The 72,089-nt window shown below is 46.1% G+C and overlaps 1 protein-coding gene across 1 annotated transcript; it reads right to left on the bottom strand.

Annotated features, from left to right (window-relative positions):
* Positions 1-46,475: 46,475 nt before the first annotated feature.
* On the bottom strand, positions 46,476-70,819 carry LOC137538635 (histamine H3 receptor-like). Its single transcript, XM_068260912.1, has 3 exons — positions 70,564-70,819; positions 65,563-65,729; positions 46,476-47,463 (listed from the first exon to the last, which is right to left on the bottom strand). The coding sequence occupies exons 1-3, from the start codon at positions 70,817-70,819 to the stop codon at positions 46,573-46,575; spliced, it is 1,314 nt and encodes a 437-aa protein (XP_068117013.1). The 3' UTR covers positions 46,476-46,572.
* Between the last annotated feature and the right edge of the window lie 1,270 nt (positions 70,820-72,089).

Raw genomic sequence — 72,089 nt, 5'->3', positions numbered from 1 at the left:
GTTGCGTTTGTTGGCGTTGCGTTAGTGATGCGTTCAGGCTTTCAGCAGCGTTTGCATTGCGTTCGGATGCGGTCGCGTTTTTCTTCCCCTAGGGGGACATTACCCGTCGCGGTTAACCGCCCCTGGAAGCTACATGTAGCTTCCAGGGGCTCCTTGAACACCAGGGAAAATCGGGACCTGAACGCCGCGTTTGTGTAAACGCGTGTGAAAGCTTGGTACAAATGCTCCCATTCACGCCAAGCCCCGAACGCTGGCAGTAAACGCTGCACAAGCGTCCGTCTGAACCAGCCCTTAGGAGAGGTGTAAAAAGAAAAAGGTTTCAGCCAGGCCCCTTGACACCCACTAGGTCCCAGGCATCTGCCTAAGTTGCCTTGTGGATCACCCTGCTCTGAGGGGAATTGAGAGGAATCACACTGGGGGCATTTCAAAGAAAGTTCCTGTAGTAACAAAAGCAGTCAGGGGCCACACACACATGGAGCTCCCGCGCATGCGCAGTAGACCGGAACTGACGCTACTGAGCCTGTTACCGGGGCTATTGCGGCTGAACGGCAGACCGCGGGAAGACGGCGTGGGACTCAGACATGTTTATGCTGCAGGAGGAAGCAGTAGGTAAGTATACATTTTTCTATTCAGTTCAGCTCTGAACTTTACTTTAAGCCACACCCATGCCACATCCCTAACCACGCCCCCGCCACACCTCTAATCCGACACACCCCTAGTCACACATCATAAAAATGTTATTTTATAATTCAAACCACACTGGTCCATTCTATCCTGGTTCTTCTTCATACTTTATATTAAAGGATACCCAAAGTGACATGTGACATGATGAGACTTCGGAAAACTATATACTCACCTTAAGGTAGTTTTCCTTTCCTGGTGTTTCTCCATGTCAGCATACGTGTGGGCAAAGCCCCGCCCCCTTTGCCCTGTTAGGACGTCCCAAGATGTTAAATTGCCTGACCCAACCCCATGTCAGCATTCTTTAATAACTAGTATGAGACGACAGCACAGGGTGGGCCCGTATGCTGACATGGAGAAACACTAGGAAAGGAAAACTACCTTAAGGTGAGTATATAGTTTTCCGAATTCCCTGGTGTTTTCCATGTCAGCATACGTGTGGGCAATAACTAGACAAACAAAAGGGTGGGTATGCTGCATAAATCAATTTAATGACAAAAATAAGAAGAAGAACAAACATAATTAAACGGCATTACACACAGTGGAGGAAATTACTTTTTTTTCCAAATTCCACAGAGGATAAACAGGCAGGTTCTATGGAGTAATGCTTTAGAAAGGTATGGCCAGAGGCCCAATTAGCTGCCTTATAAACAGTCAACAAAGACACTCTACTAGATGCCGCCCAGGAAGAAGATGTACTTCTTGTAGAGTGGGCCTTAATGTCCTGCGGAGGCTCTAAGCCTTTTGACTTGTAAGCCTTTTGAATTAGGGTGACTACCCAATTTGCTAGGGTTCTTGTAGATGCTGTTTTACCTTTTTTATAGCCTGAAGGGACTACAAACAATCGATCAGAATCTCTAAAAGGTTCAGTTGCCTCCAGGTAAGCCTTGACTGTGGAAGGTACATCAAGAGGATGTAAGGTATTAGTGCCTTGCATTTTGAAACTTGGTAAAGTCCACTCTTGATTAACGTGTAGGACAGAAGTAACCTTTGGTAAAAAAGATTGAACTGGGAATAGAACAAGTCTATCTTCATAAAGGGTTAGAAAAGGCTCCTTGTAGGATAAAGCCTGCAATTCCGACACTCTGCGGCCTGAAGTAATCGCAACAAGGAAGGTTGTCTTTAAGGTCAGATCACGAAGAGATGCTGAGTTATTTTGCCACTCCTGAGAAGATGAAAGGACATCTAAAACTGTTGGAAGGTCCCATTTTGGAAACCGTGGTCTTATTGGTGGCCTCAATTTGATTGCAGCTCTAAAGAATTGTTTTATCAATGGATCCGTAGACCATGAGATCCCTGAAATAGAGGAAATTGCCGACACTTGTCGCCTTAGAGTAGAATAAGATAAGGACATCTCTAACCCCCTCTGAAGAAAGGCCAAGAGGTCACACACCCTGAAATTGTTTACATCCAAGCTTTTATCAGCGGCAAACTTGCAAAAGACTGTCCATACTCTGTTATAGGACTCTGAAGTACTTGACTTCTTTGCCTTCAACAAGGTGTTAACTACTGTTACCGAACAGCCAGAGGCCAACAACCTTGACCTCTCAAAATCCATCCCATCAGATGTAGACTTTGGAGATTCGGATGTAGCAGAGAACCCTGTGACAACAGATCCGGGATTTTCGGAAGGTGTATCGGTTGTTCCATACTCAGTTGTAACAGCAGTGGGAACCATGGCCTGCCCGGCCAAAAGGGCATAACCGCAATCACTAAGAGATTGTGCATGCTCACTTTCTGTAGGAATCTGAATATTAGAGGAATCGGGGGGAAGGCATATGCTTTCCTGAAACACCAGTTCTGAGTCAAGGCGTCGACCCCCAATGAATTCTTCTCCGGGAACCTCGAAAAGAACAGAGGAACCTTCCTGTTTTTGTTTGAGGCAAAAAGGTCCACCTGCGGCATTCCCCACCTGTCCACAAGTTCTTGAAATGCTAAGGGGTGCAGGGACCACTCGTTGTTGTCCATCCGACATCTCGACAAGTAATCGGCCTGAAGATTCTGAGAGCCGGGAAGGTACACTGCAGAAAGGTCCACAAAGTTTTCTATGGCTAGATTCATAATTGGAACCATCTCCTTCATTAATGAGGCGCTGTGGGTGCCTCCCTGTCTCTTGACATACGAGACTGCAGCAGTGTTGTCGATCCTGAGAAGAACCGCCCTGCCTTTCAGAAGTGGCAGAAAGTAGGATAGAGCTTGAGCTACCGCTCTTAATTCTAAAATGTTCGAAACAATCTGTGACTGATAGACTCTCCAAGTCCCTTGAGCCACCTCTTTGTTGAATATAGCTCCCCAACCGGACTGGCATCCGTCGTTACAACAGCCCACTCTGGCTGGAGAAGCAACTTGTACTTCCTGAGATTGTGTACATTGATCCACCATCTTAGTGAGTTCCTTATTCTGTAGGGTAAGAAGATGACTTGAGTCAGATCGTGACTGTTCCATTGAAGGAGGAAGTTCAACTGGAATGGACGGAGATGCCAATGTGCCCAACAGACCATTTGAATCGTGGAAGACATGATGCCGATCAACATCAGGCACTTCTTGGCGGGCAGAAATTGTACTTGTACTGTTTTCCTCATTACGTACTGAATTGAAGAAATCTTCTCCTGAGGTAGGGAAACTGAATTTTCCACGGAGTCTAGGGTTGCTCCTAGGAAAACCATTCTTTGAGTTGGAGACAACTGACTCTTATTGGCATTTATGATCCAGCCGAACTGCTGAAGAGTGTTGATGAGCAGCACCTGATGCAGTAATAACTTCTCTTTTGAATCCGCTAGGAGAATGATGTCGTCCAAATAGTGAAGGACGCGTACTCCCTGCAACCGCACCACGGAAATAACAGCCAGAAGAACTTTGGAAAATGTACGGGGCGACGTAGCGAGCCCAAACGGGAGACAGACGAACTGTAGATGAAGCTGACCGATTGCGAAACGCAGATATTTTTGCAGGGATGTATGAACTGGAACATGGAAGTACGCGTCCTTCAAATCTATTGAACACATCCAATCTCCTAACTGGATGGACATGATTATCGATTTCAACGTTTCCATTCTGAACTTCGGAACAAGAACAAATCTGTTCAGTTTTTTTAAATCTAGGACAGGCCTTAAGTCTCCAGACTTTTTCTTCACCAGAAAAATTTGAGAATAGAATCCCGTACCTCTTTCTGAAACAGGGACTTGACATACAGCTGCCTGTTTCAAAAGGTCTGAAACATAATTCACCAGAATCAGTCTTTTCTCCTTTGTTTTTGGAACTTTTGTTGACGTGAAAACCCTTTCTGGCGGCATTGTCTTGAAGGACCAACGGTGACCTGCTGAAATAGTGCTGAGAACCCAAGAGTTTTGTATGCTTCCCGCCCAAATATCCCTGAAGTGGAGTAGCCTGGCTCCCACCGGAATATCCTGGACGGGCCTTATTTCAAAAAGATTTATTAACATCACCTAAAGACTGACCAACTTTTGACTTATTTGACCTCTGAAAGGGTTGTACACTTCTCCAATTCCTCCTGTAGTCCTTACCCGGACGGTATGATCTTGCTTCATTGAATCTGTTATATGATTGTCTCCTATTCTGCGAGAATCTTTGTCTTCGAAACTTTCTGTCCTGTGGGAGAAGCCCCGACTTCCCACCGGTAACCCTTTTAATGGCTTCATCCATTCTGGGACCGAATAAATTTCTACCATCAAATGGGATCTTCGCCCACGACTGCTTGGAAGATGGATCCGCTGCCCAGGGTTTGAGCCAAAGAGCTCTACGAGCCATTATGGAATATAACATAGCTCTGCTGGAACTTCTGACGGTGTCAATGCTTGCTGCACCAATGAAATCTGCGGTTAAATCCAGCTCTTGTAAAGCACAAGAAATGTCCTCAACACTTGCATTTGAGTGGACCGCTTTCTGGACATTATGCACCCAAATCTTGAGTGCCTTGGCCACTGACGTTAAAGAAATAGAAATTCTAGCAACTTCACCAGAAGACAGATAAGCTCGTCTTAAATCTTAGTCTATCTGACGATCTAGTATGTCCCTGAATGAAATGGCGTCTTCTAACGGAAGAGTAACATTCTTAACCACTTTTGTCAGTGATGCATCAACGATCGGGCTTGTTTGAATGAGAGCCTCATCAAGATCTCCCAAAGGGTATAATTTCTGAAGACGATTCTTCAAAGAAGGTTTCTTCGTGGTTTTTTCCCATTCCTCCAGGATCAACTCCCTGATCTCTTCCAACAGCGGAAAAACCACTTTACTCTTGGATAACTGTTTATAATATCTTCTTCTCTTATATTTGGGTGAGGCAACATCTTCCTCCCATTCAATTGCTTCTTTAACCCTGGAAACAAAGGCAGGTACTAAAGTAAAATCAAAACCTAACACCTCGTGATCAGAGTCTGAATCTGATGAACTATCCATTGGCGTTAGTCTAGAAGAAGGAGAGGAAGAAGGACCTGGCTGTGGAGACTGATGATGATGCGATAGTTCAGACACTGTATCTCTCACTACTTGCTTGATTAGAGAGGAAACCTCCCTATCTTCCCTAGCAATGTCCAGATGACACATCTCACAGACTTTCTTATTGGGCAATGAAGATCTTCCACAGATCCAGCATTTGTCCTTATCTGGTAAAGATGATAACTTGACTCTATTAGGAGAAATCACAACACTCCCCTGAACCGAGCTATCTGAAAAAATTAATTTGGTTGGTTCATCAACATGTTTGATCCCATCTTTAGGCGTTACATGCTCCCTTGAACGACTTCTCGAACGACTTTTTGAAGGAGACTTTGATCCTGACTCGTGGTCTCTTGAATCGTTCCTTGAACTAGTGGATGGTCTGTCCAAAGTACTCCCATGAACTGAATCACTGCGATGTTTTGAAGATGAGTCTTTCCGATCAGACCTGCCATAAAAGAATTCAAGCTATAACTATAGCATGAATTAAATGTCTTCAGGCTTTTAGCATACCATACTCACCACCCTTACCTATTTGACTTCAACTTTGAACTTGAGTTCGAGGTTGAGTGCTCTCCATCTTTCTTTCTCCCCATTGCAGCAACTGAAATGGAAGGACCAATTGGATTTACCAACGTGCCTTCTATTTATATAAAAAACATATAAAAACATACATATATATTTGCATACATCCCTATAGCTGTGCAGACAATTAAAACAGATGCTAACAGCATATACACAGATGCCCTCATACCTACATACATATATACCAACATATCCACAGTATACCCTACATATCTACACACAAGTATACATATATATAGCATCTACCTATATACACATATACCTGCACCAAGCAACGTGCAGACACATAGTCATATACCCATATATGCATATATATACAGAACCTAACCGCCATCTGTAAAGTGGATCAAAATTCATTTTGACCGCCTAAGGTAAAGAATAATACCTGGCTGAAAGAAACACGAACACAGAGCTTGCCGCTCGGTCGCCCAAACAAGCACTGGGCGCATAGAACCGGAAGATTAAATAGCTTCCGGGTAATAGCTGAAGCAAAACACTTCCTGCCCAAATCAAAGATGGCCGCCGGAGTACTTCCGCCCTTAGCGGAGGACAGCGCTGCTGTATGCGCACGGCTGCTGCCTAACCCAGCATAAGAAACAATGTATGCAGCACAACACAGCTTAGAAACGGAAGCCAGATACCACCAGAAACAGGTACCCGCTATGCATCAGCTATAAAAATATACATAATATATATATATAATATAAATAAACCAATAAGTAACGCTGCAGGGATCCAATACTCTTTAAGTATACAAGGGCGCAGAAAAACTGAAATCAAGTCCCAGAGAGCAATATAGGGGACTCCATACCTCATAGGAACATTTAGTTACCTAAGATATGGACCACAGCGAGGAAGCCCAACCTGCTGGATACCGCAAGTGGAGGTAAGGGAACATCTTTGAACCTGCTGGAGGCGAGGAAAGAAAAAAGAATGCTGACATGGGGTTGGACGTTGGGTCAGGCAATTTAACATCTTGGGACGTCCTAACAGGGCAAAGGGGGCGGGGCTTTGCCCACACGTATGCTGACATGGAAAACACCAGGGAAAGACATGTGTATGTACAGTGCCTAGCACACAAATAACTAGGCTGTGTTCCTTTTTTTCTTTCTCTGCCTGAAAGAGTTAAATATCAGGTATGTTAGTGGCTGACTCAGTCCTGACTCAGACAGGAAGTGACTACAGTGTGACCCTCACTGATAAGAAATTCCAACTATAAAACACTTTCCTAGCAGAAAATGGGTTCTGAGAGCAGGAAAGAGATAAATAGTTTTAGCTCTGGCATACTTCAATGAATGTGTCATTGAGCAAAAACAATAAAACAGTTAAAACTTAAAAAGTAAATTTAAACATAAAATAAAACTGTGGGATATCTTAAAAAGTCATTTTTAGAAGAAGATACTGTAGTGTAGAGAGATACAATCATTTATTTTATTAATTTATTTTTGCCTCTGGTGTCCTTTAACTTTTGAAAATAAGAAATATATCAATGTTAAGGATGGGAATAAAGTCAATTAAACACATTTTTCAGCAGAAAAATACATATACGGTATTTACATATAGCTGTACATCAGTCCTGAAAGAGGGACACATGAGAAAGAGGGACAGAGGTACTGTATATGGTACCCAAACAGTGACTGTCCCTCCAAGAGAGGGACAGTTGGGAGCTATGACAGTCCCTCTTTGGTAACCAAATCCCTCTGCCCCTCTTTGTTCCTTAGGCTGCATTTCCACTTGTGCGGTGCAAAACGCCGCGGTAAAAATTTGCATGCGGATGCGAATTTCGCATGCCGGTCTATGCGAATTTCATGCGAATTCGCATGAAAATTTGCATGGATGACGATGTATGCAAATTTAACCATGGCAGTGCTGGTGTGCTTTTCCATTGTTTCTATGCGAGTTTTCATGCAAATTCGCATGAGAATTCACATACCCAAACCTCATGCGAATTTCCTATTAAATACATTGTATGCGATTCGCATAGCGGTATGCGGTGTGCGAATTCTGATGGCTCTGCCATGCAAATTTTTTCTGCACAGAAAAACGCAAAGGAATCCTGACAAGTGGAAACAGTCCCATTCACTTGTATTGCTATGCGAATTTGCATGCGAAAAACGCATGCGAATTCGCACTAGTGGAAATGGGCCCTTAGAGCCCTGTCACACTGGAGAGCGTTTTTTGGGTTGTTTTAGTTTTGAGGGCTCGTTTCCACTGTTGCGGTGCGGAATCGACTGGATTCCACCGCTGATGAAATCGCATGCGCATGCCATTCCCCATGCATTTTTTGCCGCGAATTCGCATAGGTGAGGGTATATGCGATTTTAACCATGTCACTGCCTGAGTGAATTTACATCGGTACCTATGCGAATTCGCATGCGAACTCGCTGCAAAAAACGCATGGGGAAAACGCATGCGATTTCCCTATTAAATACGTTGCATGCGATTCGCATGCATTCCACTCTCAGGCGAATTCTGCGGCTCTTTTGTGCGTTTTTTCACAGCTCAAAAAAAATGCACATCACCAATGCTACAGTGGAAACAGGCCCATCCACTTGCATTACATGTGTGAATCCGCATGCGTTGGACGCATGCAGATCCGCGATAGTGGAAACGAGCCCTTAAAGAACGCTCCCATTGACTTGCAATAAAATTGTGGTAACATTTTTTTAAAAAAACGCAATCGCGGCTATTTTGTTGCGATTTTAATGCAAGTGAATGGGAGCTTTTTTTTTTTTTTTTTTTAATGAAAACAACCTGAACAACGCTCTCCAGTGTGACAGGGCCCTTAATTGTCCCTCTTTCAGGACTGGTGTTATCTGTGTAAATATGCAGTATGTATTTTTCTACTGGAAAAATGTGTTTAATTCACTCTAAAGTTCGTTCACATCCTTTAAATGGACACATTTCCTATTTCTAAATGTGAATATGAAGGAAAATGAAGCAGCATAGAAAGGACCAGTGGGGTTTGAATTATAAAACAGCATATTTTTTCTTATGAAATCTTTATGGTATGCGTGACTAGGGGCGTGGCTTAACCACTTGAGGACCGTAGGCTTACACCCCCCTAGTGACCCAGTCTATTTTTTTTACCAATTAGGCCACTACAGCTTTAAGGGCTCGCTGCTGGACCGTACAACTCAGCACACAAGTGACCCCCCCCCTTTTCTGCCCACCAACAGAGCTTTCTGTTGGGGGGCTCTGATCCCTGCTGGGATGATTGTTTATTTTCTTACAAATATTTCTTCTCTCTCTTTTTTTTTTTTTTTTTTTTTTTATAAATGTACCTCTTTTTTTCTTATTTTTATTTAACTACCTCCCTCCCTCCCCCCACCAGCCAATCCCAGGGATCGGCTCTCATCAGCCTATGAGGGCCGATCGCTCTCTGTGCCTCCAGAGGGGATAGCCGTGTCACATGCCTTAGATCGCAGCGCTGTACAGTGTAAATAGACGGAGATTTCGCTGTCTAACAGTTTCCTAGCAGCAATCGTCGCTGGGAGATTGATGATGGAGCAGAGCTCTGTCATTCAAGCAGAAATGCGTGAGCATCGGCCCCAGGACTTGACGCAATTGATGTTAGGCGGTCCTGGGGCTACTGCCGCGTTCACGCCCATCGGCATGACACGGTCGTTAAGAGGTTAAAGGAAATCTGAAGTGAAAATAAACGTATGACATAATGATTTGTATGTGTAGTACAGCTAAGAAATAAAACAGTATTAGCAGAGATATGAGCCTCATATTGTTTCCAGTACAGGAAGAGCTAAGAAACTTCAGTTGTTATCTATACAAAAGAGGTTCTTTGAGCTCTCTGACTTTATAAAGTCATGGACAGCACTGTCTTTTCAAGCACTAATCTCAAGTGTCTCTTCTTTGTTTATGGTTTTTCTGCAGAGAAAAGTTCAAAGGGTCACTAGCCTGCTCTGTGAAATCAATTAAAATCTAGAGTGTATTGTGGAAACTGCAATTATTAGAGTGATGCAATGTTATAAAAAAAAAAGCTATATACCGGAAAATAAAAATATGACACTATTTTCTTTGCTGCTAATGTTCTATTAATTATCCATACTACACAACCAAATCATTATATCATGAGTTGTTTTTTTCTCTTCAGTGCCTCCTTCTTATCAAAAAGTTGGGAGGTATATATATAATATATATATATATATATATATATATATATATATATATATATATATATATATATATATATATACATATATAAGAACTTCAGCCTAAACAAACATACTGTCATTAAGTTACATTAGTCATGTTAATTAAAATATAATACTTAACCCACTCTGTTTTAAAAGAACAGGCAAATGTTTGTGATTTCATGGGGGAAGCCATCTTTTTGGTTGAAAGGAGGTGACAGGGAGCATGAGACACAGTTCCAACTGTCATGTGTCCTGATAACCCCTCCCAGCTGCACGCTTCAAATCTCAAATAAAAAAATTGCACCAAAACAGCAGAGAGGGCTGGTGCACACCGAGCGGCTTTTTGGGCGTTTTCAGATCCGCTTGCGGCTGCGGATCTGCTTGGTCAATGTATCTCAATGGGGTGGTGCACACCAGAGCGGGAGACATTTTGCAGAAACGAAAAATGCCTGGGTGAGGCATTTTTTGGATTTCGGATGCGTTTGTGCCTCAATGTTAAGTATAGGAAAAACGCAAACCGCTCTGAAAAACGCCTGTTCAGAGTGGTTTTGCCGGCGTTTTTGTTACAGAAGCTGTTCAGTAACAGCTTTACTGTAACAATATATGAAATGTACTATACTGAAATCCGCTGCAGCAATCCGCAAAACGCCATAGAAAAATAAGAAAAAGCGTTTCAAAATCTGCTAGCATTTTGCGGATCTGCTAGCGGTTTTTGGTGTGCACCGGCCCAAAGAGAACAACATCGTTAGAAATCCCATCATGCTTTGCACAGCATCAGGGGAAAAATGCCCGGGCAGTTTTCTTCTGTGCAGCTAAAAATGATGCTTTGGTAAGAAAAACAAAGTTCTGATGCTGTGAAACTGTTAAAGAAACACCAGGCCTTTCAGTGCTGCTAAGTAGATTTTTAGTCTGGAGGTTCACTTTAACTGGAGAATAATAATTTTTTTAAGCTTTTAGAATCTTAGTTTCACATTAATTCACCATCTGTTTATTCCTCGACCTGCTATTTTCACATTCTGAGCAGAAATGCCTTTGAGTTCCCTTTCACGTCAATTAAAGAAAGAACTTGAGATCTTCAGCCTCATTTCTCCCACCTGACGATCTCGCGCTCAGTCCAGCAGATGAAAGGCGAACGTCCGCCTGTCCAAACTTTCACAACCGCTTTAATAAGCGTCAGACGTGCGGCGGCGAAGCGAGTCTGCGCCTCGTTATCTCTTTGTTCTCTTGATCCGCTCATCAGAGGAGATTTCTGCTCTGGCGAGTTTCGTAATTAACGCAATGGCTTGATAGAAGTCAGAGCGGCGGCACGTGCGGCGCAGTCATTACGCCTGGTCATCTGTACGACAGATCTGGAGTGACATTTCACAGATGCGGTGATTGCGTTCCTGTGAAAATACCAGGACTCGCCGCGTTCTCCGGGGACAGCGAAGCGCGGAGCTCTCTGATGATGAGATGATTAGATATTAGCTCATCACAACTCACCGCTTCTTATACCACAGGTGGAATGTTTAATACAACTAATCTTCAGTTCAGCCATTATTTACCTTACATCTGCTAAAAATTTCTGCCCCGCTGGGTATTGGATAAGATCTGAGCAGAGATTCCGTTCTAATATCTCTCTCCACTTCTCCCTGCAGTACAAAGCTATGGCGATCCGTCCACACCTTCTGCCCCCAACCCCCCCCCCCGTCCTCCCTCCTGCTCCTGCCCACACCCTCTGTCCCCCTGTTTCTCCCTCCTGCTCCTGCCCACACCCGCTGCCCCCCTGTTCCTCCATCCTGCTCCTGCCCACATCCGCTGCCCCCTTTTCCTCCCTCCTGCTCACACCCTCTGCCCCCTGTTCCTCCCTCCTGCTCCTGCCAACACCCTCTGCCCCCTGTTCCTCCCTCCTGCTCACACCCTCTGCCCCCTGTTCCTCCCTCCTGCTCCTGCCAACACCCTCTGCCCCCTGTTCCTCCCTCCTGCTCCTGCCCACACCCTCTGCCCCCCTGTTCCTCCCTCCTGCTCCTGCCCACACCCTCTGCCCCCCTGTTCCTCCCTCCTGCTCCTGCCCACACCCTCTGCCCCCCTATACCTCCCTCCTTCTCCTGCCCACACCCTCTGCCCCCCTGATCTTCCTTCCTGCTCCTTCTCTCACACCCTCTGCCCCCTGTTCCTCCCTTCTTCTCCTGCTCACACTCCCTGCCCCCCTGTTTCTCCCTCCTGCTCACACCCGCTGCCCCCCTGTTCCTCCCTCCTGCTCCTGCCCACACCCTCTGCCCCCATGATCTTCCCTCCTGCTCCTGCCCACACCCACTGCCCACCTGTTCCTACCTCCTGCTCCTGCCCACACCCGCTGCTCCCTGTTCCTCCCTCCTGCTCCTGCCCACACCCTCTGCCCCCATGATCTTCCCTCCTGCTCCTTCTCTCACACCCTCTGTTCTGTTCCTCCCTCCTGCCCACACCCTGTGCCCCCCTGTTCCTCCCTCCTGCTCTCACACCCCCTGCCCCTCTGTTCTTTCCTCCTGCCTACACCCTACACCCCCCTGTTCCTCCCTCCTGCTGTGTTGCCCACTCCCGCTTGCCCCGTCCACACCCTTGCTCCCATTTCCCTCTCTCCTGCTCCTTTCCACCCCTCTGCCTTCATATTCCTCTCTCATGCTCCTGTCCTTTTCCTCTGCCCCATATCCCTCAATCTGACTCCTGCTCATACCCTTGCTCACATACTGTATTCTTCCCTCTGGCTTCTGCCCACACCCTCGTTGCCATGTTACTCCCTCCTGCTCCTGCCTATATACCCTTGCCCCCATATTCATCCCCTGCTCCTGTCCACACCCTCTGCCGGCCCTGCAGGTGGGGGGTGTGTTAGAGGCAAAGGATGGCGGCAACTTGAATTTTATGTGGAGATGGACAAACTGGGGATGATGAATGAACAAAGCAAGGGGACAAATGGTGAGTGTCACAGCGGGCCCCTGACAGCCAATGGCATTTCAGGTGACGGCCTGGAATGTCTTTGTTAGTAAATGTCCCTGCTCTGCTCCATATTAATTCCATCTCCTCCTGTCCACACCCTCTTACCCCATAGTCATCTACCGTGCTACTGCCCACACCCTCTGCCCCAAATTCCTCCCACCTGCTGCCCCCTCAATCTCACACCAAACAGGGAAGCATGGTGGTGTAGCGGTTAGCAATCTCACCTTGCAGCACTGGGTCCCTAGTTTGAATCCCAGACACTATCTGCAAGGTGTTTGTATATTCTCCCCGTGTCAATGTGGGTTTCCTCCAGGTAATCTGGTTTCCTCCCACACACATACACATAAGTTAATTGGCTTCCCACTAAATCTGCCCTAGACTATCATACATGCACTATACGATACATACATAGACATATGACTATGATAGGGATTAGATTGTGAGCATGGCCATCCTGCCAATGACGACAGGTGACGCCGCTTCCTCATGCAGCATCACGTCAGTCAGCATCCCGCCAACCCCCCTCATTACCCCCCCTGCCCCTCGCTGCCAGCCTCCGCTGTTTTCCGGCCACCGCCTCCTGCAGCAGGACAGGCTCACCGGATCCCTCTCGTCTGTGCTGCTTGTAGACCTCAGATCCACATGACCCACCGCAGCTTCCATAGCAGCACGTATACCGGAAGTACAGTAATTACAGCAGAGATGCTGCAGTATGGTTACTTCCTGGTTTCATGGGAACACAAAAAGGGTTAACCTCCTGTGTTTACATAGAGCCTGTCTGAATGGGCATACTGTGGCATAGATCAGACAGAGCTGACAGATCAAAATTGCAGTGATTTATTACTGGCAGATAATGGAGAATTACACAGACTGTTATCTCTAAATACACACAGGATCTGCTACTCTATGTTCTCCTTCTCCCTTGTGGAAGAGTTTAGGTCCTCTTTAAAGTGGCAATACATTACTGAATTTACCATCGAGAAGTTAAACAATCGACTTAATTGGGCGAAAAAAGTGTGGTCAATTGAAAGAAAATGGATCGGTGGCCCACACACTGCAAGTGAGGTCCTGCCAAATCTCTCCATCACTAATCGATCTGAACGTTGTTGTGCCTCCATGCTCTGAAACCAAAATTGGATTTAGTGTCGATCAAAATCAGGTGAATGTTAGCCGATTCCTTTGCAACTGACAGATATTTTCCATCCTGCTCGACTAAATTTGTCGATTTGGTTTTCATCGATCGTGCAGAATGGGACATAATGGGTTCCGATAAAATGATTGAATTGAATGGTAGATTGAACAGGAAAATCAAGTAATGTATGTGCACCTTTAGGGCTGGAACCCACAAGAGCGTTTTTTTGAGCATTTTGGCAGCGCTGCGATACGCTAGCGTTTTGCCAAAACGCTCAGCTGATGTTAATGGATGGGGCAACTTCCACAGGAGCGTTTGCGTTTCCCAGAAACGCAAACGCAGGACCTGCAGCATTTTGGGAGCGTTAGCGCTTCAATGTAAAGTATTGAAACGCTAGCAGAAACGCTCAGCAAAACCTAAACTGAGCGGTTTTGCGGTTCAGCACACTGTAACAAATTTAAAAATAATTCGCAGGACCAATCAGGATAAAAACGCGAAACGCAAAACGCTACACAACCGCTGAGGAAAAAAATACACTGTTGCAAAACGTGACCGAAAACGCGCATGAATCCGCTTGCAAACCGCTCAGACAAAACGCTAGCGGTTGCGTTTTGCGTTTGCGGATTTCAGTGGGTTCCAGGCCTGACAGTGACAATATTACTCTTCTGGATTTCAGCCTGGCCACACTGAAGGCGCTGTCCTGTTTCTGAGAATGGCGCTACGTGTTAAAGCACGTATGGAAAACATAAATGTATACATCAGCAGAAGAACAGATGGCGGAATATTTCGCACAAGCAGAATCCGCCATTCAAATTCAAACAAACTTCCAATCAGGTCCTTTTCAATATAAGCCAAAAACCTTTCCAAAAGTTCAGAAGTACGGCTGGTATAAGTATCTCCGCTTTACATTAGCCGCATGCGTGCAGATGGCGGACAGAGAGGCGCTTCTGGGCAGTGGCTGCAGCTTCATTTGCATGTTGGATTGCATTTCAATAATTATATTCCCATCTGTTCACTTTTCACACTCTGATAGTTACCAGATGAGATATGAATTAAAATCACTTTGCTGTTATATGTCTGGTGCTTAAAGGCGACACGAGTTGAGAGAAACATAGAGGCTGACATATTTATTTCCTGTTTAAACAATGCAGATTGCCTGGCTGTCTTGCCGATCCTTCACCCCTAATACTCCTAGCCATAGAGCAGGGCAGTTTCTAGGCTAAATTGCACCCAGGGTGAGGGTGTAACAGTTGCGCACTCTCCCCCCCACCCCCGTGGACTTGGGAACCCTTACTCTTTAGGGACAGTCACACGGCCACAGGTCACAAGTAGATCTGCCTACTTACTAGTGACCAGCCGCTCATCCAGGAGGAGGCAGGGACCAGGAAAACACAGGTGAAGAGAGCCCAGAAAGCCGACTCCTCCATGGGCACCGCCCACTGACAGCCTGCAGTATTGCTACACGACACCAGGTGTCATCACGCGGTGGTGACAGCCTGCAGTACTGCTACAGGACATCAGGTGTCATCACGCGGTGGTGACAGCCTGCAGTACTGCTACACGACACCAGGAGTCATCACGCGGGGGTGACAGCCTGCAGTACCACTACAGGACATCAGGAGTCATCACACGGTGGTGACAGCCTGCAGCACCGCTACAGGACATCGGGTGTCATCACGCGGTGGTGACAGCCTGCAGTACCGCTACAGGCATCAGGTGTCATCACGCGGGGGTGACAGCCTGCAGTACCGCTACAGGACATCAGGTGCCATCACGCGGGGGTGACAGCCTGCAGTACCGCTACAGGACATCAGGTGCCATCACGCGGTGGTGACAGCCTGCAGTACCACTACAGGACATCAGGTGTTATCACGCGGTGGTGACAGCCTGCAGTACCGCTACAGGACATCAGGTGTCATCACACGGTGGTGACAGCCTGCAGTACCGCTACAGGACATCAGGTGTTATCACGCGGTGGTGACAGCCTGCAGTACCGCTACAGGACATCAGGTGTCATCACACGGTGGTGACAGCCTGCAGTACCGCTACAGGACATCAGGTGTCATCACGCGGGGGTGACAGCCTGCAGTACCGCTACAGAACATCAGGTGTCATCACGCGGTGGTGACGTGATGATGACTTAGAGTTGGGCCGAACCTCCGATTTTAGGTTCGCGAACCGGGTTCACGAACTTCCGCGGAAGGTTCGGTTCGCGTTAAAGTTCGCGAACCGCAATAGACTTCAATGGGAATGCGAACTTTGAAAAAAAAAAAAATTTATGCTGGCCACAAAAGTGATGGAAAAGATGTTTCAAGGGGTCTAACACCTGGAGGGGGGCATGGTGGAGTGGGATACACGCCAAAAGTCCCCGGGAAAAATCTGGATTTGACGCAAAGCAGCGTTTTAAGGGCAGAAATCATATTGAATGCTAAATGACAGGCCTAAAGTGCTTTAAAACATCTTGCATGTGTATACATCAATCAGGTAGTGTAATTAAGGTACTGCTTCACACTGACACACCAAACTGTTCACTGAACAGAACAGGTATGCAGTGGCGGGTTCACTGAACAGAACAGGTATGCAGTGGCAGGTTCCCTGAACAGAACAGGTATACAGTGGCGGGTTCACTGAACAGAACAGGTATGCAGTGGCGGGTTCACTGAACAGAACAGGTATGCAGTGAGTGGCGGGTTCACTGAACAGTACAGGTATGCAGTGGCAGGTTCACTGAACAGGTATGCAGTGGCGGGTTCACAGTACAGGTATGCAGTGGTGGGTTCACAGAACTGGTATGCAGTGGTGGGTTCACAGTACAGGTATGCAGTGGTGGGTTCACAGTACAGGTATGCAGTGGTGGGTTCACAGAACAGGTATGCAGTGGTGGGTTCACAGAACAGGTATGCAGTGGTGGGTTCACAGAACAGGTATGCAGTGGCAGGTTCACTGAACAGGTATGCAGTGGCAGGTTCACTGAACAGGTATGCAGTGGTGGGTTCACTGAACAGGTATGCAGTGGTGGGTTCACAGTACAGGTATGCAGTGGTGAGTTCACTGAACAGGTATACAGTGGTGGGTTCACAGAACAGGTATGCAGCCAGGGACAAGCTAAGCCTAACTAATCTTTCCCTATGAGAGAGAGTGTGCAGCAGCTCGCCCTACTCTCACTAATGCAGGCACACGAGTGAGCGTAATGGTCGCCTCTGCCTGCCTTTTAATGGGGGGGGAGTGGCTCCAGGGGCTAGTGTAGCCTAATTGGCTACACTGGGCCTGCTGACTGTGATGTAGAGGGTCAAAGTTGACCCTCATGGTGCATTATGGGGCGAACCGAACTTCCGCAAAGGTTCGCCTGCGGGACGCGAACGCGAACCACCGAAGTTCGCATGGAACCGTTCGCAGGCGAACCGTTCGGCCCAACTCTAGACTTGACGTCTGACGCAGGCAGCCCAGGAGGAGTCAAGGAAGGTGATCGAGCTGGTAATCTTCATTTTTCTTCCATTTGGCTGCACTGCATGTCACCAGCTCCCTAGTGGTGATGTCCTTCTACCTGCACCCCCTTTTTCTACTTGCCGGTCTGCGCCCAGGGCGGTCGCCCTGCCCAAGAAACGGCCCTGCCATAGACACTGAACAAGCATGCAGATCGGATGCTTCTGACTGACGTCTGACTAGATTTGCTGCATGTTTGTTTCATGTGTGGGATTCAGACACTATTGCAGCCAGAAAGATGAGCAATTAAAGTTCATTTTATATGAATTTGTCTCCATTGAGGTAAGCCACCTCAAACTTTATTTATTTTATTGTTTTTAATTCAGTATATTTATATACCTCATAAGGTCATCCTCTACTGCGCCTGCGCAGAACACTCCAGCCCACATGCGAGTGATTGACAGCGGCGCTTGCACAGGTGCTAGCTTAGTTAGCACGCCTAAAGCCCTTTAGGAAGCGCAAAGTTTGTGCGCACTAAGTTAGCGTGCGCAAAGTTTAAGCGATGCGCAAAATTTAAGCGCTGCGCAGTGCGCTTGAAATGTCGCACAGGATGCGCCTAAAACGTTGCACCGGGTGCGCCTAAAACCCAAAGCATAGTGCGACGTTTTGGGCACAACCGGTGCGACGTTTTAGGCGCATCCAGGGCACAGTTTTAGGTGCGCACACACCGCACAGCGCTAAACTTTACTTGCGATCAATACAAGCTTTGGGTGTGCTGAGTTAGCACCCTTTTGTGAATCAAAGTAGATCTGTAGGGAAGAAAAGAGCCCCTGGGGGGTACGTTCCTCGCAAGGGGGAAGCCTCTGGATCCTAATGAGGATTCCCCCCCCCCCCATCTCCCTCTGCCAGTCCGATATAGCGCTGGCAGCCCTGAATGCAGAGCCACAATAATATTTACATTGCCTGGCTTGCACACGTGCCTGAACGCCTCCAGTCGGGCTCTGATGGAAATAGCTGAGCCTGATCTGTTCCGCTTTGCTGCATAGGTGCAGACAGCTCACACCTGCACAGTAGAGCGGACCTCATTGGGCTGAATTATTTCCACCAGAGCCTGAGCGGAGTGCTGCTAGTGCACCTGCGTAAGGCTCCCGACAAGCGCATCTTGGGGGTTCCAGCGCTGCATCCCCTCTGATGAGGACGCTGGGCTAAGCCTCTGTAGGAGCCAAAGGCTTCCCCCTCCCGAGGTAAGTACCCCAAAGGGAGACTTTTTTTTATTTCAGGTACACTTTAAGGGACACCCGAAGCGGAAATAAACGAATTAAATAAACAATTGTATCTATCTTCCTTCTACTAAAAATGACTTTTTAAGATATTCCAAAGTTTTATTTTATGTTTCAGGCTACTTTCCCACCAAGACGTTGCGTTTTAGGGGACGTTATGGTCGCATAACATGCCCCTAACGCAACGCATGGTGGTGCTGAAGTTGGACGTCAGATTGAGCTGCATTGTGCAGTTCTCAAAGCAGCCGCTCCAGGTTAGTGATGGGAAGTCCGGATCTTTTTAAGGATTCGGATCATTTGAATCGGATCATTGAAAAGTTCCAGATCTTTGAACCGAATCATTTGAATCATTTTACTAGGAAAGCAGACTGGGTGAAATGTCTAACAGGACAGGACTTTCCCTGCACTGTACATTCTGTATGTTCCTGTTTCTTCCAGACAGACATCCACTGTGAACCGAATCTTTCATTGTGATGATCCGGATGATTCGACTCACAAAAAAGATCCGGATCAAATGAACGATTTGTTCATGATCCGGACAACACTACAGTCCCACCACCAGTCACCACAGTGCAGTGAATATTAATTAGCCATGTGGCTGGCTGCAGAGGAGGAGGGGAGACCTCCTCCTCCAACATTACTGAGCATGTGCAAACAGCCTAACATGGCTTAGCCCAGTATTACGTACAGCATGCAGCACTTTGTTTAAACGTGCTGCGTTACTATGTAACGCAATGTGTGCACTGTGAACAGCACATTGATTTATCCTTGCTGTGAGTTATGCTGCGTTACTGGCTGCTGTAATGTGGGACTTTAACGTCCCACTGTGAAACCAGCCTAAAGGTACTTTTTAAGTTTTAACAGTTGTATTGTTTTTGCTCAATGTTCATTAAAGTATGCCAGAGCTAAAATCTATGAACTATTGGCCCTTTTTATCTCTTTCTTGCTCTCACAAGCCATTTTCTGCTAGGAAAGTGTTTTATAGCTGGAATTTCTTATCAGTGAGGGTCACACTAAACGCGTATAAGGAGCCACGGATTGAATAGCCTAAATGAAGGAAAACCCTGAGGCTAGGTTCACAGTGGGACGTTACAGGCGCACGTAAGTGCAGCCTGTAACGCTCCCTCAACGCACAGCAATGTAATTGCATTGGGCTGTTCACAGTGCCCACGTTGCGTTACATAGTAACGCTGCGCCACCAGACAACCTACTGCATGCAGTACTTTATACGCGGCTAAGCCGCGTTAGACTGTTTGCACATGCTCAGTCATGTTGGGGAGGAGCGGAGAGCGGCCAGGCACATGGCTAATTAATATTCACTGCACTCAGTGACGTGCAGTGTTTACTTCCTGGAGCGGCCGCTCTGTGCAGCGATTGGCCGGGTGGGACCACGTGATGCCGCATGCGTCCAAGAGTACGCATCACGGCATCACGGACGCCAGAGTGAGCTGCACAACGCGGCTCATTCCGATGTCCACACCAGAGAGCACCAGGCGTTGCGTTAGGGGCACGTTATGCGACCTTAACATCCCCTAAACGCAACGTCCCACTGTGAACCTAGCCTCAGAGGAGGTCTGGCACAGGCAGATCCGCTCATGTTTATTGAATATAAAGACGTTTGTGCCGTTTGGGGGAATATTTGGAACAAGGTGACTAGTGAGAAGATGAGAAGAAAAAAATAGTCAGCACTGCGTGACAGTGAAATTAGCAAACAAACACAGACTAGGAATGTTTAAATTGGGCTCACCCAATGGTTCCACATTGCATGCCCAGGACAAACCAGCAGTTTAGCAGCCGTTTCGCGTAGCGGTGCTTCTTCTGAGGCCCAAGCACCGCTACGCGAAACGGCTGTTAGGGTGCTGAATTGCACCCTGCAGCCGCTGCCATCCCTGTCGCCTAATGGTAGGACTGTTGTGTTCTTCATAAAATGCACAGATGTTTTTGATCCGTTCCTTTATGGAATAAATGCTGTTGGTACACTGCAGTGCCGGCTTTCTTCTCTATCTTGATCCGTATTTGGAATAAGGTGTATTTGGATGCGATGCTGCACTCAATAGCTGGAATCCAACAAGAGTTCTTCATCTGAGATGGAACGATGTCTAATTAGGAAGACCTGAAAGAATGTCATGCAGAGTTTCAGCAGTATATGGAGTCATGGAAACCCACATGTTATCCATGGAGGATAGATTGAGAACTGACCCTAAACAGACCTCAAAAATGCCATACTGAACTTACCTGGGGCTTCCTCCAGCGCCCCCATACCCCGTGAGGTCCCTCAGCATCCTCTGGGCTCCCCTCTGGTCTTCTGCTGGCGGGTCTGTTATCTGCACGACCCGGGCCAGGAGTCGTGCGCAACTGCGCATGCGTGGCCCATCCATGTGCCCGACGCCCATGTTTATCCTGCGATATTCGCCGTGAGTGCTCTGCGCATGCGCTGTTCATTCTTTCGAGAACCGTCAGTTTTTGCCCTGTAGCTCCACCCACTTGTGAGTTGACTCAGCATGCTCTAATTGGTCCAATGCTTCCGAGTTCTGTCATTGGGCTAAAATGACTGAGCTGCGGTAATGCGGTATTTGCACAGAAATCCAAGTTACCGATTGGATGAGCAACCCTAGTCCTGGCACACGGGCAAACAGCCACAACTGCGCCTGTGTGGTGACAGAAGCTATTTAAATGACACTGAAGCGAAAAAACCTTATGATATTAATGAATTGGTTGTGTAGTACGGATAATTAACCATTTCTGCCGCCCGGACGCTGCTCTGCTGCGGTGCCATGCTTCGGCGCGATCGCGGGCGTGCTCCCGTGCTGTCCCCTAGTAGCCCTGGGATTAGTGAACATGGTTCCCGATCACCGATCCGTGTCCCCAGCAGAAAAACCGAAGCGCTCTTATTGAGGCTTTAGTCTTTCTGCACGTAAAATTTCCCGCGTCATCCTTGTGCTACCGCTTAGCGAGAAGCACAAGGAGAAAAAAAAAACTCAAGGTGGCCATCTTTTGGCCAAATATTAAAACTATATCTGCATATTTTTTACATTACAATTTACACATATAATAACATTAAAAATTAACTTTATTTCCCACACCAAAATATTACCCAAATAAAATTTTTAATGGAAAAAAACAAAAAAATTACAATAAAAAAAAAACACAAAAAGATATAAATAGTTACCTAAGGGTCTGAACTTTTTAAATATGCATTTGAAGGGGGTATACTACGAACATTTTTTTAAATTACCGGTATAAGCTTGTAAATAGTGATGGATGCAAAACGGAAAAAATGCACCTTTATTTCCAAATAAAATACTGGCGCCATACATTGTGATAGGAACATAATTTAAATGGTGTCATAACCGAGACAAACGGGCAAATAAAATACATAGGTTTTAATTATGGTAGCGTGGATTATTTTAAAGCTATAATGGCCGAAAACTGAGAAATAATGAATTTTTTCCATTTTTTCTTATTAATCCTGTTATAATGCGTTTATAAAAGAAATAATTCTTAGCAAAATGTACCACCCAAAGAAAGCCTAATTAGTGACGGAAAAGACAAGATATAGATCGATAAATTGTGATAAGTAGTGATAAAGTTATTAGCGAATGAATGGGAGGTGAAAATTGCTCTGATGCACAAGGTGAAAATCACCACGGCTGAAATGGTTAATAGAACATTAGTGGCAAAGAAAATAGTGTCATATTTTTATTTTTAAGTATACAGCTTTTTTATAACATTGCATCATTCTCTAATAATTGCAGTTTCCACAATATACGCAGCATTTTAAATGATTTCACAGAGCTGGCTAGTGAACCTTTGAACTTTTCGCTGCAGAAAAAAAACATAAGCAAAGAAGAAACAAAGAGAAACAGTAGAGATAAGAGCTTCAAAAGACAGCGCTGTCCACAACTTTATAAAGTGGCAGAGCTCACAGAAGCTCTTTTGCATAGATAACAACTGAAGTTTCTTAAATTGCACCTAAACTCTTGCACAGTAGAAAAACGTAGAGAAATGCACCCTGTATATCTTTAGAGAGTTTAGCAAGATTCATTCCCCCTCATTTGTGTCTAATCACTAGTTGTAATTTGATCCCTCCCCTGTGTCACATGACTGCCTATGGCAGAGAAGCAGATAAGCCCATTTGAAAGCACAGGCTGAAAACATATCATAAGTTTATTTTCCCTTCAGATTCCCTTTAATGTCTGAGTGACAGGCTCAGTTCCCAGGCATGACATGGAGGTCGGAGACCTCGTATTAATTACTGTATTATGCCTTCTGCCCGGAGGCGCATTCTAAGACTCTCTGTAAGTAACAATGTAAAATAATCCGTATTGTTTGACGACGGCCGCAGCTCTGATAGAGAGTCGCTAATGTGGAAGAGCATTAGACGGCGGCTGTTCATGCGTCTTATTCACATTATGGCTTTAATGACATGCAGACATTAGCTGGTCTCGCGTCTCAGCGCACCACTGCAGAGTCCGTAGAACCGCACGGAGGGGGGCGGGAGTTCAGCCGCGAGCTGCGTTAAATCTATAGCAAGAGATAAGTGTTGCCGGGGTCAGGCCAGCCACTCGTGTCAGAGCTCTACAGAAATTGATTCCTCTGCAGGCTTGTTCTGAGCGAACGCATTAATATTGAGCTGCTCCCGCAGAGGCACGGCGACAATGGATTCAGCGCTAGATGATCCCGCTCACAGACGACCCGTCGCAGCATGCAAGCGTGGAGGGTAACGGGCGTACAGAAACGCATGTGTTAGCTTGTTATTTCCATTATCTTGTTAACAAATCTGAGTAGGGAGAGAACAAAGTGTCCCTGGATAGAAATTTTGTGATTTACACCACTTAAAAGAATGCTGCCTGTAAAAAGTTTCAAAAATCAACCACTTTTCCCTCTCCTAGGTGACTGTTAGAGAGACTCTAAGGGCCAATTCACACTTGCAGTGGTAGGGAACTGTCATGATCACTTCTGCAGCATGTACTGCTGGCTGCAATTTTACTGCAGCCAAGCAGTTTTTGATTGCTTTACATGCATTGGCTGGCATAGTTTTGTTTGCGATCACATAAGTGTTGATTTCATCTGCGGTCGCTCTGCAGTTCATGGCAGTTTAAAGGTCAGTCTACACGAAGGGATCTGGTGGCTTGATTAGCCGCCGGATCGCCTCTTCCGCATACCCGCCGCGTCCCCGCTCGTCCACGCGTGCGTCGGATTCCATACCCGCTCGTCCCCGCTTATCTTCCGCTCGATTCCCCGCTATGGTCCGCTCGCGGGGAATCGAGCGACGGCGAGATCGGACCTGTCGGATCTTATCAATCAAGCCGCATCAGCGGCTCGATTGATAAGTAACATCGCTCCGTGTAGCTCTAGCATAAGATGCTCTTGTGAAAGCAAACATTGTCTGTTGCAGTGGAGCTGCAATTCCTTTCAGTCAGGCTGCATAGTTTTGTCTGCCTTTTGCTGCTGTCAGCTTGTGATTGATTACCATCCACCTGTGTGGGAATCTGCATGTCTGCTCCCATTGGATGACCTCAGTATAAAGGACTGCTTCCTGCAGTGCTCCACGGGCTATCATAGTTTCAGAATCAGCCTGTCTCGCTGTTACTCTGGGCCCCTGACCGTGTTCCTGGTTCTAGTGTTAATTCATGTGAACTGCACTGATCTCCTGCATAGGAGTCAGTGAGTCCTTCTAGTCCTGTTCCTGTTTATCAGTAATTGTTACTTTGCTAGTCATATAATTGGTTCATCGCCGATATTTACGCATACTAGCGCGTTTGTTATTTTCCTTGTATTCGTGTTACGTTAATATATCAGTGCTGCTGATATATACGTACTCAAACTGTTTATATCCTGTGTTCAGTCAGTCAGTTTTAGCACATTTCGGTAGGTTGCGCTTATAGTGATCACCCGTGCTTAGTTAGCTCAGTCCTGTTATTGCAAAATAGGCCATCGCTTTGTCCGCGATTGGCTACCTTGTTTCAGTCTGTCCTGTTATGAGCGCTTGCTGTCACTGAGGCAGCGACTAGTTTAGCAAGCGTTCATTCTGTCTACCTGTCCCTGTCTTTCTGAGTTCTGATTGATACACTCAACGCTACTTTTGCGCTGAGCCACTATTAAGTATTGTTTGTGGTTGCTCGGATCTACGCCTGCTCTGTGCGCCACATCTCCTACTGGAGTCAGTCCTCTCCTCCACTACAACTGGGGATATCCTGGTTCCTTGTGCTTGCGTGTGTGTCTCCTTCATGTCAGGATCTGCATTATGTGCTGACTGTGGAGAATATACCACCGAGCGTAACAGGAACCTATGGCTCGGGAGCCAGATGTGGCTCTTTTGATGGCTACCTCTGGCTCACAGACAAATCAGTAGGGGTTGAGTCACTAAAGCTACACTGCTCAAGCAGCACAGCTAGGTGTGGCAGGACAAGTCACATTTTGAAAGTACTGCACACTACTGCTGTAGCATGCACTACTAACTTACTTGCACTACCCCAAAACAAACAGCTGCTCCAATTATCCCACTCTGGGCCCTGTCAGGTCCAGTGACTTTGTAGGATGAGATCCCCGCACTTTCATTGGCCCAATAGGCTGCCTGTCGCTTGACAAGCAGCCTATTGGGCCAAAGTGCGGGAATCTCGTCCTACAAAGTGATTCAACCCCCAAGTCAGATAGCTAATTGTACAAGCTGTTAGTCTGTATTTTTCCTGTCTGGCTCTCGAGGAAATTGCTGATGTCTGACACTTCCGCTGTGCCCGGTGGATCAACTGTTTATACATCACAATGGCAACAGGGACGTGAACCCTACTGTCCCAGATTGAAACATATTGTATGGCTGTCGCGGAATTACATTTTAAAATATGTGGCGTTTATGACTAAAAAATATCAGACAAAAAGGTTACTGACCCCTGCACACTTGTTTTAAAGATGTATCAGTGGGATTTGTTTTTGCTCTGCAGAAATGTAGGAAGCAAATCCTATGTTAAAAATAGGACCCGCTCCCACTGGTGCAGAAACATGGATCCGTGTTGCACAGAAAGAAAACGTCACGGAGAGTCCGGATTTGACACTTTTTCACGGACTGGAAGGGAAAACGTGTCTAATGCAAGCTTATGAGAATGGATACTGGGCTAGTCGCCGCATCCGCGTCCCTTGTTTTCGTCGCACCCACGCCGCTGCCGTGACGTAATACTCACGTGTCCCACTGTCCATTACCGCCGTTCGGTCCATTTTGAATAGCATGGAGGCCGACAGAAGCATGGGGATTTTTTGTTCATGCACATTATTGACCTGAGGAAGTGGGATTGTAGTCCACGAACCAAGTTGTCTTTTTTTGTGCAATAAATTCTTCTTCAATCATACAGGCTTAGACTTCCAATACTGAGTAAGCTACTTTTACCTTACCTTTTAATAATTATTCCTATTAAATAATTATTCCTATGTTTTAATCATTTTATACGTTTTCGGGCCTCTCAATCCCCTGTACTACATGTCACCCTACTGCAGAAGGCAGAGACTGCAGCCTCTATTAGTATAGAGGGAGAGCCTCAGAGAGACCAGTCACTAACCCGAGTGCAGGACGAGCGTTCCCCACACATGCTGAAGGTGGTCACTGCCTGGCAATCCTGGCTTGTAATGAGTACCTTTTTCTGCTTAAAGGATACCCGAGGTGACATGTGACATGATGAGATAGACATGTGTATGTACAGTGCCTAGCACACAAATAACTATGCTGTGTTCCTTTTTTTCTTTCTCTGACTGAAAGAGTTAAATATCAGGTATGTAAGTGGCTGACTCAGTCCTGACTCAGACAGGAAGTGACTACAGTGTGACCCTCACTGATAAGAAATACCAACTATAAAACACTTTCCTAGCAGAAAATGGCTTCTGAGAGCAGGAAAGAAATAAAAAAGGTTCAATAGTTCATAGATTTTAGCTCTGGCATACTTCAATAAATGTGTCATTGAGCAAAAAAAATAAAACAGTTACAACTTAAACAGTAGATTTAACCATCAAATAAAACCGTGGAATATCTTAAAAAGTCATTTTTAGGAGAGGGAAGATAGATACAATCATTTATTTCTTTCGTTTATTTTCATCTTGGGAGTCCTTTAATATCTATTTCCCATTTTTGACATACTGCACCATATTGGGCTCCTTCTCTTCTTTTTTGTGCTCCTTTCTTTTTACCAAGGTCACTTGATCTGCTTCCTGCATCTCCTGGGAGGAAACTCAAGAGAAATGTTCACTGAATAAGTGAATAATGTGTAAAGTGATAGTAACCTTTTAAAGGACACCAGAAGTGAAAAGAATATGGGGGCTGCCATATTTATTTCCTTTTAAAAATACACATTACCTGGCTGTCCTGCTGACCCTCTGCCTCTTATACTAGCCATACATCTACTGATTTTGTAGTCCGATCCACCATCCGATTCCACCGTTTAATTGAATCAGAAGAAAATCGGTTGGCATAACAAGCATGCCCGATTGTCGATTTGACCAATTTCGTGCAATAAATCGGATGAATGCATCCATCGATCCTGAGAGGTTTTAGCCAAAGTTCCAGAACAAGCAGGAATTTTACTGGATTTGCTGCATAGTGGAAGATTCAGACACTACTGATGCCTGAAAGGTCAGCAGAGCAGCCAGGCAACTGGTATTGTATAAAAAGACTTAAATAAGGCAGCTTCCATATTCGTCTCACTTTAGGTGTCTTCAGGGCAGGTTCTCTCATGAAGCAAGGTGAAACACTTGCATCAGGTGTAGACATTGCAGGGGCAGCATGTTTGTGGTGTGTTTACACTAACAGCATGCATTCAGAGTAGGTGGAGAAGCAAGAGGAGAGGTAGGTGAATAGGTCATCATTGGGGAAAAGCAGCTTGTTGTGCTGTGTGAGGAGTGTGACAGTGAGTGAGGAGGGGGGAGGCAGGAGAGCAGCATTGGGTAAAAGCAGCTTGTTGTGCTGTGTGAGGAGTCTGACAGTGAGTGAGGAGGGGGAAGGCAGGAGAGCAGCATTGGGGAAAAGCAGCTTGTTGTGCTGTGTGAGGAGTCTGACAGTGAGTGAGGAGGGGGGAGGCAGGAGAGCAGCATTGGGGAATTGCAGCTTGTTGTGCTGTGTCAGGAGTCTGACAGTGAGTGAGGAGGGGGGAGGCAGGAAAGCAGCATTGGGGAATTGCAGCTTGTTGTGCTGTGTGAGGAGTCTGACAGTGAGTGAGGAGGGGGAGGCAGGAGAGCAGCATTGGGGAAAAGCAGCTTGTTGTGCTGTGTGAGGAGTCTGACAGTGAGTGAGGAGGGGGGAGGCAGGAGAGCAGCATTGGGGAATTGCAGCTTGTTGTGCTGTGTGAGGAGTCTGACAGTGAGTGAGGAGGGGGGAGGCAGGAGAGCAGCATTGGGGAAAAGCAGCTTGTTGTGCTGTGTGAGGAGTCTGACAGTGAGTGAGGAGGGGGAAGGCAGGAGAGCAGCATTGGGGAAAAGCAGCTTGTTGTGCTGTGTGAGGAGTCTGACAGTGAGTGAGGAGGGGGGAGGCAGGAGAGCATCATTGGGGAAAAGCAGCTTGTTGTGCTGTGTGAGGAGTCTGACAGTGAGTGAGGAGGGGAGAGGCAGGAGAGCAGCATTGGGGAAAAGCAGCTTGTTGTGCTGTGTGAGAAGTCTGACAGTGAGTGAGGAGGGGGGAGGCAGGAGAGCAGCATTGGGGAAAAGCAGCTTGTTGTGCTGTGTGAGGAGTGTGACAGTGAGTGAGGAGGGGAAGGCAGGAGAGCAGCATTGGGGAAAAGCAGCTTGTTGTGCTGTGTGAGGAGTCTGACATTGAGTGAGGAGGGGGAGGCAGGAGAGCAGCATTGGGGAAAAGCAGCTTGTTGTGCTGTGTGAGGAGTCTGACAGTGAGTGAGGAGGGAGGCAGGAGAGCAGCATTGGGGAAAAGCAGCTTGTTGTGCTGTGTGAGGAGTCTGACAGTGAGTGAGGAGGGAGGCAGGAGAGCAGCATTGGGGAAAAGCAGCTTGTTGTGCTGTGTGAGGAGTCTGACAGTGAGTGAGGAGGGGGGAGGCAGGAGAGCAGCATTGGGAAAAAGCAGCTTGTTGTGCTGTGTGAGGAGTCTGACAGTGAGTGAGGAGGGGGGAGGCAGGAGAGCAGCATTGGGGAAAAGCAGCTTGTTGTGCTGTGTGAGGAGTCTGACAGTGAGTGAGGAGGGGGGAGGCAGGAGAGCATCATTAGGGAAAGCAGCTTGTTGTGCTGTGTGAGGAGTCTGGCAGTGAGTGAGGAGGGGGAGGCAGGAGAGCATCATTGGGGAAAAGCAGCTTGTTGTGCTGTGTGAGGAGTCTGACAGTGAGTGAGGAGGGGGGAGGCAGGAGAGCAGCATTGGGAAAAAGCAGCTTGTTGTGCTGTGTGAGGAGTCTGACAGTGAGTGAGGAGGGGGGAGGCAGGAGAGAATCATTGGGGAAAAGCAGCTTGTTGTGCTGTGTGAGGAGTCTGACAGTGAGTGAGGAGGGGGGAGGCAGGAGAGCATCATTAGGGAAAGCAGCTTGTTGTGCTGTGTGAGGAGTCTGGCAGTGAGTGAGGAGGGGGAGGCAGGAGAGCATCATTGGGGAAAAGCAGCTTGTTGTGCTGTGTGAGGAGTCTGACAGTGAGTGGGGAGGGGGGTGGCAGGAAAGCAGCAGTGTTTCATTTGACTTGCACAGCAGAAGGGAGGAGGTGGCAGTGCTGTCCTGACTGAGGAGGAATGGAGTGGCTGAGGGTGAGCAGTGTGTTTGTCACAGAACATTAAATGAAGCAGAGTAAATTGTCAGGTGCTGTGCGATCATTCCAAATGGGGGGTGTAGGGGAGGGGGGGGGGGGGTGTTACCTCCTCACAAGTTTGCCTGAATACCTGCTGAAGGAAATAAAACTCAGAGACAATACATTTTATTTCTTTATTTGTTTTTTACATGTAATGCCCTTAGTAAGTTACAGAATCGATACATTTGTATGAAGTCTGTAGTATAACCAGATGATGATGAGACGATCTCATAAGAAAGTGCTAAATGTGCAAAGATGAGGCGGATGGGGAGGACACAGAGGTACAGTCCAGCCCCAGAGGATTCCCTGACTGGAACATAGAAGCTAAACACACAAGCTAAGCTTTCCCAGGAGCTGAAGACCGGTCCATTGTCATCCCTCCCAGGCAGTGTTGTATTTGTATAACTCTGTATGTCACCCTAGGGTTGGTTTTTCACTGGTGTAGGCACCCCACTCACAGAGGATTGTGTATTATTCTATATTTTGGCTGCAGTGAGTAGGGGTGCTCATCACGAAGTCGTGATCACGGCTAACCCGTGATCACGAGCCGATTTTTGCGATCACAAGGCCGAAATCGGCATCCGTGATCGTTAGCGATCACGAATGCCGGTTTCTAATGCACCCGTGATTGCATCCGAATTCAACTCGTGATTCCGCATTCCAGCCCTAATCACGAGTTGGTTACCCATTAAAAACCCACCGACTTTAGCGGTTAATAGCAATGCCCCCTTACATGCTAGAAACAACAAATTTGCATGATATGTTAAGAAGATCAGTGGGAACAAGATACATTTTTTTTTTCAAAAAGACCTTCTTGTTTTTGAGAAAATCGATGTTAAAGGAGAACTGTAGTGAGAGGGATATGGAGGCTGCCATATTTATTTCCTTTAAGCAAGATCAGTTGCCTGGCAGCCCTGCTGATCCTCTGCCTCTAATAGTATCAGCCACAGACCCTGAACAAGCATGCAGCAGATCAGGTGTTTCTGACATTTTTGTCAGGTCTGACAAGATTAGCTGCATGCTTGTTTCTGGTGTGATTCACACACTACTGCAGGCAAATAGCTCAGCAGGGCTGCCAGGCAAATGGTATTGCTTAAAAGGAAATCGATATGGCAGCCTCCATATACCTCTCACTATAGTTCTCCTTTAAGGTTAGAGGAAAAAAGGCGCGATTTAAACGCAGTAAAAGGACAGTTACTATAAAAAAGTGCTATAAATTCAGTTCTGTCTTTACATAGTTCTTTGTTTTTATAACTGATCCTTTCATTTCAGTTTTCAGCCACTGTGAAGTTTGGGAAATGACTGTTAAGCTAACGTTGCATTTCTTTGCAATCCTGGAATCTGTACTCTCATTCTATATATCAGCGCTGCGTAATATGTTGGCGCTTTATAAATACAATAAATAAATAAAATAAAATATATAAGTAATCCGCAGCACTGAGCAGGAGCCCTTGTTACTCATTTTTTAATAACGTGACTATATCTGCAGATTTCCAGCAGGCTAAAGGTGGCCACACACCATACAATTTTTTAAATATCTGTTCAATTTAAGAATTGCAATAAATTTTTCTGACTGATTGTAACATTTCAAAAATATGACCAATGTACCGCACACGCATGTTCAATTTTTTCCTCAATTATGATAAAAATGTTAGGAAACTCAGAGACAATTGCTAGGGTGTGTATATTAATAAATTAACAATCCAACACACACCATACAATCTTTAGTAGAAATTGAAGAGAAATATCTGGCATTCCGGATCGATTTAAATCGAAAAAAACGGGAAATCCGATCAGATTTTTCAGTCGAATGAAAAAAAAGCTTTCGATTTTTTCGAGAGATACGATCGTTTTTATCGAATTACTGTAAAATCGGATCATTTTATTGTATCGTGTGTGGCCACCTTTACACACACCATACAATCTTTAGATAGATTGAAGAAAAATATCTGGCATTCCGGATGAATAAAAATCAAAGAAAACGGGAAATCCGATTGGATTTTTCAGTCGAATGAAAAAAAAAAGCTTTCGTTTTTTTTTCAGGAGAACTGATCATTTTTATTGAATTGCCGTAAAATTGGATCATTTTGTTGTATCGTGTGTGGCCAACTTAAAAGGTGGCCACACACGATACAATAAAATGATCTGATTTTGCGTTAATTCGATAAAAACGATCGGATCTCCCGAAAAAAATTGAAAGCTTTTTTTTCATCTGACTGAAAAATCTAATCGGATTTCCCGTTTTCTTCGATTTTTATTGATCCAGAATGCCAGATATTTTTCTTCAATCTATCTAAAGATTGTATGGTGTGTGTTAGATTGTCAATTTATTAATATACACACCCCAGCAATTTTCTCAGAGTTTCCAATTATTTTTATCATAATTGGGGAAAAAGTGAATATATGTGTGTGGTACCATTGGTCAGATTTTTTAAATATTGCAATCAGTCAGAAAAATTGTTTGCAATTCTAAAGGTGGCCTCACACCATACAATTTTTCAAATATCTGTTCAATTTAAGAATTGCAATTAATTTTTCTGACTGATTGTAACATTTCAAAAATAATATTGTCACTGGATTTGTCATTTTTAAAATGTGTTTTTTGATGTTATACTGTACAGTACACCTCCTCCTTTATAACTTGATGGGACACATGCCTTTTTCATAATTTAGTTTAGTGCAATTTTATTTTTGGAGCAAATGACCAATCAACTAATTTCTTGCTGTCAGCTCCATTTTGTGGATATATCACAGCACCATCCTCTCAGTCCAGAGTCCCCAGGGCCCAGGAGCCCCCCTCTAATCAACCGAAATCTTCAGTCAGTTATCCTCCCTAGGAACACCCCGGATCATGCTCACTTGTGCCGTCGTACTTTTAAAGAGACACTGAAGCGAAAAAAAAATATATGATATAATGAATTGATTGTGTACTATGAATAAATACTAGAAGATTAGCAGCAAAGAAAATATTCTCATATTTTTATTTTCAGGTATATAGTGTTTTTTCTAACATTGCATCATTCTATAATATGTGCAGATTACACAACACTCAGCATTCAAAATTATTCTTTTAGAGCAGTCTGTGAACTAATGACCTCTCCTCTGGCAGAGGAAAAGTAAATAGTTAACTAACAGTTGAGATAATAAAAGTCAGAAAACAGCCCTCTCCACAACTTTTGAAAGTCGTAGAGATAATGGCTTTTTTGTATAGAGATAACAACTGGAGTTTCTTAACTCTTCCTGTACTGGAAACAATTACACTGATGTATCTGATCTTAATGTTTTATTTCTTAGCTGTACTACACATATAAATCATAATATCATAGTTTTTTTTCTCTTCAGTGTCTCTTTAAGGGCCAGTGCACACCAAAAAGCACTAGCGTAATCACAAACGCTCAGTGCTTTTTGAAGTGATTTCTCAGAGCGATTCTAGGCATGTGCCTAGCGATTTTCTAATCATTCCTAGTGATTTTTGGAGCACTTTGGTCCAGTGTTTTTTATATTTTGTTACAGTAGAGCTGTAACTGAGCAGCTTCTGTAACAAAAACGCTTGGAAAATCGCCCTGATCTAGCGCTTTTCTGAGTGATTTTCCACTTTCCAATACTTAAAATTAAGGCTGAATCATCTCAGAAATCAGTAGAAATGCTGCAGGACCCGCGTTTGGGAGAAAATCACATCGCTCTGGTGTGCACCATCCCATTCAAATACATTAGCCAAGCGCTTTTCAAAGCGCAAGAATTTTTAAAAGCGCTCAGAAGCACACTTGGGGTATACCAGCCCTAAGACTTGTTAAAAAAACACAGCAGAACTCACCTACTCCAGGTTCCCTTCGCTGTCTTCTCCGCCCTGTCAGCTCTTCCGTTTCGCCGTCGTGTGCTCTTATATTTGCCAGCATTTTCATCCATATGGCGCTGACCCGGAAGTAGCCCGGAAGCACTTCCAGGTCACCATCGTAGAGATGAAAATGCTGGCAGATATAAGAGGCCACAGCAGCAGAATGGGAGAGCTGACAGGGCGGAGAAGACAGCAAAGGGAACCTGGAGTAGGTGAGTAGGGTGAACAGGATAGTAAAATGTTTTATAAAGCCCCCTTTCCATTAATACAAAAAAAATGCAGCATATCACATAAATAGGCAGCGTCACTTAAACATACTGTAACTAGGCAGTTACCTGGCTTCTGTGCTGGCTGGTCTGGCTTTCTGCTGGGCGGCTGGCCTGCTGCCAGGTTATCTGGCAGTTCCCTCATGGCATTCACTGACCTTTTAGTGGACCCCCTCCCATGCTCCGATGGGCCTCCCATTGATGCACCACAACTCCCAGCATGCCCCATAGAAGAGCAACAGCTCTCTGCATGCCCCCATAAAGGCATCACAGCCCCCCGCATGGAACAAAACCTCTCACTATACACGATATCTGGATCCAAATACTGTAACTAAGGAGATGACATCACTGAGCCAATCAGAGGGCTCCCAGCAGAAGCCCTAGCAACCAATCACAGAGGGGAACCCTGGCCAGCCCCATCTGACCTCATTGAGCCAATCAGAGGGCTCCCAGCCTAAGCCCTGGCACCCAATCACAGAAGGGAACCCTGGACAGCCCCACCTGACCTCATTGAGCCAATCATGTTACACCTGCTGCTGCATTGCCCTGCTCCTGCTGCCTGTGCTGCTCCCACCGCCACCGCTGATACCACCTATATTTAACCCAAAACACAATTGCTGCGTAATTTTTGGAGGTGTCTGGGCTGAAAACTGCCAAGTCCCAGTTGTGCGGTTGGACTTTGGACACAATGTGGCTGCACGACCGCTGTCTGGAACCTAGGCCTAATTTTAATTGACAGCCATTTTTTTTAAAGGGGGGGGGGGGGGGGATTTTAAGTCCCCACATCATCAATTAGTGCTTCCCTTGAAAAAATAATGCCTCATTTACCCTAATAAACGTTTTTAAAGCAATTTAAAGGCCACTTCCATTTTTTCTATCCAGATATCCGAATCCGGCCGGATACCCTGGATACTGAGGTCGAATATCCGATCTGGATCAGAAATTTTGAACCCGGATATCCGACCTGGATCGGATATCTGGGTATCCGGACCCGGATCCAATCCGGATTTTGAAAAGTGGTGTCCGAGCAGCACTGTGTGCCACTGATCTTTGGGGCTAGCAACGTCCCTGCTGGCCTCAGAGTTCTAACAGGTTATTCCTCTACTTCAGTACTAGAAGAAGATGAAGCGCGCCATAGTGCATTAAATGTGTAGGAGTTTTTATTAACAATTAGAAGTTATACTCACAAACATGAGTGATAAAAATCGCATCTCAGCGGACTGCCAGCCGCTTGCCTCTGCAGTGGGGGATGGCGCGCTGTGGCCAGCAGCGCGGTTTCCGATGACTGGGAATCCTCTCACTGGTGGGTGGGCGTCGCTGGAGTGTCAATCGGCGTGTGACGTCATTACGCGTTTCGGCGCTCAGCGCCTTCGTCAGATGACGTCTCACGCCTGTAAGGGGGAACTTATAGCGTCGCTCTAAAGGTCGCCTTGGCGACCAGGAAGCTAAAATAAACTTTATTGTCCAGCGGACAAAAAGGGGGGGGGGGGGAATGAGGGCGCAGTAGCGCTGTAGGTATATGTCAGGCTTAGGACAGAAGTAAGGGCACAATAGCGCTGCAGGCTTGTGACAGCGCGTCATCCTCCCCAGTTTAAAAACATTGCATTGGAGGAGCATATGTTACCTCAAATGGTCTGACGCAACCAATTACAGTTCAATAATTTACATAAGCAGATCGACATTTTGCATCAGCATCCTTAAGCCAAACTAATGTAACACATATAGCAAATTTTATAGCACACCAGTGTTACAAATATGAGCAATTTCCGGTGACCAAATTGGCCTATTGGGAAGCTGCAGGAATACAATGTTATTGGATTCCAGATGGCTACATTCCAAACATCATATCTGTTATATACACCCCATAGAGCAGGATCGAAGGAACTCGTATTGATACCTGCTAGGTTCTTAACATGTAGGGTCATAAATGACAAATCATTCAATAAAATCATTCTATAAAACATTCCATAAAACCCCATATTTGGTTGGTATCTGAAAACAACCAACCGGAGAATTCCTTAATGACCTCTATTTTGGGGGAAGGAATTTTGTATGTATACGGACCGAGGAATTTCAAAACCAGCTGGCTAGTGGGGCCAGGTGGTGTGGGGGAGGGGGGAAGGGAGGAAGCCGGGGGGGGGGGGGGGAAGTGGGGGCGGGAGGGGGAAAAAAAAAAAAAGGGGGGGGGGGGGCGGGGAAAGGGAATAGGGGAAAAAAAGGGGGGGGGGAAAGGGTATGGGAGGGAGGGATGGAGTGGAAAGGAGGGGGGAGGGAGGTGTGGGTTCCCATGGGACTATGTCTTGGGGACCAAGGGGAGGAGAATTAGGATGCAATGGGAAAGGGAAAATTGTTATAAATACAATGTAGGGGAACCTACTATGGACCAAGCCTATTATACGGTATACTCACCACCCTCATCTAGTGTACATTTCTGCTATTATTGAGTGAGCTGGAGGAAAAAAGGGGGGGGGAGAGAAGAGTCTGTATGCCTTGCACATAAAGACCTGGGGGTAACCGTAGTCAGGAGACAAATAACAGGTCCTGTGGGGCGTGTCTATAAGTGAAGACGTGGGCGGGGCTCAGAGCCACGGTAATAGATTGGGGCATAGAGACTAGTGTTGGGCGAACACCTGGATGTTCGGGTTCGGGCCGAATAGGCCGAACATGGGCCAGATGTTCGGCATGTTCGGCCCGAACCCCGAACTCAGTGCAAGTCAATAGGGACCCGAACATGCCGCAATACGGCCCCCCTATGGGGTCGCAGGCATAAGGGGGGAGCATGCCCAGATCGCGGGGGGGGTCGGAAATTCCCCCCACCCCCTCCGCTAGCGCTCCCCCCTCTGCCCGCTTCCCCATAAAAAAGTTTGCGTAAAGTTAAATAGTACCGGTGGTGGCTGCAGCAGTGGCTGGCCTGGCACTGGCAGTGGAGTGAGGAGGAGGAGTCCGAGTAGCAGAGTGACGCGTTGAGGCCGGGCAGCGGGCGGTTCAGCGGTAGTACCCTTGTGGTACTTCCGCCCTTTCTCTGACCTCACGTCCTCTACGTGATGACGCATACGAGGGTACGCGTGACGCGTACCCTCGTATGCAGAGGACGTGAGGTCAGAGACAGGGCGGAAGTACCACAAGGGTACTACCGCTGAACCGCCCGCTGCCCGGCCTCAACGCGTCCTACTCGGACTCCTCTTCCTCACTCACACCACTGCCAGGCCAGCCAGCCACTGCTGCAGCCACCACCGGTACTATTTAACTTTACGCAAACTTTTTTATGGGGAAGCGGGCAGAGGGGGGAGCGCTAGTGGAGGGGGTGGGGGGAATTTCCGCCCCCCCCCCCGCGATCAGGGCATGCTCCCCCCTTATGCCCGTGACCCCATAGGGGGGCCGTATTCGGCCGAACAGGGCCCTGTTCGGCCGGGCATTGAGCAGTTCGGGCGAACCCGAACTAAAAGGCCGAACACCATCAGGTGTTCATAGTTGTTAAAGTGGCGTTGGCGCTCCTTAACTGAACGACCTTCAATGTTTCTAAGCAGTCCCAAAATCAATAGTCCCAGTGTCAAAGGGGATGATCGCTACACAGATGGGGATAGCAATTCCCCTAAAACTTATATTTGATTGGATGTCTGTACAGCGCTCTTTCCTCTAAAGAATTTCACAGCATTCCACACACAGTTCCACTGTTAAAATGCCTATAAGTCTCTGGTATCAAACAACACTCTGCATACAGTTCCACTGCTGCAAAAACGTCTCCAAGTCTCTGGTAGTAATATACACTCTCACCAATGTTGAAAGGCTGATTTGCCACAGATCAGCTAAACTCGTATATGGGTAGAGATCCTTTCCTTGTATTCCTCCTTCCACCACTTCACTCCTGGATTATTTGTACCTCAGAGAAACATATAGCATAACATAGCGTGAACCTGTATATAGATTTTCCACATATATATACAAGGTTGAGTGCACCCCAACACTGGTGTGTGCTCCCCACTGTGTGTGTCCAATTTGCACCTATCCCGCTCCAATAACAGAAATTCCTGCTCACCAGATATATATGCTGACCTTTTCGGACCAGCAACAGATCATATGGATTCCTTGAGTTTAGATATCCCTCCAATACACCTCGAAGTGTTCCAGCAGTTGCAGCAATTCCTTCCACAGTTCCTCAGATATAGAGAATTAAAAAGCACATAGTGTGAGCCTGTCACATTGAAAGATCTGTACCCGTGCTCATTCACATGCAAGTGTTCCCCGCTGTGGCCACCATACACCCTGTGTTTCTATGAACTCCCACACCACTGTGCAAAATAACCAGTAGTCGCTCACCAGATTCTCATGCTGACCTCACAGAGCCCAGCCAACAGCGCTTTCTGATCACACAGGGTGGTTTCACAGGATGAGACACTCTTTGCCAGCAGCGTTTTAATTTCTCCCTATAGGACTTTTCCCAAATAGTTCACCAGTGGGATCTGTGTGGCTGATAATGACCATCAGGTGTTCGGCCGAACTCGAACATCACCCCAACAGGGTGATGTTCTGCAGAACCCGAACAGTGGCGAACACTGTTCGCCCAACACTAATGGAGACTGAGTAAGGACATAAACTGTCAAGTCTTACACTAACATTGTAAGTCAACAAGAATAGAGACTGTAGACGACTGTTTTTCTTTTAATTTCGCCAATATATCTAGTCCCAGCAATGCTTAGCTACTAAGATAAGGAATTACATACACAGCAGTTCTCTCCATCCTGCCTCTTCTCCTCCCCTTGATTGTAGAGTTGTGGGACAGAGGCTGGGGGCTGGAATGATTGTTCTGTGATCTGTCCACACACGAGCAGCTTAATGCTGGGTACACACCATGCGTTTTCCCGCTTGATCCGCGGGTCGATCGGGATCGATTTGACTATTTCCGACGTGCCCGATTCAGGCTTCGATCGTTCCTGCCTTCGATTTGCATGTTAAGTATGCAAAATCGACGGCAGGAACGATCGAAGCCCGAATCGAGCACGCCGGAAATAGTCGAATCGATCCCGATCGACCCGCGGATCAAGCGGGAAAACGCATGGTGTGTACCCAGCATAAAGAATTAAAGCATATCAGCAAACTAGCCAAGTACATCTGAAGGTAAATTTTCTACGGTAATAGCACATCCATAGCACCACCATTTGGACAATGTTCTCTGCTGAAAAGACTACGAGTTCTGTTTGTGATCTTTACATTTGGTTCCTATCATGGCAGAACTAGTTAGCCTTCATTTTATCACCTGAGTTAGGCAAAAAATATCTAAAGCTCACCAAAAAACATTGATTTTTGATCAATTATTTTGAAACTGGAGAGATGCCACTGATGATCTGACCACTAACTGGCTAGCAGCAACTCCTAAAGTCAAGGTTGGTTTTATACTTTTTCCTCCCCTAGGTGCTCACCCCTAGGTAACTTTCATACTGCTCCTTATACAGAGTACCCCTCCCAATCCTACATGCAGCCGCTTCTGCTGTGTATAAGGGCTGCGTTAAAGAGACACTGAAGCGAAAAAAAAAATGATGATATTATGATTTGTATGTGTAGCACAGCTAAGAAATAAAACATTAAGATCAGATACATCAGTCTAATTGTTTCCAGTACAGGAAGAGTTGAGAAACTCCAGTTGTTATCTCTATGCAAACAAGCCATTAAGCTCTCCGACTAAGTCTAAAGGCCCATACACACGTCAGATTTTTGCGAACGACCCGTCGTTTGAACGTTCCGTCATCCCGTCGTTCGCACGTCAAATCCGGCGTGTGTACAGACTATCGTTCAGGTGACAAGACTGGTTTTCAGCGATCCGCCGGGCAGATCGCTGAAAACCAGTCTTATCACCCGAACGATAGTCTGAACACACGCCGGATTTGACGTGCGAACGACGGAACGTTCAAACGACGGGTCGTTCGCAAAAATCCGACGTGTGTATGGGCCTTTAGTCGTGGAGAGGGCTGTTATCTGACTTTTGTTATCTCAACTGTAAGTGAACTATTTACTATTCCTCTGCTAGAGGAGAGGTCATTACTTCACAGACTGCTCTGAAAGAATCATTTTGAATGCTGAGTGTTGTGTAATCTGCACATATTATAGAATGATGCAATGTTAGAAAAAACACTATATACCTGAAAATAAAAGTATGAGAATATTTTCTTTGCTGCTAATCTTCTAGTAATTATTCATAGTACACAACCAATTCACTATATCATATTTTTTTTGTTTCGCTTCAGTGTCTCTTTAGTTCTGCATTGGGCTTACAGTGCGATCGCGGTGCGTTTTCCTACAGAAAAAAAGGGGGCAGGAAAATATTTTGAATCGCCAAATCACTTGAAAATCGCCTAGCGGCATGATTGCTTTGCAATTTTCCTGAATAGGAGTCCAATCGCATGAAAAATGCAGCAGACACAAAGACTGCAATAGGGAAAAATCACATAGCAAATGCAGCACACTAATGGAGACAGCCGAGTGAGCACCGAGCATTATGCGATTGTAAGGCAATTGCATTCACATCCCAAACTGCACTCAGTAGAAAACAGCCATAACTACTATGTGCAGCAGTACCTCTCTATCCCGAACAGCTCCCTTGTACAGCATCTCTGCTCTTACATATGTTGCTCCACATTTGCAGCTTCCCTTTTCCATTGGCAGACTTCTCTTCCAATTTATCAACTTTTCCAATTCCCCTTTAAGCAGCAGACGCACAATGCCCAGACCTTAGTCGTCTTTCCAGAAACCCAGTCCTGCTTAAAGAGGAACTCCAGTGAAAATAATGTAATAAAATAAAGTGCTTCATTTTTACAATAATGATGTATAAATGATTTAGCCAGTGACTGTTTGCCCATTGTAAAATATTTCCTCTCCCTAATTCACATTCTGACATTTATCACATGGTGACATTGTTACTACAGGCAGGTGATGTCACTGGAAGGAGATGCTGCTTGCTTTTTTGGCAGTTGGAAACAGATGTAAACAGCTGTTATTTCCCGCAATGCAACAAGGTTCACAGACAGGAAACTGCCCGGATCATGGTCCTCACATTTTTTTCTGTGGGAGGGGTTTCACCACAATATCAGTCATACAGCGCCCCCTGATGATCTGTTAGTGAAAAGGAATAGATTTTACTTGGGAAAGGGGGTATTAGCTACTGATTGGCATGAAGTTAAATTCTTGAATCACACAGAACATGTGGAGCACCATCCACAAACAATTGATAAAGATGTACTCTATATAAATTGCCAAGTACTCTGAAATGTGCAGAATGGCCAATCAAAGTCAATATCACTCAAAAAAGAAACAGCCATCGTTCAGCCTCACAGTTGCTTAAATGTACACTTGCATTATTTAGCGTGTGCAAATTTTTGGGGTCTGCAACAGAAGTAACAATAAAAGGGAAGAGCTAAACATTCTTCAATACTGCAAATTTCAAAGCAGCTGATCAATCATCTGGTTAATTAAGCGGCAGCTAGAGGCACTGATTGGTAAAATGTGTCTCTCTCCCTGGGGTATTGAGGCTAGGTGCACACATTGCAGGAATGCTACCGTTGCGTAAAACGCTGCATTTTTGCCGCTAATGGAAGTCTTTGGGCTGCAGGAAAAACGCATATGTTTTATATGCGTTTTTAAACCTGTGTTTTTAAAAACGCTGGTTTTGCTGCATAATATTCATAGACGCATCAAAAAACGCCCATAATGAAAGTCAATGAGAATGCAATGGTACGCGTTTTCCATGCTTTTTTATATGCGTTTTTGGTACTTTTCCGTTAGCCGGGCGCATCCTCTAGGTGGCGATAATTACTGTTCCCCCTCCAGGCCGCCATGGATAGTAGGGAAAGATGTAACTCTGCTGGAGTTCTATCGCCACCTAGAGGATGCGCCCGGCTAACGGAAAAGAACCGCGTTTTTTCCCCCCAAATATTTTTTTTATGCTGTATTTCTGCTTCCTATTGTCTTCCTAGTGATTTGCATAAATGGAAATATAAAAACACATGAAAAACGCATACAAAACGCATATTCATTTTGTATGTGCAAACTGCAAACGCATTAAAACGCACGCAAAATGCGACATAGAACGCAGCCTTTCACGCTATGTTATGTGCTCCCAGCCTGAAGATATACGTTAGACTTTTTTTTAAATATATTTTTCCCCCTCATCGCTAGGGGAAGATTAATGCAAATAATGTTGCCTTGCATTCAAATTTCATGTAAATTATATGCAGCGTGAAATTTGACCAATACGAATAACTTCCTGTCGATTTTTATTGGACCAAGTTCAATCTGCATAACATTTACATGATATTTGAATGCAATGAGAAATGATTTCATCTCATTGATCACCCCTCCTCATCGCTAGCATTTAAATAGATGATTATGAGAAATACGCCATAAAGATGAAATACTGAAAAGAGGCTCTCATACAATCATTTTTGCTGAATGTGACTTTGTGTGTCTCTTCCATCCACCTATGCTATTTATCATCTAGAATCCTACAAACATGATGACCTGCACTGCACTGCTAGGCCTGGGGCCTGGCAGTCTAAGACACGCCCCTTTCCTTAGGCACTGCAGAAGGCATACCCCTGCTTAGGGATGCTCAAATCCGAATTCAGGTGAAACCCGGATAGTTGCTATCCGGATTTGACCCCAGGGACGGATCTAGGGGGGGGGGGGGTGTACTGGGTGCCGCCATAGACAGTACATAATAATAATGTACTGGGTGCCGCCATAGACAGTACAGAATAATAATAATGTACTGGGTGCCGCCATAGACAGTACATAATAATAATAATAATGTACTGGGTGCCGCCATAGACAGTACATAATAATAATGTACTGGGTGCCGCCATAGACAGTACATAATAATAATAATAATGTACTGGGTGCCGCCATAGACAGTACATAATAATAATAATAATGTACTGGGTGCCGCCATAGACAGTACATAATAATAATGTACTGGGTGCCGCCATAGACAGTACATAATAATAATAATAATGTACTGGGTGCCGCCATAGACAGTACATAATAATAATGTACTGGGTGCCGCCATAGACAGTACATAATAATAATAATGTACTGGGTGCCGCCATAGACAGTACATAATAATAATAATGTACTGGGTGCCGCCATAGACCGTACATAATAATAATAATGTACTGGGTGCCGCCATAGACAGTACATAATAATAATAATAATGTACTGGGTACCGCCATAGACAGTACATAATAATAATAATGTACTGGGTGCCGCCATAGACAGTACATAATAATAATAATAATGTACTGGGTGCCGCCATAGACAGTACATAATAATAATAATGTACTGGGTGCCGCCATAGACAGTACATAATAATAATGTACTGGGTGCCGCCATAGACAGTACATAATAATAATGTACTGGGTGCCGCCATAGACAGTACATAATAATAATGTACTGGGTGCCGCCATAGACAGTACATAATAATAATGTACTGGGTGCCGCCATAGACAGTACATAATAATAATAATAATGTACTGGGTGCCGCCATAGACAGTACATAATAATAATAATGTACTGGGTGCCGCCATAGACAGTACATAATAATAATGTACTGGGTGCCGCCATAGACAGTACATAATAATAATGTACTGGGTGCCGCCATAGACAGTACATAATAATAATGTACTGGGTGCCGCCATAGACAGTACATAATAATAATGTACTGGGTGCCGCCATAGACAGTACATAATAATAATGTACTGGGTGCCGCCATAGACAGTACATAATAATAATAATGTACTGGGTGCCGCCATAGACAGTACATAATAATAATAATAATATAATTAATACTAGTGCAAAATGCTGAAGGACTTGGTGGATGTTTCGGGAGCTTATGTAATGTGACGATAGCAGGAAAAAAGGCGCCGGTGGCTAGTGGACGAAAATGGTGTTGCCTTAGACTCTAATGCGATTTTCGTTACTACGATGAAAAAAGCAGAAAAAACGGCACTGCGATAAATATCGTTAACAACATTAGAACATTAAAGTTTTTAAAGTGTGTTCTCATTTTAGAAGCTTGCAACGTTATGGTTTTTTTCACATTATTTTGTTTGTATGTACAGATTTTACGTTATAAAAGATATTATTGTTTCTATATGTAAGAGGGTGTTTGTGCAGAGGGAGTGGTTAGGGTTAGGCACCCCCAGGGGGAGTGGTTAGGGTTAGGCACCACCAGGGGGAGTGGTTAGGGTCAGGTCAGGCACCACCTGGGCAGCGGTTACGGGGGGGGGGGGGGGGGTTGTTTATGGTTAGGCACCACCAGGGGGGTGGTTTTGGTTAGGCCCCATGGGGGGGTCTCTCTAGGGTTAGGCACCACCGGTGGGCGGGGCATAGGTACCGCTGGGGGAGGGTTCTGTGTGAGAGTAGGGTTGGGTTAAGCTGTATTGTTGAATTACATAATGATTTTTAACGTTGATATCTCTTCATTATTATTTCCAATCTGTTTTTACAACGGTATTTATCGTTAACTAAGTTTATAGTTGATGTTAATGTTTATCGTTATCAGATTTCGTTATCCACCGGCGCCATTTGGTTATCCAGCCGGGCCCTTTTTTCACAGCGCCCTTTTTTCATGGACGCCAAAAACCTTTCTTACGTTTTTACCCTGCGCAATAAAAAAAGCAGCAGCTGGGATCTGATTGGTTGATGAGGGCGATATAAACTTTATCCATTACAAAACATTTTCATACATTCTTTTACACACAAAATAGGCTAAGAGAATAGAATACACAGCAAACTGCAGTAACCCATAGCAACAAACCAAAATGTAACTTTGTAGCACTCTTGGCTTGCAGCACGGGGTCCCTGGTTCGAATCCCAGCCAGGGCATTATCTGCATGGAGTTTGTATGTTCTCCCTGTGTGGGTTTCCTCCTGGTATTCCTCCCACATCCGAAAAACATACAGATAAGTTAATGGCCTCCCCCCTAAAATTGGCCCCAGACTACACAAAACATATGACTAGGGTAGGTATTAGACTGTGAGCTCCTCTGAGGACAGTCAGTGACATGAATATGTACTCTGTAAAGTGCTGCAGAAGATGTCAGTGCTATATAAATACATATTAATAATAATATGGTAGGACATTAGACTATGACTATGGTAGGATTAGAGTGTGAGCTCCTCTGAGGACAGTCAGTGACATGACTATGTACTCTGTAAAGTGCTGCAGGAGATGTCAGTGTTATATAAATACATAATAATAATATGGTAGGACATTAGGCTATGACTATGGTAGGATTAGATTGTGAGCTCCTCTGAGGACAGTCAGTGACATGACTATGTACTCTGTAATGTGCTGCAGGAGATGTCAGCACTATATAAATACATAATAATAATATGGTAGGACATTAGACTATGACTATGGTAGGATTAGAGTGTGAGCTCCTCTGAGGACAGTCAGTGACATGACTATGTACTCTGTAATGTGCTGCAGAAGATGTCAGTGCTATATAAATACATAAAAATAATATGGTAGGACATTAGACTATGACTATGGTAGGATTAGAGTGTGAGCTCCTCTGAGGACAGTTAGTGACATGGCTATGTACTCTGTAAAGTGCTGCAGGAGATGTCAGTGCTATATAAATACATAATAATAATATGGTAGGACATTAGGCTATGACTATGGTAGGATTAGATTGTGAGCTCCTCTGAGGACAGTCAGTGACATGACTATGTACTTTGTAATGTGCTGCAGGAGATGTCAGTGCTATATAAATACATAATAATAATATGGTAGGACATTAGACTGTGACTATGGTAGGATTAGAGTGTGAGCTCCTCTGAGGACAGTCAGTGACATGACTATGTACTCTGTAATGTGCTGCAGAAGATGTCAGTGCTATATAAATACATAATAATAATAATATGGTAGGACATTAGACTATGACTATGGTAGGATTAGAGTGTGAGCTCCTCTGAGGACAGTCAGTGACATGACTATGTACTCTGTAATGTGCTGCAGAAGATGTCAGTGGTATATAAATACATAATAAAAATATGGTAGGACATTAGACTATGACTATGGTAGGATTAGATTGTGAGCTCCTCTGAGGACAGTCAGTGACATGACTATGTACCCTGTAATGTGCTGTAGAAGATGTCAGTGCTATATAAATACATAATAATAATATGGTAGGACATTAGACTATGACTATGGTAGGATTAGATTGTGAGCTCCTCTGAGGACAGTCAGTGACATGACTATGTACCCTGTAATGTGCTGTAGAAGATGTCAGTGCTATATAAATACATAATAATAATATGGTAGGACATTAGACTATGACTATGGCAGGATTAGATTGTGAGCTCCTCTGAGGACAGTCAGTGACATGACTATGTACCCTGTAATGTGCTGTAGAAGATGTCAGTGCTATATAAATACATAATAATAATATGGTAGGACATTAGACTATGACTATGGTAGGATGTAGGTACTATATAACTACTAAATAATGATTTACTACTTTTTACCTGCTGTCCATATGGCCGATGCTGGTTGCTATGGGTTACTGTGCTTTGCACACCCAGAACGCATTGTAGCAGCTTTGTCCATTGCACCACAGAATTTTTATATAAATTATTCAGCACTGTTTCACCTGCTTCAATTATTTTTGCTATCTGTTGCTTTTTTTGTTTTTTTTAAACCCTGTTCGAACTGTTTTTTTTTCTCATTTCCTTTTCAATCATAATATAACATTTCTCGAGCACTGAGGTGGAAAGGTGAAATAGGATTAGCTCAGGTGTTTAACCTGTAATATATTCGATGGCTGGGGGGCCCAAATGGTGAAATGGGCTTCCTCACGGTTCAAAAGACGCACGGATCCCGAGACTGTACCGTTTAATGTCACGGCCGCGTGAATATTCCATCCACAGGCTCCCCAGTTAACGTGTTATCTCAGAACGTTTACACCACTGAAATGATTGAAACCTGAATAATTGATCAGGTAGGCTGATAGAGGCAAGAGAACGTTAGTGTATTCCATTGCATTTGATTCCCTGGCTCAAGTTCATGGCTACATAAAAATATGGGGGTGTATTTTCACTTTCCCCGGACATAAAAGTTTCATGAAGGCCTTTCGGAAACTCATGTGGCACAGTGGGTATAGTATAGGGTTAATGGCGGAATTCAACCAGAGGAGCCAAAAGGAGATCTCGTAGAGGTAATGTTGGACGCAAGTTCCGTAGCACGCCGCCCTGATGATCATCAACAGGGTGTAGGGCGCCCAACAGAGACCAAACACACACACGATGATGGCCAGAGACTTCGCTACCCTCTTGTCTCTCGAAAGCCTAAATCGGTTGGCGATGCTACTGGCCATGTCCGTTCTTATGTTACCGCATGCGTTCTCCACCGCTTTGTAGAAGCAGTCTTGGTGTTTCCTGGTTTGGACTTCAACTTGCAGTGGCGGAAGATCCTGGCTGATGTTGAAGTCCAACGTGTGAGTTTGGACCCTCTGTGTCCTCGGAGCTTCGGGGCAAACCTCGGTTGGGGTCAGGCATGTGCTTTGTTTTTTAGAGTCGCTGTGGGGTCTCTCAGCTGGTTTGACAAAAAATATTAGATGTTCTTTCCTCTTTCGCTGGAAAGTCATCTCACAGTGCTCGTGACCCTGAGCTAGCTCTTCGTTCCTCATCTTGGTCCTCTTCTTGATGTTGATGTAGATGCTCAGGTTGAAGTAGGTGACGCTGATGAAGGGTGTGAAGAATTCCACCGTGGAGGCGATCATGAGAAAGTACCAGTTGTAATAAAATTCCACGTAGCACTCGCCGTCCGGTAAGATGGTGGCCTTCGCAATGTACTCCCAACTGATGATGGCGGGACCATAGAGAAGAAAGGCGGCCACCCACACAATCAGCATTTTGAAGATGGCATTTCTGGTCATTCCTTTCTGAGCCCTGTAGGACACCTGACCATAGAAACAAATAAAATAAAGAACTTTAGAACTTGAGTAAAAAAATCAGTAATAATGTGTGATGTTAATTTTGCATATATTTGCATATATTTTAAAACCTAACTTCAGGGGGTAAACGTTTTTCGTTTTGTGATAGTGAGATTATTTAGGCCCTCCCATCCACTGAGGCTTAGCCTAGGCCATACATGTCAAACTTCGGTCCACGGGCAAAATCTGGCCCTCAGAGCCAATACATTTGGCCCTCAAGTTGTTTCCCCACCTTGCATTATGTTTGGCCCACTCTAGACCTCCAGGGAAGCTATATTGGAGGTGAATACAAGGGAAATGTATAGGGGAGGGAGTTAGGACCACTAGACACCAGGGAACTGTATAGGGGAGGGAGGACCACTAGACACCAGGGAACTGTATAGGGGAGGGAGTTAGGACCACTAGACACCAGGGAACTGTAAAGGGGAAGGAGTTAGGACCACTAGACACCAGGGAACTGTATAGGGGAGGGAGTTAGGACCACTAGACACCAGGGAACTGTATAGGGGAGGGAGTTAGGACCACTAGACACCAGGGAACTGTATAGGGGAGGGAGTTAGGACCACTAGACACCAGGGAACTGTATAGGGGAGGGAGTTAGGACCACTAGACACCAGGGAACTGTATAGGGGAGGGAGTTAGGACCACTAGACACCAGGGAACTGTATAGGGGAGGGAGTTAGGACCACTAGACACCAGGGAACTGTATAGGGGAGGGAGTTAGGACCACAAGACACCAGGGAACTGTATAGGGGAGGGAGTTAGGACCACTAGACACCAGGGAACTGTATAGGGGAGGGAGTTCGGACCACTAGACACCAGGGAACTGTATAGGGGAGGGAGTTAGGACCACTAGACACCAGGGAACTGTATAGGGGAGGGAGTTAGGACCACTAGACACCAGGGAACTGTATAGGGGAGGGAATTAGGACCACTAGACACCAGGGAACTGTATAGGGGAGGGAGTTAGGACCACTAGACACCAGGGAACTGTATAGGGGAGGGAGTTAGGACCACTAGACACCAGGGAACTGTAAAGGGGAAGGAGTTAGGACCACTAGACACCAGGGAACTGTATAGGGGAGGGAGTTAGGACCACTAGACACCAGGGAACTGTATAGGGGAGGGAGTTAGGACCACTCGACACCAGGGAACTGTATAGGGGAGGGCGTTAGGACCACTCGACACCAGGGAACTGTATAGGGGAGGGAGTTAGGACCACTAGACACCAGGAAACTGTATAGGGGAGGGAGTTAGGACCACTAGACACCAGGGAACTGTATAGGGGAGGGAGTTAGGACCACAAGACACCAGGGAACTGTATAGGGGAGGGAGTTAGGACCACTAGACACCAGGGAACAGTATAGGGGAGGGAGTTAGGACCACTAGACACCAGGGAACAGTATAGGGGAGGGGGAAGGACCACTCGACACCAGGGAACTGTATAGCGGGGAGGGAGTAGGACCACTAGACACCAGGGAACTGTATGGGAGTTGTAGGGGGGCCATTAGACACCAGGTACCTTTGTAAGGTGGCCAGACATTGAGGATGGCCCGCGACTTGGTCCCAGTGTTCAATTTCGGCCCACTTTGTATTTGAGTTTGACATCCCTGGCCTAAGCTGTTTATTATGCTAAATTCTACCCCTTCCTCCCCATAGAATTCTGGGAGACCAGATATCTTATCTACTGGCTTTAGAACTCTCAGTAAATGAACATTCCACAGAGATCATCTGCTAGTACTAAAGATGTTGCTGCTAGTGATAAATATCAGTGCGAGTTTTGTTATGTAATGCTATTACGCCATCACCATGTAGAATTTCTCCTTCATTTAATGATCTCTGCCAGCAAGGGAGCATATGCAATAACCTGAGACATGCTGCAGCTCAACTCCTCAGTCAGGACAGCAGTGCCACCTCCTCCCTTCTGCTGTGCAAGTCAAATGAAACACTGCTGCTCTCCTGCCTCCCCCCTCCTCACTCACTGTCAGACTCCTCACATAGCACAACAAGCTGCTTTTCCCCAATGCTGCTCTCCTGCCTCCCCCCTCCTCACTCACTATCAGACTCCTCACATAGCACAACAAGCTGCTTTTCCCCAATGATGCTCTCCTGCCTCCCCCCTCCTCACTCACTATCAGACTCCTCACATAGCACAACAAGCTGCTTTTCCCCAATGCTGCTCTCCTGCCTCCCCCTCCTCACTCACTGTCAGACTCCTCACACAGCACAAGCTGCTTTTCCCCAATGCTGCTCTCCTGCCTCCCCCCTCCTCACTCACTGTCAGACTCCTCACACAGCACAACAAGCTGCTTTTCCCCAATGCTGCTCTCCTGCCTCCCCTCCTCACTCACTGTCAGACTCCTCACACAGCACAACAAGCTGCTTTTCCCCAATGATGCTCTCCTGCCTCCCCCTCCTCACTGACTTTCAGACTCCTCACACAGCACAACAAGCTGCTTTTCCCCAATGATGCTCTCCTGCCTCCCCCTCCTCACTGACTTTCAGACTCCTCACACAGCACAACAAGCTGCTTTTCCCCAATGATGCTCTCCTGCCTCCCCCTCCTCACTCACTGTCAGACTCCTCACACAGCACAACAAGCTGCTTTTCCCCAATGATGCTCTCCTGCCTCCCCCCTCCTCACTCACTGTCAGACTCCTCACACAGCACAAGCTGCTTTTCCCCAATGCTGCTCTCCTGCCTCCCCCCTCCTCACTCACTGTCAGACTCCTCACACAGCACAAGCTGCTTTTCCCCAATGCTGCTCTCCTGCCTCCCCCCTCCTCACTCACTGTCAGACTCCTCACACAGCACAACAAGCTGCTTTTCCCCAATGCTGCTCTCCTGCCTCCCCTCCTCACTCACTGTCAGACTCCTCACACAGCACAACAAGCTGCTTTTCCCCAATGATGCTCTCCTGCCTCCCCCTCCTCACTGACTTTCAGACTCCTCACACAGCACAACAAGCTGCTTTTCCCCAATGATGCTCTCCTGCCTCCCCCTCCTCACTCACTGTCAGACTCCTCACACAGCACAACAAGCTGCTTTTCCCCAATGATGCTCTCCTGCCTCCCCCCTCCTCACTCACTGTCAGACTCCTCACACAGCACAACAAGCTGCTTTTCCCCAATGCTGCTCTCCTGCCTCCCCCTCCTCACTCACTGTCAGACTCCTCACACAGCACAAGCTGCTTTTCCCCAATGCTGCTCTCCTGCCTCCCCCCTCCTCACTCACTGTCAGACTCCTCACACAGCACAACAAGCTGCTTTTCCCCAATGCTGCTCTCCTGCCTCCCCTCCTCACTCACTGTCAGACTCCTCACACAGCACAACAAGCTGCTTTTCCCCAATGATGCTCTCCTGCCTCCCCCTCCTCACTGACTTTCAGACTCCTCACACAGCACAACAAGCTGCTTTTCCCCAATGCTGCTCTCCAGCCTCCCCCTCCTCACTCACTGTCAGACTCCTCACACAGCACAACAAGCTGCTTTTCCCCAATGCTGCTCTCCTGCCTCCCCACTCCTCACTCACTGACAGACTCCTCCCACAGCACAACAAGCTGCTTTTCCCCAATGCTGCTCTCCTGCCTCCCCCCTCCTCACTCACTGGCAGACTCCTCACACAGCACAACAAGCTGCTTTTCCCCAATGATGCTCTCCTGCCTTCCCCTCCTCACTCACTGTCAGACTCCTCACACAGCACAATAAGCTGCTTTTCCCCAATGCTGCTCTCCTGCCTTCCCCTCCTCACTCACTATCAGACTCCTCACACAGCACAACAAGCTGCTTTTCCCCAGTGATGCTCTCCTGCCTCCCTCCTACTCACTTACTGTCAGAATCCTCACGCAGCACAACAAGCTGCTTTTCACCAATGATGCTCTCCTGCGTCCCCCCTCCTCACTTACTGTCAGGCTCCTCACACAGCACAACAAGCTGCTTTTCCCCAATGATGCTCTCCTGCCTCCCCCCTCCTCACTCACTGGCAGACTCCTCACACAGCACAATAAGCTGCTTTTCCCCAATGCTGCTCTCCTGCCTTCCCCTCCTCACTCACTGTCAGACTCCTCACACAGTACAACAAGCTGCTTTTCCCCAATGATGCTCTCCTGCCTTCCTCCTCCACACTCACTGTCAGACTCCTCACACAGCACAACAAGCTGCTTTTCCCCAGTGATGCTCTCCTGCCTCCCTCCTACTCACTCACTGTCAGAATCCTCACGCAGCACAACAAACTGCTTTTCACCAATGATGCTCTCCTGCGTCCCCCCTCCTCACTCACTGTCAGGCTCCTCACACAGCACAACAAGCTGCTTTTCCCCAATGATGATCTCCTGCCTCCCCCTCCTCACTCACTGTCAGACTTTTCACACAGCACAACATGATGCTTTTCCCCAATGCTGCTCTCCTGCCCCCCCCCCCTCCTCACTCACTGTCAGACTCCTCACACAGCACAACAAGCTGCTTTTCCCCAATGATGCTCTCCTGCCTTCCTCCTCCACACTCACTGTCAGCCTCCTCACATAGCACAACAAGCTGCTTTTCCCCAATGATGACCTCTTCACCTCGCTCTCCTCTCACTTCTCCTCCCCCTCTGACTGCATGCTGTTAGTGTAAACACAGTACAAACATGCCGTCCCTGTAATCTCTGCGCCTGATGCAAATGTTTCACCTTGCTTCATGAGAGAACCGGCCCTGGTGCTGCCCATTTCTGAGAAGAGGCGGTACAGGAAGTTTTCTATATCCTCTTCCCCAAAGTTTGGCATCAGCAAAACTCTTCTCGTATTTTTTTGTGTGGGACAACCAATGTTTCACTAGGAAATATACTATAAACTATAGTAATGGTTAGAAAAAGCTCGCACTTTTACGTTGTCGCTAATAAAAGCAAACGGATGAAATAAGCAGCTAATTTAGAATATTTCTTCCAAGGCTATAATTTCTCTAAATACAATCACCTCCGCTGCTGCCACTGCCAATGGCAAAATTAATTATATGGGATGATTTGCAAAGCTACTTAGTCCTTAATGTAATGCTAGTTGTAAAGGAGAGATTTACGCGTTTCCTGTATATAAAGGCTACAAATTGCTCAGAGAAAAGGTCCCCCCGGATGATAGATGCTAATTATGGGTTTGGATGCATTTGGTTACTAGAAATGGTATTGCGGGGGCTAATCGCTGACGTCACAGAGAGAGAGAGAGAACTAGTACTAGAAAGGGGGGGGGGGGGGGGGGGGCGCAGAAAGCAGAGAGGTAGAAGGAAAGTCAAATTTATGCTGCCCATACACGGTACAATCAAAACGGTCGATTTTCCCGTTTATTCAACCAAAATGATCAAATTGAATGATAGTCAAAACGAATATTTTTTTCAATCAAGAAAAATGAACAATTATTGCATTTTTTCAATAAAAATCCCTTCGAACATGTTGAAAATCTGTATATTTGATCTAATGGAATAATCGACCTGAATTCTCTAAATGAAAGAAAAATGAGAAAATTGTACAGTGTATGGGCACCAATAGGAAAACAATAAGAAAGGAGAAAAGGGAAATGAAAGATAGATAGATGAGAGATTCTTTTGATTGTTTTGTTTGAAATTCCCACGGAGTAACCGTATTGGTCTATAACAGTATACCAATAGGGTTGCTCAGGGAGAAATTCATACAGCCTTCACTGTAGATGACTCCAAATACCTTCAGAGGTGTATTGTACTTTGCTGTTGAGTGTTGCCATTAGTTAAAGCAATGGACCAATGGAAAGGCCTCATTAAAGCAGTGGGGATGTGACAACAAGGATAGAAGAGTTCCGTAAGAACAACAGAAGAATTGCAGTGGAAGAACAGGAGAATTGCAAAGGAAGGACAGAAGAATTGTAGGTAGGTAGGTATGGGGCTTTCAGTATAGATATGTAGGTAGGTATGGGGCTTTCAGTATAGGTAGGTAGGTATGGGGCTTTCAGTATAGGTAGGTAGGTATGGGGCTTTCAGTATAGATAGGTAGGTAGGTATGGGGCTTTTTTAGTATAGGTAGGTAGGTATGGGGCTTTCAGTATAGATAGGTAGATAGGTATGGGGCTTTCAGTATAAGTAGGTAGGTATGGGGCTTTCAGTATAGATAGGTAGGTAGGTATGGGGCTTTCAGTATAGGTAGGTAGGTAGGGGGCTTTCAGTATAGATAGGTAGATAGGTATGGGGCTTTCAGTATAGATAGGTAGATAGGTATGGGGCTTTCAGTATAGGTAGGTAGGTATGGGGCTTTCAGTATAGATAGGTAGATAGGTATGGGGCTTTCAGTATAGGTAGGTAGGTATGGGGCTTTCAGTATAGATAGGTAGGTAGGTATGGGGCTTTCAGTATAGGTAGGTAGGTATGGGGCTTTTAGTATAGATAGGTAGGTAGGTATGGGGCTTTCAGTATAGATAGGTAGGTAGGTATGGGACTTTCAGTATAGATAGGTAGGTAGGTAGGTGGCTTTCAGTATAGATAGGTAGGTAGGTATAGGGCTTTCAGTATAGGTAGGTAGGTAGGTAGGTATGGGGCTTTCAGTATAGATAGGTAGGTAGGTATGGGGCTTTCAGTATAGGTAGGTAGGTAGGTATGGGGCTTTCAGTATAGATAGGTAGGTAGGTATGGGGCTTTCAGTATAGATAGGTAGGTAGGTATGGGGCTTTCAGTATAGATAGGTAGGTAGGTATGGGGCTTTCAGTATAGATAGGTAGGTAGGTATGGGGCTTTCAGTATAGATAGGTAGGTAGGTATGGGGCTTTCAGTATAGATAGGTAGGTAGGTATGGGACTTTCAGTATAGATAGGTAGGTAGGTGGCTTTCAGTATAGATAGGTAGGTAGGTATGGGGCTTTCAGTATAGATAGGTAGGTAGGTATAGGGCTTTCAGTATAGGTAGGTAGGTAGGTAGGTATGGGGCTTTCAGTATAGATAGGTAGGTAGGTATGGGGCTTTCAGTATAGATAGGTAGGTAGGTATGGGGCTTTCAGTATAGATAGGTAGGTAGGTAGGTATGGGACTTTCAGTATAGATAGGTAGGTAGGTAGGTATGGGGCTTTCAGTATAGATAGGTAGGTAGGTAGGTAGGTATGGGGCTTTCAGTATAGATATGTAGGTAGGTATGGGGCTTTCAGTATAGATAGGTAGGTAGGTATGGGGCTTTCAGTATAGATAGGTAGGTAGGTAGGTATGGGGCTTTCAGTATAGATAGGTAGGTAGGTATGGGGCTTTCAGTATAGATAGGTAGGTAGGTATGGGGCTTTCAGTATAGGTAGGTAGGTAGGTAGGTATGGGGCTTTCAGTATAGATAGGTAGGTAGGTAGGTAGGTAGGTATGGGGCTTTCAGTATAGATAGGTAGGTAGGTATGGGGCTTTCAGTATAGATAGGTAGGTAGGTATGGGACTTTCAGTATAGATAGGTAGGTAGGTATGGGGCTTTCAGTATAGATAGGTAGGTAGGTAGGTAGGTATGGGGCTTTCAGTATAGATAGGTAGGTATGGGGCTTTCAGTATAGATAGGTAGGTAGGTATGGGGCTTTCAGTATAGATAGGTAGGTAGGTATGGGGCTTTCAGTATAGGTAGGTAGGTAGGTATGGGGCTTTCAGTATAGATAGGTAGGTAGGTATGGGGCTTTCAGTATAGGTAAGTAGGTAGGTAGGTATGGGGCTTTCAGTATAGATAGGTAGGTATGGGGCTTTCAGTATAGATAGGTAGGTAGGTAGGTATGGGGCTTTCAGTATAGATAGGTAGGTAGGTATGGGGCTTTCAGTATAGATAGGTAGGTAGGTATGGGGCTTTCAGTATAGGTAGGTAGGTAGATAGGTATGGGGCTTTCAGTATAGATAGGTAGGTAGGTATGGGGCTTTCAGTATAGATAGGTAGGTAGGTATGGGGCTTTCAGTATAGATAGGTAGGTAGGTATGGGGCTTTCAGTATAGGTAAGTAGGTAGGTAGGTATGGGGCTTTCAGTATAGATAGGTAGGTATGGGGCTTTCAGTATAGATAGGTAGGTAGGTAGGTATGGGACTTTCAGTATAGATAGGTAGGTAGGTATGGGGCTTTCAGTATAGATAGGTAGGTAGGTATGGGGCTTTCAGTATAGATAGGTAGGTAGGTATGGGGCTTTCAGTATAGATAGGTAGGTAGGTAGGTATGGGACTTTCAGTATAGATAGGTAGGTAGGTATGGGGCTTTCAGTATAGATAGGTAGGTAGGTATGGGGCTTTCAGTATAGATAGGTAGGTAGGTATGGGACTTTCAGTATAGATAGGTAGGTAGGTATGGGGCTTTCAGTATAGATAGGTAGGTAGGTATGGGGCTTTCAGTATAGATAGGTAGGTAGGTATGGGGCTTTCAGTATAGATAGGTAGGTAGGTATGGGGCTTTCAGTATAGATAGGTAGGTAGGTATGGGACTTTCAGTATAGGTAGGTAGGTAGGTATGGGGCTTTCAGTATAGATAGGTAGGTAGGTATGGGGCTTTCAGTATAGATAGGTAGGTAGGTATGGGGCTTTCAGTATAGATAGGTAGGTAGGTATGGGGCTTTCAGTATAGATAGGTAGGTAGGTAGGTATGGGGCTTTCAGTATAGATAGGTAGGTAGGTATGGGGCTTTCAGTATAGATAGGTAGGTAGGTAGGTAGGTATGGGGCTTTCAGTATAGATAGGTAGGTAGGTATGGGGCTTTCAGTATAGATAGGTAGGTAGGTATGGGGCTTTCAGTATAGATAGGTAGGTAGGTATGGGGCTTTCAGTATAGATAGGTAGGTAGGTATGGGGCTTTCAGTATAGGTAGGTAGGTATAGGGGCTGCCCTCCTCCTCCTACCCAGTTGGCTGGCAGTTGGCTGATGGTGTAATGGTTAAGGGCTCTGCCTCTGACACAGGAGACCAGGGTTCGAATCTCGGCTCTGCCTGTTCAGTAAGCCAGCACCTATTCAGTAGGAGACCTTTGGCAAGTCTCCCTTACACTGCTACTGCCAATAGAGCGCGCCCTAGTGGCTGCTGCTCTGCTCTGGCGCTTTGAGTCCGCAAGGAGAAAAGCGCAATATAAATGTTATTTGTCTTGTCTTGTCTTGTACCCCCGGTTCGTCCCCCGATCTACAAGCAGCAGCTTACCTATGCCTCGCGATGCCACCATGGAGCGCACAGCCGCAGACCTCTCTCTCCCTCTGCTTGTAGATGTGCGGGAGGATGGGACGAGCGGCAGACGGGGGGAGGGAGAGAGGGGCGGACGGAGTCGCCGTGATCTGAGGTCTGGATAATATACAGTAGATATACTGTTCATCCACCACCACCTATTTTTTTGGGGCGCCTTCTCCCTCCCAGATGTTATGTCACAGCCCCCCAGCTGCTTTGGGGGGTTAGTCTAGTGTTCAGTTTCTTAACTATTGCTTTTTTCAGGAGCGCGATCGAATAGCAATCAGTGTGTGACGGCTGGGGTAGGAGGGATGAGGGAGGGGCCTCTTAGTGTAATAGCAATCAGTGTGTGACAGCTGGGGGGGGGGGAGGGATGAGGGAGGGGCCTCTTAGTGTAATAGCAATCAGTGTGTGACGGCTGGGGTGGGAGGGATGGGGAGGGGCCTCTTAGTCTATTAGCAATCAGTGTGTGACGGCTGGGGTGGGAGGGATGGGGAGGGGCCTCTTAGTGTAATAGCAATCAGTGTGTGACGGCTGGGGTTGGAGGGATGGGGAGGGGCCTCTTAGTGTAATAGCAATCAGTGTGTGACGGCTGGGGTGGGAGGGATGGAGGAGAGGCCTCTTAGTGTAATAGCAATCAGTGTGTGACGGCTGGGGTGGGAGGGATGGGGAGGGGCCTCTTAGTGTAATAGCAATCAGTGTGTGACGGCTGGGGTGGGAGGGATGGGGAGGGGCCTCTTAGTGTAATAGCAATGAGTGTGTGATGGCTGGGGTGGGAGGGATGGGGAGGGGCCTCTTAGTGTAATAGCAATCAGTGTGTGACGGCTGGGGTGGGAGGGGCCTCTTAGTGTAATAGCAATCAGTGTGTGATGGCTGGGGTGGGAGGGATGGAGGAGGGGCCTCTTAGTGTAATAGCAATCAGTGTGTGACGGCTGGGGTGGGAGGGATGAGGGAGGGGCCTCTTAGTGTAATAGCAATCAGTGTGTGACAGCTGGGGTGGGAGGGATGGAGGAGGAGCCTCTTAGTGTAATAGCAATCAGTGTGTGACGGCTGGGGTGGGAGGGATGAGGGAGGGGCCTCTTAGTGTAATAGCAATCAGTGTGTGATGGCTGGGGTGGGAGGGATGGAGGGAGGGGCCTCTTAGTGTAATAGCAATCAGTGTGTGACAGCTGGGGTGGGAGGGATGGGGAGGGGCCTCTTAGTGTAATAGCAATCAGTGTGTGACGGCTGGGGTGGGAGGGATGGAGGAGGAGCCTCTTAGTGTAAAAGCAATCACTGTGTGAGCGCTGGGGTGGGAGGGATGGGGAGGGGCCTCTTAGTGTAATAGCAATCATTGTGTGAGCGCTGGGGTGGGAGGGATGGGGAGGAGCCTCTTAGTGTAATAGCAATCAGTGTGTGACGGCTGGGGTGGGAGGGATGGGGGAGGGGCCTCTTAGTGTAATAGCAATCATTGTGTGACGGCTGGGGTGGGAGGGATAGGAAGGGGCCTCTTAGTGTAATAGCAATCAGTGTGTGACAGCTGGGGTGGGAGGGATGGAGGAGGAGCCTCTTAGTGTAATAGCAATCAGTGTGTGACGGCTGGGGTGGGAGGGATGGAGGAGGAGCCTCTTAGTGTAATAGCAATCAGTGGGTGACGCTGGAGTGGGAGGGATGAGGGAGGGGCCTCTTAGTGTCATAGCAATCAGTGTATGACGGCTGGTGTGGCAGGGATGGAGGGGCGCACTGTAGTGTCTCAGCCTTGGGTGCTGGAGGACCTTGTCCCAGCACTGGCCTACAGTGCCTTATGGTAAATCCGGCCCTGGTACCTGGTGTTTCTAAAGAGGTAGTTTTATGTTTTGTAACTGGTTTGATTTAAAAAAATCAGTATCGCATATTGTTAATATGTTGGCAGGATTTCCTTTTTCCTCAGATTAAATGATTGTTTACCTTCCTAACAGATTTTTCACAGCCTTTCAGATCTTAAAAGGTTACAGAAATGCGACTGCTAAGCTGGATGGCAGCCAGGCAGCCTCCCTCCCTCTCCATGTTGGGGAGGCTCTGACAGGTAACAGAGCGGTGACTGCTACGCTGGAGGGCAGCCAGCCAGCCTCCCTCCCTCTCCATGTTGGGGAGGCTCTGACAGGTAACAGAGCGGTGACTGCTAAGCTGGATGGCAGCCAGCCAGCCTCCCTCCCTCTCCATGTTGGGGAGGCTCTGACAGGTAACAGAGCGGTGACTGCTAAGCTGGAGGGCAGCCAGCCAGCCTCCCTCTCTCTCCATGTTGGGGAGGCTCTGACAGGTAACAGAGCGGTGACTGCTACGCTGGAGGGCAGCCAGCCAGCCTCCCTCCCTTTCCATGTTGGGGAGGCTCTGACAGGTAACAGAGCGGTGACTGCTAAGCTGGATGGCAGCCAGCCAGCCTCCCTCTCTCTCCATGTTGGGGAGGCTCTGACAGGTAACAGAGCGGTGACTGCTAAGCTGGATGGCAGCCAGCCAGCCTCCCTCTCTCTCCATGTTGGGGAGGCTCTGACAGGTAACAGAGCGGTGACTGCTACGCTGGAGGGCAGCCAGCCAGCCTCCCTCCCTTTCCATGTTGGGGAGGCTCTGACAGGTAACAGAGCGGTGACTGCTAAGCTGGATGGCAGCCAGCCAGCCTCCCTCTCTCTCCATGTTGGGGAGGCTCTGACAGGTAACAGAGCGGTGACTGCTACGCTGGAGGGCAGCCAGCCAGCCTCCCTCCCTTTCCATGTTGGGGAGGCTCTGACAGGTAACAGAGCGGTGACTGCTAAGCTGGATGGCAGCCAGCCAGCCTCCCTCTCTCTCCATGTTGGGGAGGCTCTGACAGGTAACAGAGCGGATTTGTCATTCTCCCTGTGAAGACATGCTGTTTAAACTCGCCTTTCTTGTGGCATTTTTGCAGCGCTGCAGGTCTCGGAGAGCCAGCAGCAAAGCAGGGGTTAAAGCCTTGACTCAGCCCTCCATTTTTTTTAAGGCATATGACTGTACAGTTGCATTAATTAACAACGCAGAACGTTCTGTGCATTGCACATCAGTGCTTTTTGCAATAAATATATTGAGATTATGTAGATAGCTGCATCTTGTTCTCACATTTCTTGTTCAGATGACAACGTGTGATTTTACTGGAGTGTAAGCTCTGCAGACTACTTTGCCTATCCCATCATCATTAATATGAGGCATGGGGGATCTGGAAGAGGTCCCAAGCCAGCCATTCCCAGGCAACTGGTAAAAGAATGACTCTTTGGGGTTGATTCACTATCATTATAGCTCCCCTTACTGCCTGCTTAGTGTGCCTTATCAGAATTAGCGTGCCTTATTAGAGTTAACATGCCTTATCAGAGTAGCATAGCGAGCGCTATGAACTTATACCTGCTAACTGGCAATGAGCCCCTGCGGGTCCAATCACTTTAAAGGACATTATCCCTGCACTGTGATTGGCCCAATAGGCTGCCTGGCATGTTTCCTGTCAAGTGACCGGCAGCCTATTGGGCCAATCAAATTGCGGGGAAATGTCCTTTAAAGTGATTGGTCCTGCAGAGGCTCAGGGCAGGATGAGTGGAGCTCTCGTCATTGCCAATTAGCGGGCATAAGTTCGTAGCTCTCGCTATGCTACTTTGATAAGGCATATTAACTATGACACGTTAATTCTGATAAGGCATGCTAACTCTGATAAGGCACACTAAGCGTACAGTAAGGGGAGCTATAGTGATAGTGAATCAACCTCTTTGTGTTTAAAACTGCAGCTCAGCAGTCTCTTAATGATAGTGTGGCTGGATAGTGTACTGGTTAAGGGCACAACCTTTGACATGGGAGACCAGGGTTCAAATCCTGGCTAGGGTCAGTAAGGAGGTGGCCTCCTGAGCGCGTCCCGGTGGCTGCAGCTCTTGAGTGCTTTGAGTCCAACAGGAGAAAAGCGTTATATAAATATTCAGATTAATGTTATAAGAATTGGTTGAGGGCCGGTGGACAAGTCAACAACTTGTCACTTATCATGGTCTCTTGAATTCATACATATCTAACACTGTGTAGTTATCATCTTTTGTAACAATTCCATATCTCAGAATGTGTCATTATAAGGATTGTCATCTTGGGACGTTCATATTTTAACCAGCACCAATCCCACTAAGTTTCGTACAGCTGGCTCCTAAGTTCTTATCAGTTCCTCTGTGATGTAAGCATCTTCAGGTTCTGGTAGAGGCCGGTTTTCTTGGTTAGATTGACCCTCTACAGGTAAAGAAATAAACAGGTCTTTCCTAACTTCCTTCAGTGCAAGGTATTTACAACTTTCTGTGTTTTCTAGGGGAGACCTGACAGTCTACAAGCTGCCCTTGTAGTTTCAAAAAACAAACAGAGGAGGAATCCCCAGTGACAATCACTGCACACTACATCACAACATGTCACAGACTGAGAGGAGGAATCTACAGTGACAATCACTGCACACTACATCACAGCATGTCACAGACTGAGAGGAGGAATCTACAGTGACAATCACTGCACACTACATCACAGCATGCCACAGACTGAGAGGAGGAATCCACAGTGACAATCACTGCACACTACATCACAGCATGCCACAGCCTCAGAGGAGGAATCCAGAGTGACAATCACTGCACACTACATCACAGCATGCCGCAGATTGAGAGGAGGAATCCCCAGTGACAATCCCTGCACACTATGTCACAGCATGCCACAGACTGAGAGGAGGAATCCACAGTGACAATCACTGCACACTACATCACAGCATGCCACAGACTGAGAGGAGGAATCCAGAGTGACAATCACTGCACACTACATCACAGCATGCCACAGACTGAGAGGAGGAATCCACAGTGACAGTCACTGCACACTATGTCACACCATGCCACAGACTGAGAGGAGGAATCCACAGTGACAGTAGCTGCACACTACATCACAGCATGCCACACGCTGAGAGGAGGAATCCATAGTGACAATCACTGCACACTACATCACAGCATGCCACAGACTGAGAGGAGGAATCTACAGTGACAATCACTGCACACTACATCACAGCATGCCACAGACTGAGAGGAGGAATCCACAGTGACAATCACTGCACACTACATCACAGCATGTCACAGACTGAAAGGATGAATCTACAGTGACAATCGCTGCACACTATGTCACAGCATGCCACAGACAGAGGAGGAATCCACAGTGGCAATCACTGCACACTACATCACAGCATGTCACAGACTGAGAGGAGGAATCCACAGTGACAATCACTGCACACTACATCACAGCATGCCACAGACTGAGAGGAGGAATCCACAGCGACAATCGCTGCACAGTATGTCACAGCATGCCACAGACTGAGAGGAGGAATCCACAGTGACAGTCACTGCACACTACATCACAGCATGTCACAGACTGAGAGGAGGAATCTACAGTGACAATCACTGCACACTACATCACAGCATGCCACAGACTGAGAGGAGGAATCCACAGTGACAATCACTGCACACTACGCCACAGCATGCCACAGACTGAGAGGAGGAATCCACAGTGACAATCACTGCACACTATGTCGCAGCATGCCACAGACTGAGAGGAGGAATCCACAGTGACAATCGCTGCACACTACATCACAACATGCCACAGACTGAGAGGAGGAATCCACAGTGACAGTAGCTGCACACTACATCACAGCATGCCACAGACTGAGAGGAGGAATCCACAGTGACATCTGCTGCACACTATGTCACAGCATGCCACAGACTGAGAGGCGGAATCCACAGTGACAATCACTGCACACTACATCACAGCATGCCACAGACTGAGGAGGAATCCACAGTGACAATCACTGCACACCAAGTCACAGCATGCCACAGACTGAGGAGGAATCCACAGTGACAATCGCTGCACACTACATCACAGAATGCCACAGACTGAGAGGAGGAATACACAGTGACAATCACTGCACACTACATCACAGCATGCCACAGACTGAGAGGAGGAATCCACAGTGACAATCACTGCACACTACATCACAGCATGTCACAGACTGAGAGGAGGAATCTACAGTGACAATCACTGCACACTACATTACAGCATGCCACAGACTGAGAGGAGGAATCCACAGTGACAATCACTGCACACTACATCACAGCATGCCACAGACCGAGAGGAGGAATCCACAGTGACAATTACTGCACACTACATCACAGCATGCCACAGACTGAGAGGAGGAATCCACAGTGATAATCGCTGCATACTATGTCACAGCATGCCACAGACTGAGAGGAGGAATCTACAGTGACAATCGCTGCACACTATGTCACAGCATGCCACAGACTGAGAGGAGGAATCCAGAGTGACAATCCCTGCACACTATGTCACAGCATGCCACAGACTGAGAGGAGGAATCCACAGTGACAATCACTGCACGCTGTCACAGCATGCCACAGACTGAAAGGAGAAGTCAATAGTGATAATCGCTGCACACTACATCACAGCATGCCACAGACAGAAGGGGAATCCACAGTGACAATCGCTGCAGAGTATGTCACACCATGCCCCAGACTGAGAGGAGGAATCCACAGTGACAATCGCTGCACACTGTCACACCATGTTACAGACTGAGAGGAGGAATCCACAGTGACAATCGCTGCACACTACATCACAGCATGCCACAGACTGAGAGGAGGAATCCACAGTGACAATCACTGCTCACTATGTCACAGCATGCCACAGACAGAGGAGGAATCCACAGTGACAATTGATGCACAGTATGTCACAGTATTTCACAGGCTGAGAGGGGGAATCCACAGTGACAATCGCTGCACAGTATGTCACAGCATGCCACAGTCTGAGAGGAGGAATCCACAGCGACAATCACTGCACACTACATCACAGCATGCCACAGCCTGAGAGGAGGAATCCACAGTGACAATCGCTGCACAGTATGTCACAGTATTCCACAGACCGAGAGGAGGAATCCACAGTGACAATCGCTGCACAGTATGCCACAGCATGCCACAGACTGAGAGGAGGAATCCCCAGTGACAATTGCTGCACAGTATGTCACAGTATTCCACAGGCTGAGAGGGGGAATCCACAGTGACAATCGCTGCACAGAATGTCACAACATGCCACAGACTGAGAGGAGGAATCCACAGTGACAATCGCTGCACAGTATGTCACAGTATTCCATAGACTGAGAGGAGGAATCCACAGTGACAATCGCTGCACACTATGTCACAGCATGCCACAGACTGAGAGGAGGAATCCACAGTGACAATCGCAGCACACTATGTCACAGCATGTCACAGACTGAGAGGAGGAATCCAGAGTGACAATCCCTGCACACTATGTCACAGCATGCCACAGACTGAGAGGAGGAATCCACAGTGACAAACACTGCACGCTGTCACAGCATGCCACAGACTGAAAGGAGAAGTCAATAGTGATAATCGCTGCACACTACATCACAGCATGCCAGAGACAGAAGGGGAATCCACAGTGACAATCGCTACAGAGTATGTCACACCATGCCACAGACTGAGAGGAGGAATCCACAGTGACAATCGCTGCACACTGTCACACCATGTTACAGACTGAGAGGAGGAATCCACAGTGACAATCGCTGCACACTACATCACAGCATGCCACAGACTGAGAGGAGGAATCCACAGTGACAATCACTGCTCACTATGTCACAGCATGCCACAGACTGAGAGGAGGAATCCACAGTGACAATTGATGCACAGTATGTCACAGTATTTCACAGGCTGAGAGGGGGAATCCACAGTGACAATCGCTGCACAGTATGTCACAGCATGCCACAGTCTGAGAGGAGGAATCCACAGCGACAATCACTGCACACTACATCACAGCATGCCACAGCCTGAGAGGAGGAATCCACAGTGACAATCGCAGCACAGTATGTCACAGTATTCCACAGACCGAGAGGAGGAATCCACAGTGACAATCGCTGCACAGTATGTCACAGTATTCCACAGACCGAGAGGAGGAATCCCCAGTGACAATTGCTGCACAGTATGTCACAGTATTCCACAGGCTGAGAGGGGGAATCCACAGTGACAATCGCTGCACAGTTTGTCACAACATGCCACAGACTGAGAGGAGGAATCCACAGTGACAATCGCTGCACAGTATGTCACAGTATTCCATAGACAGGGGGAATCCACAGTGACAATCGCTGCACAGTATGTCACAGTATTCCATAGACAGGGGGAATCCACAGTGACAATCGCTGCACAGTATGTCACAGTATTCCACAGCAGATAGGGGGAATCCACAGTGACACAGTGCTATCTCCTCCTCACAGACAGGAATAGAAGAATAGAAGAGAGAAGGGGACACCTGGACATGAAAGTTTGGTTACTACTACATATGAAAGAGGAACTGATGCTCACGGTAGCTGTTCCTGAAAGAAACGGTCAGCAGTACATGGATGTTACACACAGGGGGCTGCACATGGAATGGAAGGGACTACAGTACATGGATGATACACACAGGAGGCTGTACATGGATGATACACACAGGGGGCTGCATATGGAATGGGAGGGGGCTCTAGCACATGGATGATGCACGCAGGGGGCTGCATATGGAAAGGGAGGGGGCTCTAGCACATGGATGCTACAAACAGGGGGCTGTACATGGACTGGTAGGAGGCTGCAGTACATGGATGATCCACATAGGGGGCTGTACATGGAATGGGCGGAGCTGCAGTACATGGATGATACACATAGGGGGCTGAACATGGAATGGCTGGGGCTGCAGTACATGGATGATACACACAGGTAGCTGTACATGGAATGGGAGGGGGCTGCTGTACATAAATGATACACACAAGGGTCTGTACATGGAATGGGGGGCACTGCAGCACTAAAAAGGGGAGCCACAACATACTTGGCCTAGGGCCACAAAAACTATAAATCGTGTCCTGGGCCTCTTACCGCTCTGGTGACGGAGATGAACCTGTCGTAGCTGATGAGGACGATGTTGAAGACAGAAGCAGTGCATAGCAGATAATCCATGACCAGCCAGAGCTTGCACAAGCCCTTCCCGAATGTCCACTGACCGGTCAGAACGTAGGGGATGTACAGGGGGATGCAGAACCCACCTGAGGAGGAGAAAGACAAACAGTGACAGCCCATCTCATTTATGTACCATAGTTTTCTCTTTATAAACACCATTGCTTTATTTCTTATAGATTCTGTTTAGTTTTAAAGGGAACCTGAGGTGAAAGGGATAAAGAGGATGCCACATTTATTTCCTTTCAATCACTTAAGTCTATCTATCTGGACAGATATATTCGTCCAGATAGACTGCCCTGCTGCCACTGCGCTGGGCGGGGGATCACGCGCACACTCCCGCCGACCCCTGTTAGCCCCGAGATCAATGAATGGGAACATAGCTCCCATTCATTGATCTAAGTCCTCGGCAGAAAAACGGACGGCCTCTTATAAGAGGCCGCGGTCTTTCTGCGGAAAAAAAAGTTTCCAGTCCTCCTAAAGCTTCCTGGAAGCGAAAGTGTTCGCTTCCAGGACTTTTTGACTGTGGCCAAATAGTAAAGTTACACTCACGTTTTTTTTTTTTAATTAAATAAAAACATAATATTACATGTAAAATGAACTTTTTACCTCCCACACCAAAAATTACCCATATCAAATTTTTAATTAAAAAAATAAATAAAAAAATACAATTAAAAAAACAAACAAAAAACAACACAAATTGTTACCTAAGGGTCTAAACTTTTTGAATATTGATGTCGAGAGTATATTACTATAATTTTTTTAAATTATAAGCTTGTAAATAGTGATGGATGCAAATGGAAACAATGCACCTTTATTTCCAAATAAAATATTGGTGCCATACATTGTGATAGGGACATAATTTAAATGGTTTAATAACCGGGATAAATGGGCAAATACAATACATAGGTTTTAATTATGGTAGCATGTATTAATTTCAAACTATAATGGCCAAAAACGGAGAAATAATACATTTTTTCCATTTCTTTCTTAATCTTCCTGTTAAAATGGATTTAGAAGAAAATAATTCTTAGCAAAATGTACCACCCAAAGAAAGCCTAAATGGTGGCGGAAAAAAACAAGATATAGATCAATTCAGTGTGATTAGTGATAAAGTTATTGCTGCACCAATCATTTGGGTGCCACCATAGGCCATAATGGTTATAGCGGTGCTCAGAGACTAGTTTGGGTGCCGATGATAGCAGGAGCTTAAATTACAACAACAACAACAACTAACATTTGTAAAGCGCTTTTTTCCCATGGGACTCAAAGCGCATAAGCATGGCTCCGACCATCATGGTACAGAGGAAGAATTTTATAAGTCTGGAAATGCCAGGCTAAACAGGTGGCTTTTCAGTCTGGATTTGAATAGCTCCAGACTGAAAATTAGAAGAAGAAAGAGGTAATTCATCCACTGGTAATAGCCGATGCCCAAATTACATACCCCCCCTCCCCCCCCCCCCCGAGTTGTGACAATAGCTTCCACTACAGTATACCCTAATTTTACCTAGGCTTATATGCGGGTCGGCTTATATGCGAGTATATATGGTACACCTTTATTTCCAAATAAAATATTGTTACCATACATTGTACTAGGGATATCATTTAAATGTTGTAATAAATTAAATAAAATGTGTGGGTTTTATCTTGATCCCCATTGGTCTGTTAACAGACCAATGGGGAACGTTGGAGCCAATATTTCCCACACTCAGAACATATAAAAAAAATAAAAAAATAAATGAATACATTTATGTACATGCTGATACATTAACTGTCGTTTTACCGCATTTAAATCAAGCCTTTTTTCCTCTAATTTTAACTTTGATTTTCTCAAAAACTATAAGGTCTTATGTTTTTGTTTCCCTTTGTTCCCACTTTTCTTCTTAACAAACATGCAGATTTGGTGTTTCTAGCACATACAGGGGCTTTGCTATTAACTGCTAAAGTAATTAAGAATTCCATCTTGTGATTATGGATGTAATGCGAAATTCCGACTCGTAACCGCATTCGAATCAGAACTCCGATTCTATCCGTAAGTACGATTACGATCGAATCGGAAGCGGGTGAAGCCTAATTTAAAACCACTCTAATCTGGAAGTGGTGCTTCCGAGCACCCCTAGTGTTTGGTACCGTCCTCTAGAACAGGATTGTCAAACTCAAATACATAGTGGGCTAAAATTGACCACTGGGACCTCAATATCTACTGGCCACCTTATAAAGTTCCCTGGTGTCTAATTGCCCCCCTCCAACTCCTATACAGTTCCCTGGTGTCTAGTGGTCCTCCCTCCCCTATACAGATGCCTGGTGTTTAGTGCTTTCCCCCTACCTCCCCATATGACTTCCCTGGTGTACTAGGGCTTCACCTCCAATATAGCTTCCCTGATTCTCTAGAGTGGGCCAAACATAATGAAAAGTGGGGAAACCCCTTGAGGGCCAAATCTGATAGCTCTGAGGGCCAGATTTGGCCCGCGGGCCGTAGTTTGACATGTATGCTTTAGAACAAGGGTTGAGCAGCGTTTGGTATCTTCCTTTAGAATAGGGGTTGAGCATGAAAGGAGAGAGAGAAAGAGGAGAGAAGGGAGGAGAGAATGAGAGGGGAAAGAAGAGGAAAGAGATAGAAGGGTGGATAGAGAGAGAGAGAAGGGGAGAGACAGTGACTGGAAAGGCGTGATCAGCAGCACTATGAAGAGAGTTTTGGGACAATCTGTAGAGCGTCTCAGTAGATAAAGGTTGGAGGATCTCTGCTTAAAACTCATGATCAGGTCTTCATTGGGAATTTATGAAGGGCAGCTTTGATGTGATTGGAACGTAATGTGTGTGGCCAGTTAAGCAGCGACTACTTCCATATCCACCCCCTCCTACATCTGGTGAATAAAAAAAAGGAAAAACTCTCTAAATGACTCCCATACTCAAACTTGCTGCCAGTAACTTAGTGACAGCAGGTGTAAAAATGAGTAACAATAGCTCCTGCTCCTGGAAGCTAATTAATTACTCATGCAGGTAGATGGAAATATCTGGGCAGTCTTTTCTACAGAGAACAGCTTGTAGGCTTTAAAGAGACACTGAAGCGAAAAAAAAATGATGATATTATGATTTGTATGTGTAGCACAGCTAAGAAATAAAACATTAAGATCAGATACATCCGTGTAATTGTGTCCAGTACAGGAAGAGTTGAGAAACTCCAGTTGTTATCTCTATGCAAACAAGCCATTAAGCTCTCTGACTAAGTTAGTGGTGGAGAGGGCTGTTATCTGACTTTTATTATCTCAACTGTAAGTGAACTGTTTACTTTTTCTCTGCTAGAGGAGAGGTCATTACTTCACAGACTGCTCTGAAAGAATCATTTTGAATGCTGAGTGTTGTGTAATCTGCACATATTATAGAATGATGCAATTGTTAGAAAAAACACTACGGTATATACCTGAAAATAAAAATATGAGAATATTTTCTTTGCTGCTAATCTTCTAGTAATTATTCATAGTACACAACCAATTCACTATATCATATTTTTTTTTCGCTTCAGTGTCTCTTTAAAGGGCACCTGGACTGACAGGGTTGGAGGCTGACATATTTATTTCCATTTTAACAATACCAGTTGCCTGGCTGTCCTGCTGATCCTCTGCCTCGAATACTAAGGGCTCTTTCACACTAAGACGTTGGGTTTGATGCGCCGTTAAGGTCGCATAACGTGCCCCTGATGCAACGTATGTTAGCTTTGAAGTTGGACGTTACATTGAACTGCGTTATGCGTCTCTTGATGCGTACTGTTTGATGCATACGGATCGAACAAAAACGCTGCATGCGGCACTTAAAAAAAACCAAAAACATTACTGAGCATGTGCAAACATTCTAACGCAGCTACATACGAGTATAACGCACAGCACGCTGCACTTTCATTTAACATGCAGCGTTATACTCAAACGCATTGACGCAACGTGGGCGCTGTGAACAGCCCATTGATTTTTCATTGCTGTGCGGTGGGCTGCGTTACAGGCTGCTCTAACCTGCGCCTGTAACGTCCCACTGTGAAAGCAGCCTTAGCCATAGACCAAGCAAGCATGCAGATAAAAGATTTCTGACCGAAGTCTGACTAGAATAGATGCATGCTTGTTACAGGTGTGCAATTCAGACAGTACTGCAGCCAAATAGATCAGCAGGTGTGCCAGGGAACTGGTATTGTTGAAAAGGAAATAAATATTGCAGCCTCCATAGCCCCCTCAATTCAGGCACATTTTTGTTTTTTTTTGGAAATTTACAAGATACAATGGAATAAGAAATGGACTACGGAAAAAAAGCAGAAGGTTGTGTGATTTTTTTTTACGCAGAAAAAAATGTGAAAATGGAATACAGATGAATGCAAAAACTGCCCATTCTCAAGTGGCTCATTGACTTTAATCACTTGCGCGGTTGGCGTGCATTTCCCTAAGGTAGGGAATACGCTTGCTGGAACCGTGGGTGTTTCGCTGCAAAACACGCATGGCTAGCATTTATTCTCGATTTGCGTTTTTCCATGTGTTTTTTTAAATTGCACAGCTTTCTGCTTTTTTCCCGCACAACGCGTGAGGTCGCAATTAAAGAGTATTCTGCTGCATCCGAAAAATCTCGGTAAAAGTATTGAAAAATTGTAGGCAGAAAATGCGATTGTCAACGTGATCGCAGTACGACGGAGACCCGGGTATCGTGGGGAAAAGATACCCCTCCACGTGTATTCCCTGCCTCTGCACAACTGTAGCAAGTGTGTTCCCAGATTAATCCCAAGATTATGTTTAGTTTTAGAGAAAAAATACTGGCTGGCTGCAAGTTTATATAGAAAGGCAATTTGTAATAACACTGACTCACTAAATGATTTGTGCACAACTGATACAGTTTTAGAGCATTTTTAGGGATGCCCACAGACTAATTCAAGAAGGCTTGGACACTCACCCACCAGGAAATCCGCGATGGCCAAGTTGAGGAAGAAGAAATTGCCTTGCGTTCGAAGCCCTTTGTCTACCACAAAAGCCAGGATGACCAGAGCGTTGCCCAGGACGGTGGCAAGCACCATCAAGATCATCAGCACAGCTAAGAGGATGGAGACACTCGGAGTGAACTGTCCAAAGTGCTGAAATTGCTCCTCACTGCCTGAGAGGCACTGGTTCCCCACCAAGGTGTCCAAACTAGAGCCATTGACTCTGGTCATCTCTGCTGCCAAGAGGTGTGCAGAGTGGAGTGAAATCACAGTGTTCCCCCAAGGTTCTTCATTATCCAAGTGGAGAACGTGTAGCCCAGAGAGGTCCTCCACAGGCCAGAAGAGTCTGCTTCATCTGCAGACAACCAGAGCCAACTCCAAGCCCTTTTGCTCCCTTAGAAGCAGTCATCAGTGCTGATCCTGATACCTAATGAGGAGAAGGATAGCAGCACACAGCATTATAGGCAAGCTGGATGGTTCGGTTTCATGAGTGGTGCAGTTGAGCCACCTTCAGGAATAGAGTAGAACAGCACATGAAGCAAGATTCTCAGTAGGTTCTTCTGTTAGCAACCAGGATATTTGTTATTATTTTTTGCAATGCCATCCAACATAACATTTTCTCAATTGCTTCATTCTTATTATGCGTAAGATTAAATTATAGCTAGCCACAGACGGGTTGCTTATGGCACAAAGTGTCAAGCTAATCAAACGCAATCTGGGTGGAATTCAATCAGGCAGTGCTTTGCCACTGCATGGCAAACTGAATTTTGATAGATTGCAGCAGAAATCTATTAAAGTGTACTCCAGCTTCAAATTTCTGGAGGGGCACAAAGATGGCTGTCTGGTGGGGCCCATTTGGGTGGTCAAAATCGAAGTTTGTATGGCAATCTTTATATATTATTTCTCTAACTCAGGTGATAAAACTAAGGCTAACTAATTCATCAATGATAGGAACCAAATTTAAATATCAAAAACAGAACTCAGAGGCTTTTGAGCAGAGCAGATTGTCCAAATGATGGTGCTATTATGGAAGAAAAGTTACCTACAGATGTACTTGGCTAGTTGGCTGGCATGCTTTAACCCTTCTTTCCTGCAAGCAGTGCTGCTCATCCAGATTCCGGATATCCGGGTAACCCTGATTTCCGATCATTTTTACGCTATCCGACCGGATTCAGATTCCAGATAGTTGGGCCCAAATCCGGATAGCTATTTGCGGATATTTGGCCTCATAACCCGGATATCTGCGGATATCTGCAGATATCCGGATCCGAAATACTGTAACTAAGGTGATGACGTCCTGGAGCCAATCAGAGGGCTCCCAGCAGAAGCCCTAGCAACCAATCACAGAGGGGAACCCTGGCCAGCCCCACCTGACCTCATTGAGCCAATCAGAGGGCTCCCAGCCTAAGCCCTGGCACATAATCTCAGAAAGGAACACTGGCCAGCCCCCCTGTGTAATAAGGAGGGCTGCCATGATGAGACAGATCGTCCTAGCTTGCTG

This window comes from Hyperolius riggenbachi, chromosome 11, assembly GCF_040937935.1.
Source record: "Hyperolius riggenbachi isolate aHypRig1 chromosome 11, aHypRig1.pri, whole genome shotgun sequence".
Classification (NCBI taxonomy): Eukaryota; Metazoa; Chordata; class Amphibia; order Anura; family Hyperoliidae; genus Hyperolius; species Hyperolius riggenbachi.
Note: the sequence above shows the minus strand (reverse complement) of the source record. Positions and strands in the feature narration are given on the sequence as shown.

What these genes read in the sequence shown, in the direction of transcription:
- LOC137538635 (XM_068260912.1), bottom strand. Translation starts at nt 70,819, where the DNA reads ATGACCAGAGTCAATGGCTCTAGTTTGGACACCTTGGTGGGGAACCAG. An exon ending in CATCGCGGATTTCCTGGTGG is followed by an intron (nt 65,730 to 70,563) that starts GTGAGTGTCCAA and finishes TCTCCTCCTCAG; the next exon opens with GTGGGTTCTGCATCCCCCTG. An exon ending in TCATCTCCGTCACCAGAGCG is followed by an intron (nt 47,464 to 65,562) that starts GTAAGAGGCCCA and finishes TTCTATGGTCAG; the next exon opens with GTGTCCTACAGGGCTCAGAA.